At 39.4% G+C, this 72,089-nt stretch overlaps 2 protein-coding genes across 7 annotated transcripts in view; both read left to right on the forward strand.

Moving 5' to 3' along the window:
* The first annotated feature begins 33,081 nt into the window (after window positions 1-33,081).
* greb1 (growth regulating estrogen receptor binding 1) lies at window positions 33,082-57,495 on the forward strand. Of its 4 annotated transcripts, none has more exons than XM_008405743.2 (34): window positions 33,082-33,180; window positions 38,503-38,684; window positions 38,825-38,932; window positions 39,442-39,618; window positions 39,810-39,992; window positions 41,962-42,105; window positions 42,211-42,336; window positions 43,154-43,315; window positions 43,430-43,552; window positions 45,257-45,442; window positions 46,046-46,182; window positions 46,295-46,571; window positions 46,654-46,782; window positions 46,870-47,079; window positions 47,363-47,560; window positions 47,701-47,884; window positions 47,972-48,155; window positions 48,244-48,380; window positions 48,458-48,809; window positions 48,921-49,036; window positions 49,147-49,352; window positions 49,438-50,002; window positions 50,640-50,796; window positions 50,890-50,992; window positions 51,119-51,274; window positions 51,401-51,537; window positions 51,649-51,810; window positions 52,189-52,393; window positions 52,511-52,673; window positions 52,769-52,887; window positions 54,139-54,371; window positions 55,373-55,573; window positions 56,189-56,327; window positions 56,647-57,495. In XM_008405743.2, exons 2-34 carry the CDS (start codon window positions 38,510-38,512, stop codon window positions 56,808-56,810), a joined length of 6,018 nt encoding a protein of 2,005 aa, XP_008403965.1. In that variant the 5' UTR covers window positions 33,082-33,180; window positions 38,503-38,509; the 3' UTR covers window positions 56,811-57,495. The 4 variants fall into 4 exon arrangements, with proteins under 4 accessions (XP_008403965.1, XP_008403962.1, XP_008403963.1 ...); XM_008405740.1 differs by lacking the exon at window positions 33,082-33,180 and adding an exon at window positions 37,149-37,386; XM_008405741.1 differs by lacking the exon at window positions 33,082-33,180 and adding an exon at window positions 37,149-37,386 and having other exon boundaries at window positions 51,122-51,274.
* A 6,254-nt stretch (window positions 57,496-63,749) lies between these two features.
* The window catches only part of lpin1a (lipin 1a), a 19,584-nt gene continuing 11,244 nt past the window's right edge, over window positions 63,750-72,089 (forward strand). For 2 of the 3 annotated variants that reach the window (XM_008405737.2, XM_008405738.2), the window contains exons 1-5: window positions 63,751-63,951; window positions 66,565-66,765; window positions 67,679-67,774; window positions 71,072-71,168; window positions 71,250-71,469. In XM_008405737.2, coding sequence (XP_008403959.1) covers window positions 66,574-66,765; window positions 67,679-67,774; window positions 71,072-71,168; window positions 71,250-71,469 — 605 coding nt within the window. In that variant the 5' untranslated portion in view covers window positions 63,751-63,951; window positions 66,565-66,573. Of the gene's footprint in view, window positions 63,952-66,564; window positions 66,766-67,678; window positions 67,775-71,071; window positions 71,169-71,249; window positions 71,470-72,089 lie in introns of all 3 variants that reach the window. The other variant, XM_017304125.1, reaches the window with a different exon arrangement.

A 72,089-nucleotide genomic window follows, 5' to 3' on the forward strand; every position in this document is an offset into this window, starting at 1 on the left:
AGTTTATTGAAAACTTTTTACACCAAATATTAATTAAGCAATTTCAAAGTAAGCTCAAACAAGATGAATGACATTGTCAAGTTTTATACCTGAGCGATATCTGTGAAAAGTCTTCACTTGATGATCAACAGTGTGTGTGAGAGAGATGGTGTGTGTGTGTGTGTGGCTGCCGTAATGAAGTTGTTAGTTAAAGTGGCCCCCACCCCATGGGACTGGCTTAAGCTGTGTGTGATTGCTTAGGGATTGGGCAGACACACACACACACACACACACACTTATCATTATCAACACATACACTCAGAGTCATTACTCCATTACGCACATGGACTATTGATTTTCTGCCATCTTTCCATCAGGTGCGAGCTTGCCAGGGAATATGGGAATGAACGCCTGGCTAGGAAAATAAAACTGTCACTCCTCCTTTCCTCTCTTCCTCCCTTCTCTCCTTTATTACAGACAGATGACAGGTCAAAGCTGCTGCCGTTCACTCCATTGTTTTTCCTTCGCCCGTCATTGCTCAATCACTTCTCACTTTTGGATGTCTTCATGTAATAAATCTTTGCATCTGCTGATGTCTTTCTCCATCTATCCTGTTCCTGTCTGTTCCTCGTCTGTTGAACTTTTTCACTTCAGCACATTTGTTTGCCGAATGATTTCACCTCCTCTGTGATCTTCTATACATCCCTTCGCTTGCTGGCTTCTTCCCGTCACTTCCTCCCTAGCAGTGATAGATTCAATCCTCTGTTTTCTTTTCCCTTTCCCCCTCTCGTCATCCCTCTTTCCACAAGTCTCTAACACTCAGCACAATCAATCAGCTGGCACCTCTTCCCTCCATCCATACATCCCTAAACCCCTTAGTCCCCTTTGTCATCCCTCTTTCTGCAGATTTTCTCCACCTTCTTCCCTCCCTGCTGTTCCGTACCTTCCAGTGGCCCCACCGCCTTTTTTTCCCCCTCTAATGTTATTCTTCTTTTCTAATATTAAACTCGATGTCATCACCCTTTTCATCTCATTTTAGCCTGTGCCCATTTTTTTTTTTTTTTTTTTTGTTTCTAAAGCATTGTGATGTGCTTTAAAACAGGATTTTGGGGTTCTATCTGACTTTAAACATCTGCAGACTGATACCTTTAGATCCAGAATAACTTTGCTAAAAAATATAAAGCAGTGCCAGCTGAACTATTGCATACTTTTAGTTGCGTTCGAATGAATCGGATCTTCAGACAAGCCTCAGAATGATTATTTCGTGGCTGTATTAGCATAACGCTACAGAGCTGGTAAATCTTCCAAGACGAAGCTGGGTGGCACAATGGACGGCAGAATGTAATGGTGTTTTGAAAAGGCTGCTTCCGTCAATTCTGTAATTTTGGGTGTAAATGTTAGTTGGCAAACAGCTGCTTCCAAGATCATACTGTATCCAAATCTCTCCATAAGAAGCTTTATGCCATGAATGATCATTAATCGATGACAATCAATAATTGTTAATTATTTATAGCTGTAAATATAGACGTGTATGTCGGAGATTGAGAAAACGCACACCAAACGGCTCAGTAATATAAATTTTAAGATGAAAGACTTTATGAATATCAGTCAGTCTTCCTGCTGGTTCCTGAATCTCCTTTTCACAATTTCCAGAGTTTTTTCCCGGTTATTATTTCCTCAATAGTTTGAGATATCTTCTAAAGGTTTGCACAAAACAAACATTTATCCTTTACCTTTTCCTCACTAAAATACCACAGAAGAAGTTGATGCGGTGTAGCAGTGGGCTGTTCACTTGCAGCAAGCTTGAGTAATTTTAGTACTTTAGCTGTTTGTTTAAACTTTAAGTTCTTTAAAAAAGCATCCATGGATAAATCTAAGATATTTTTCTAAATATGAGATGAATATATAAATGCATTATTTTTGGGGCTGACAGCTTAAAGATCCAGAGAAATCCAAGACCTCTTCACATCATCTCTTCTTGTTTTATTCCTCTTAAAACTTTTAATTATGCCTCTTCCTCCTTCTTTCATATTCCTCTGCTTCTCTTCCCCCTTTCTTCACTCCTCTCCTTTACTTTGCTACCTTCAACTCTTTCTCTTTCACTCACTCTCCTCTCTGCTTCACTTCATCTCTCCCTTCTTCACCTCCCATGACTTCTCCCTCCTCACCTCTCCTCCCTATGAGGAGGATGCGGGATCAGAGGATGTAATTCACTGACAAGGGTATCTATATTTAATATTAATGGTCACGTAGGACCCTTCACTCTCAAACCTATACACAATTATAGACACACAAGCGTAGTAGTGCCAAATAAAAGGTGATCAGAGGCTGTGGAAGGTGCTATGTTGTAGCCCTCAGGATAGACGCCTTGTGGGCACACACACACACACACACACACACACACACATAACACACTTAAGTGTGCAGCACTCTGCGCTCCAGGATGGATGTGGCATCATTAGGCAGAGGAGTGTGGCCGTTCTCAGTAGAAACGGCCATGCCGGCGGTACACATCAATCTAGCGCTGCACGCTCCCTCAGACGCTGCCTTCTTCCCCCTCTCTCTCTCTTTCTGCCTTACACACACACACAAACAGATGGAGTGGATGTAGCAACACAAAGCAACTTAGGTTTTCTCTCCAAGTACAAACGTATACCTGCAAACAGCGCGGGCCTTATATGTGCTGCTGTATTCTTTGTGTGTCATGTCATCTCTTTCTCACGCATTCACATAAAATTTATGCAAGCTATTGCTTTTCCTAATTTAAAATATATTGGTGAAAAGGGCAAAGAAGAAAATATTATATTCTTCTTGGTCATAACCACTCCAGTAAGTTTATCCGTCATGTTATTTCTACGTTCACTTTTCTTCTGAAGAAACTGCGGTAATGTATATGAACCACATTTTTGTCTGAAACCTATTTAAAATATTCATTTTGACCTGTGAGTGACCCTAAAACATTTTCTGGATTAATGTTTAATCATCTTTAAAACAATTACTGTCCAAGTGAAGGGAGCTTGAAGCTGATGGCCAAATTTAGTAAGAGAAACACATAAATTTATTCACCTAAAAATGTTGTGTATTAAATGACTTGGGTAAAACAGTCACTACTCATTTCAAGAAAACAAATCATAAAGTTTGGAGAAGAAAGACTCACAGAGAATCTAAACAAGTTTTAAAAAATATACAGACCATAAATCTGTAAAAGCACAGCAAACGAAACGCAATTTATTACAAAAAAATTAGTGAATAAATCAGTCATGGTTCTTTCAGACTGTTTTGAAAATGCAAGTGATGCAGATTAAGCTATTAGACTTATATTCACAAGGAAGCCTATATTTAACTCTGAACCTCTCTAGTACTGTCTAGTAATAGTTGTTATGTTAATAATATTTATTAATATAATATAGACAATGCAAATCCACATATAAAGTACAATGCATACATAAAACAATGTAAACCAGGACCTCTTACATTAATTTTTAACTCTTCTAATAGCACCACAAATAGTTCCTCCTGAAAATAATTGTTTATATTTATTTTAAACTGAGTTGTCTTTGAATAATGTCTTAACTCCATCTTTACAATTTCACACCACTAGTAATTGAAGAAAAACTCTTGCTTCTCGTTACCCATCTTTAATTATAATAAGCATGCTCCATTTTATAGGAAAAGTCAGAATAGTTTCTGGAAACATTTTCTTCCTTACCATACATAATCAGTGCTGGTTTGAATTGACAGCTTTCTATTAATGTGTTTGCAGAGGTTGTCATTGTGCATTTGGAATGTCTTGTCCAAGGACACAGAGAGGGAGTTAGCAGAGGTTTGAACCAGCAACCTACCAGTCACAGGACAAACTCCTACCTCCTGAGGACCCGTCACTGCTTTTCGACCAAAAACATAATGGTTGTAATCTTTGTCAGTGTTTCTCCAGACTTGTACACAGTAACTTAACCGTGGCAGCGTTGTACAAGCATATGAAAAGAGTTTATTACGTTTATTACTTTGAGCAAAACTGAGCAACTTTTAGAAAGTTTGTTTGAATTTGATTATCTATGCTCATTTTCATAAATTAACAAGAAGATTGCCTTTTTGTAGCTTACTTAGTAAAAGGCAATGCTTGCATGTGATCTTTTATCGCTTTGATTCTCTTTTAATATTTCAGATAAAACAGGAGACATTGACTTATAGTTAGAAAAATAATCTCCATATATTTTGTCTTTCAGTTGTATTCACATATTTAAAAAAATATAGTGGAGTAAAATAAAAAAAATATTCCACACACACTGTGCTGCATAAACATTGTGATCAGTAAAGTTTTATCTCATGTGTGCGCTTCAGGTGCCTTAACGTGCCTTCGTGTTTTTTGTCTGCTAATGATCTCCATATCAGAGTTGTTGAAAATAACAAGCGTCTAAAGCAGATACCATCTGCCTGTGGGCTACACAGAGACAGATTTTACTGTGTGTGTGTGTGTGTGTGTGTCTTTGTGTGTGTGTTGTCTCCTTGGCTCCCATTGATTTGTGGGGGATCATACTGTATCAAGTACCAGAACGCTCTGGGACGGGAGCGATATTTAAATGAAAGAAGATGTGTGTGTGTGTGTGTGCGTGTGTGTGTGTGTGTGTGTGTGAACACGCATACATGTAAGCATCCACCTGTGTTTGTGAGTGCAGATCAGCCTCGTCGCTTCTGAACGGAACAAGAGCGGTGGTGGCGGGGCAAGCAGGGAGCAGAGTTTTTCTCCGCTCCTCAAGCCGACAGATGAATAGAGGGCCCCTATTGGGAATCAATGGTAAAACTCGAGCCATTGAACAACTGTCCGCCTTTTCAATTGTGTCCCGTTTGAGAAACAATTTGACAATAACGTCAGCTTGAGAAAAAGGACATACAGTCAATATGCAGGGAGAGCTGTGTGAAGGACAATTTACAGAGCATCATCATCTATATGTGAGTGAGAGAGTGTGTGTCCTTTGTCCTACAGTGTTTTCTTTTGGACAAAACCAACATCAGATCGCCATCTCCCCTTCAATAATAAACACCTCCCAGAGTCATTAAAACAGAGTTAGTTGGTGCATACACTGAATTTAACAGACGTATAGATTCAACAAATCAAAACTACAAAAAGTAAAGCGTAGTTTACCGTTAGATGCACCAATAAGGCTTTTCCTGGCTGATATCAATGTCCTGTTTTAGGTTTAAATCAGAGAATTTTAATAACCTTTGATTTTCTTTGTTTTCTAAAGATGTAAAACATAAAGGAGCAAAAGAGAAGTGATGCACAAAAGAGAAGTGATGCAGATGTTTTCATTAGACCAACAAGTTTGTTTCCTACAGGAAATCACATTGTCAACTCTCAAAAGACAATGGAGCAACACAAACAGATGATCAAATTTGACAAAAGTATCAAGTGTGAATAATCAGTTCCTAAAAACAACTTTCACTTCCCTACAGTGATCAAACTCTGCTCCTATTTGATGACCAGACGTTGCACCATTTATAAAGCCATCTGTCCTCCAGACATTTGTGTGTCTATGACGCTGAAGGGCCTCTTTTCCATCACCCTAATCTGGAATTCCCTCCACAAATTTTTCACCAGGTGTTYTGCTGGACCATTCCAAAACATTAACTACATCCAACCAGTTGAACCGTGTCGGTTAAATTAGAAGATCAATTTAAGCCTAAATCTTAACCTGCCAGTGGAATAAGTGATGTTGGGCTTTTTTGTCAATTCCTAATCTTTATGCAATTTTAATATCAAACTTGAATAAAGTAGCAATTTATATGCTGTTGGAGGAYCTGCTTAAATACTGAAAATAGTGAGAGCTCTTAGATTTGTTGCATTTAGTAAATGGGGGAGCTGCCAATCATCAATTACAGCCAGTCATGGGAACATTTGACAATTTAATTCTGGAGATTAAATAAAATTTTCTTTGAAAAAAACTAAATGCGTCTGTGTGGGTGGCCAGACTTGACATTTTTAGGAATCTTAAAGAGTCATCTGCTTATAAATCAAATACTTTCTATTGTACTGCTGTGCAAAAAAAGCTAAGAAAACAAAAAAAACACAGAAAATCAAACAATATGTTGAAATGAAACTGAATTCAATTTAATTCAACATGACATTTTTCATCCTAAAAATCTGGATGAAAATCTGGATGAATTTAATTGCCATAGGCATCTTCAAACTTGTTTTACTTTTACAAACTTTTTTGCCTCGAACGCACAAACCGTATCATATTTTAATGCTCCAACGGTTGATGTGTGTGCCTTGTGTCTGTTGTAACTCTGTTGTTGATTAAAGCAGGGGCCACAAGAGATGTGCCCCCCTCCCATCCATCAGTTTGATAAGTCCCTGAAAAGGTAACATATTGCCTGGGACACAAAGAAATGGCCAGGGATATCAATTTTCAGCTGTCCAATGTAACAACACTTCTGCTGTCAATTGCACAATGTGGATAACTAAAAAGGGAACAACGTATAAAATAACAGCATGATTCCAGTGCAGAGATACAAGCGCACAATCAACCCAAAAATGTCTGATGGGAGAGAGGAGGACAGGGGTGAAGGTTAAAGCCAGAGTTTGTGTGAGCGCAGACGGTTTTACGTTTGTATTTTTTCCATTGTGTGCAGTGTAGGTACTGCAACACAAAGAATATAAACGTGTTTCCATTAATTTTTTTTATTTTTGACAAACTAATCTGATCTGCGCAAACCACTTTGCCTCTCCTTCCTGTAGGTGTGAATCTTGCAATTTGAAAATCTTATCTTTTTTTCAGCTGTGACCAAAAACATAATAAATTCAATCTTGGGGCTCCCTCAGGCATTGTAAGTTTATTTATAGGTCCTCACACTGTAACCTATCAGGACCCAGACCGGCCGTGTCTGTCTCATTAGCCGTGAGCGCTAGGCCTCTGTTCGCATGTGGATCAATAACCTGCCCAGAGCTGCGGATGAACCGGGTCCAAGATGGGGGTCAGGGTTTTTCACCCAGTGTTAAGGAAATAAGTGGATAAAAGCATGACAAAAAGAGCAAGACAGATATACACCGAGGGACACGGAGACAAGGGAGGTTGAGTCGGGACTTTAAAAGTCTAAACTCTTAAGTTCAAAAAGAAATCATGGAATTCAGCTAAATTTAACATCTTTAAGTATTTGATGAATTAAAAACTTTCATCTGAGACGGCCTTGTTGAATCTTACGAAACACCTCAGTTGTTCAACTTTTGTCAGGTTTTCTGTCATTATAGTTAACAAACTGCTTCTTCCTTTTCCACCACAAATACAAACACACACACACACACACACACACACAGCCCCTCCTACACACAGCTCCAAGCTTTGCTCTCTACATAATTGAATCAAATTTTCCTGCAACCAAAAAAAAAAAAGAACAAGCGTCAGCATTTTCTCTTGCGTTTTGCATGGYCATTGATTGTCCTTCATGCTCCTCTCTGTAGACTAACTATAATGGTACAAATTACTCCATGGCTCAGACCGACCTGACCAAATACACACATGCAAGAAGTTGCGTATTTTCTTTTCCTTCCTCCTCTTTACCTTTGTGATAATATTTTTCTAACTTGGGAATAACCCCATCACACTCATACATGCACATATATGTGCAGTCCTATTGTCATGATAATGGATTCCATGTTGCTGGCTTTCGGGTCAGGAGGTCAACATAAGCTTCTTAATGGACTGTGAAATAACCTTAACTGCATTAACCTCTCAGATCTCTCACCAACACATTCACACACACACACACACACACACACCTCCATCTAGTTTCATACAAATAAGTGTGCACATGCAGACACGAACAGCTCCCCCTCGCACTCAAACACACACAAAGCCCAGAAGCGATTAGATTGGTCTTTAATTGGCAGGGCGATCGCACCTTGAGGATGGAGGGAAGCTCCTTCAATCAGATGGAGTGATGGAGCGATGGATGGACAGGGCGGATCAGGGGAGTAATGGATGGAAGGGAAACAAATGAGCAAGCATCAAAAGAGGACATTGATATGTCACAGAGGGATGCAAAGCGAGTCCTGCATCCCTGGACTTCTGCAAAGCATCTTAGCCAACACACACACACACACTTAGGCTTGCACATTACCTAAACAGCACATTGTTTAGGTAATGTGCTGTGCAAATTCTGCTTTACCTTTTAGAGTGTATTAAAAGTGCATGATGTTCAAGTTCACACTCAGCTGGTGTAGAGGGAGGCAGTGAGAAGCTGCTGCTGGCTGCATATGACCTCCGCCAAGTGTCATTCTCCACATGCTTCTTCTTTAATACAATTATCTATCTATCTATCTATCTATCTATCTATCTATCTATCTATCTATCTATCTATCTATCTATCTATCTATCTATCTATCTATCTATCTATCTATNATCTATCTATCTATCTATCTATCTATCTATCTATCTATCTATCTATCTATCTATCTATCTATCTATCTATCTATCTATCTATCTATCTATCTATCACAAACTTAATGAAATGCACTTTTCTTTTAGAAATAAAAGTAATGTAATTTAAAGTAATTCTGACATACAAGCTTACAAGTTGCAGTGAATTCTTGCATTTTTGTTATAAGCCCCGCGCTCTTCTCCTCACGTCTCTTCTCCTCTCCTCCATCCCTCTCTCCTCCCTCTGCCAAATGGGTGTCTCCCTGAGAGGGGATCACAGAGGATTTGGGGGGGATTTAGCGGCGTCTCTTAAATCAGTCTTAATTTTTGCTCTCTGCTATTAAAGCGCTGCCATTAAGCTCTTCTCGCCTCGCCTCATTTCCCTCTTCCTCTTGTTTCACTTTTTTCAATTTGTGCGAGAGGGGGAGTTCACTCCTCATAAAATTTCACTTTGGCCAGCCTATCATTTGCATCTGAGCCAATAAATAGCAATTAGCATTAACAATTAAACCAGCCAGTGGAACTGCGGGCAGCTCCCTGAGATGGCCTGATGGATGGGAAGGTGGATAGGGAGGAAGAAACGGAGGAAAGCTTTAGTGTGCTCCTGCACGGATGTGTGTGTGTGAGTGTGTGGCTACTTACGACATGAACTCTCACAGGGCAATCCAGTATATCTTTCACTTCCATTTTCCTCCCAAAGCTAATTTATCTACTGTCTCTATGGTCTAATCACAGCACACACATATGTAGCGTGGGCAGAAATGCCAAGCTGGCACACCATTTGGTGCTCTGATATGGCACAAATTTTATTTGGTAATTACACTTGTAGATAACAACTCTTTGGGGTACTCCATCTTGTTTTATAGTTGTGCCGTTTGCCACCAGAGTTGTTTACATTAATTTATAAATATCTAAAGTATGGGGAGGGGGCGAGCAGCAGGAGCCTGAGGATTTCCCAAAATATCTGATCAAGTTTCTGCTCATATTGCTGCCCAGAGGAGAGATTTGTTATGATGAAATATTTTTGGAAATTGCTTTGTTTACCTGATCCAAAAGAGAATTTAAAGTGTATAACAAATGAAAAAGAAAAGCATAGTCATAGCAACTTGACTGTAGAGGCTTAAGACAACAGATGAATCTTCCATTTCTGGGGACTTGAAGCTTACGGACAAAAGACTGGCTGCGTTGGGGTTGTCTAAAAAATGCTATAATTTCCGAATCAAATAAATTTGCAACGTTTTAATACAAAGTTATTAATATATTACTTTAGCCATGATAAAAATATAATCCCACATTCATTCATTGTTCTGTAATCCCAAGCATGCAATCACCTCAATGACTGAAACACAGAATCAAGCATTTTTTTATACAATCAATAATGAATTATGGTTAATTATTTCAAAATGTATATGGGATATCTACCTTTAAAGAAAGGTTTATCTACTTTAATAAAACTCTTTGATGGTTCTAAGAGACACATGAGCATGAAGACGAGACCAAAGTGAATATAAACTTGGTTTGACAAGGTCGTCTGGAGCGAGTTGAGAAAACGCAGTTGATTTTTAAAGATGCATGTAAGGTGAGGGTGCTTTGTTTTTCATTAACGAGTATATTTGTTAATAAAATACAACAGTTACCTGTGCAACCTTCCTTTTCCCGACATTCTTAAAAATGCTTTAAATATGGAGTCAACTAAAACAAATGTAATTATTATTCTTTTAATCTAATCTTTAAAACAGTTGATGGCTTGCAACTCAACTCATTTTTTAAAACATTCTAAATAAAAAAAAAACTGTACCTTTATTTTTCTTGTACAATGATGACTGATTATTTGTTTATTCTCTGAACTGGTGCAATAATCAAACACACAACTTTAATGCAGCTTCATTTGAAAGTTCCTTATGACTCGACGCAGTGCAACCGCCTGCAGCCCACTGCTAAGTTCCCGGCACGCGCCTCCTCTGTGCCGGCACTGAGAATAATGTTAGTTGCTGGTGACGATCAGTCCATCTCCATACATTAATCACCACCAATAGAAAGCCCTGACACAGCAGCTACAGTGGTGCCACTGCCCTGCCTAACAAAGCATAGAGCAAGGACACACGGCGCCAACAGCGGAAGCACGGAAACGAAGAAAGGGAGCGTGTGGGTGTGTTGAAGGGTACGGGAGAGCGTGAGAGCTACAGTTGGTGGGAAAATATGAAACTGTAGAAAGAAAACAATCACACTTTATGTCTCCCTCCGTGTCCTAACCTCTTTCCGTTTCCTCCGTCTTTCGCGGTCTTTCTTTTTCTCTTGTACTCTTGGTTTTTATTGTTATTACCATAGCAGCACCATTAGAGAGCTCTACGTTCTTCTCCAGTGGAGCAATAAATGAAGAGGGCCTCACTCCTTTTTCTTCCTCATCCTCTCTTTTCTCATCCAGTCATCGGGTCTTTGCTTCTCCCTTTTCTTACCTCCCAACACCTTCTTTTCCTCTGAGCTGCTTTCCCGTGTTGTGTATCTTGTGTCTGTTGTGTCTGTTTTCCTTAGTCTGTTGGTTTTTACATTACTTTGGTTTTACTCCTATTTTCGTCTAAATTTGTTTTTCCCTTTTCTTGTTTGAGTTTGTTTCTTTTCTCTGTATCTCTCCAAAGTAATTATAAAGAGTAGAAGCAGCTGTTTTTGCTTGAATAATTAGTTAGGGGCCCAAACACACCAGACAGTCACTAAGTGAAGATCCTCCAACTATTGTGACCTAAACATGTTTATGATGTTGTTGCCTTTCAACAAACAGCCTGCCATGTTTTTTTTTTCATGTTTCATATTGAAGAGAGTGAGCAGGCATATTAAATTGTTGCGTCTTTAATTCAGAAATTAAATTTAAAAACTAAATACATCCCTGTTCCCTTTTTGTACATGTTTTTCTTACACTCAACTTTCTGGATGCAGCTAAATCAGACTCTAGCACTTGATTTTTGTGTTCTGTACATTCTGTACATTTTCATAATTTAACTTTTTGCACTTAATTACTTAAGCAGATATACTGACTGATATAATTCATTGAGATTCACTTACATTTGGTAACAAAAAAAAGAAAAGAACTACAAAACTGAAAGGAGTCCCAGGACTGAAAGTCAACATCCAAGCAGGAGTCATCAAAGTTTAAGAAAAAAAATGATGTGGCAGACACCATGTAGAGAGAAAACAATGTTACTGGGGGCACAAACACCAAAAGCTGTTCAATCTGTACCAGACCTGCCCTATCAAATACATTCCTTGTATGAGACAAGACATGGACACAGCATGTAGACACTGTGTGAAAAAGAAAAAAGCACTGGGACGTAAACCAGGCATGAATAAAGTATATGGAGTAAAAGGTGAAAAAAGATACGAAGACACGAGGAAGGTGGTCCAGGGAGAAGATGCCAACACAGTGTGGCAGTGAACAAGGAGACAGTAAAGGTGGTGGGAGCTGTGCAGAGCTGCAAGGTGAGGGAAGGGACCAAAAAATCCCTGCAGGAAGTAAAGCAAAGATTGAGCATAGAAACTACATTAAAGTTACCTATTGAGGTTATCTAACATTCATTACCTCTACCTTTTTTTTTTTTTTTTTTTTTTTTACCATTTCTTGGTTTCTGTTGCTTTTCCAGCCATGTCAAACTCCCCAAAACAGCTATTCTTGATGTGTAAAAGACCTGCAGTAGCTGGAGCTAGAAGGAAGATGATGACTACAGGCTGGAGAGGTGATAAAGCGAGTAATCTGTGGGTAATATTGGACTGTCCAGAAACAATGTTTTACAAAGTCCCTCTAGTGAAAGTAACAGTTTTTAGAGGCCGCTGAGGAATATTCTGTATGTGTTGGCAACTGCCTTCTGAAAACGCGCAAGCCTTCCAGACAGAATCTAAATAGCAGATACGGGTGGAGGGACGGGGGTAGGATTAACAAGTGTGTACCTGCTGCTGAAGACAACGACAGCGTGTTAACATTGCACTGACACATCAGGAAGACAGATTAATGTGAGAAGGGAGAGAAAAAGAGGGGATGCCAAGGTTAAGGTCACTGTATCAATGAGAAAAGTCAGGAAGACTGTGTGAACTGCGGTATGCGTCTGTGTTTCCAGTCATACACACTTCTCTTCAGTGAGCGTGTCTTTGACTTGTCTTTCCCCTATGCACGGCCCATATGCTCTCTTTTCTCCTCAACGCTGTCCAGGTATGACACTATCAGTGGCCGCCTCTGCTCGTTTRTCTGTCTGCGTTCCTTTTCAGACGCTCCATTCAGTTATTTTGAGTTCCTGGAAGGAAGTGGCACTTCTCACCTGACGACCCTGAGACATGGATTCATTACCGAGCCTGACGCCACCGGGAAGCTCTAAGTGTGTCTCTATTGGAAGTCATCTGAGGGCAACCAGCTGTTTGGCGAAAGACTGAAAAACGAACAATATGCAGCGTTTTTCAGTACTTCTAAAATTTTTGTTTTGTTTTATCCAATTCTCTCCACCTACCTTGTTTAAAAAAAACATCCACCTGAGCAAAATTGATCTTTTAGAGCAAGTGGAAGTACTTTTTTCAAGCAGCTGGAGGAACAGTTTAATCTTTTTTGATGGCAGATAGGACATGAATTGGATAAAATATCAGCTGTTTTCAGCACAATAAATTTGTTTCAGAAAAAGAAAAGACTTGATCAGAAATCTTGAAGCTTTTGTTCAATCTTAACTCGTCTAAAGAAGATTGGGTAACTTTAAAAAAATTTTTTGGCTCCTCCTGTACCTTACGTCTAACCCTTGTACCTTTTTATTACCTCCCTTCTCTGTCTCCATTTCTCCTCCCCTTTCTCTCTCTCTCAGTCTCTAGCATCTCCTTCAGGGCCCCCAGTGAGAGCAGCTAAAATTAAGTGGTGCCACTTCTCAATGACACTTTAATGATGGCACCGCTGCTCCGCACAGAGAGAGGGAGACGGTAGAGGTATGAGCATCTGCTAAAGATAGGCCCCTCAGATTCAAACGCACACAGACACAAGCGGACACACTGCCGTCCATCCAAACGTATGAGCCTCCCTTTGTCTCGCCTGCCACAGAGACCGTGGGGGACGCGTGGAGTCTAATTAAGGTCGTCTGTAGGGAGAGGATAGTTTGTGTATGTGTGTGCGTGTCATTCTGCCTTGGCGTCACCGTCACCTGCTTGGCACTGCCATTATGACTGGCAATTGAGAAAGGGGGAGATACAGATCAGTGGCCAACGGATGGCGCAGCGTGATGTGCAGCAGTTTAGTKTTATGCTTCATCTCAGAAAGCTGTAATAATTGATAGTTGGCTTCGCATAATTTTACTGAAAAGTAGTTAGAATACGTAAACAGTCTTATGATGGTGTGTGTAAGTTAGCGGTCCTTTCACAGCCTCTCGGAGTTAAAAACATGCTCTGCTGCTTTCAGCATTAAGGAAGCTGTTGGTCATTTAGGTCTCTTTAACATCAATACCTTGTCCTTAAAAGTCTTTAGCAGAATTGCTCTCATTAACTGAATTTTAATGTTAACAAATTCCCAACACAACTGCTCTCATCCACATATCGTTAAACCTTACTGTAAAAAATGCCGGTGTGTGCACATCTCAACCATGCCGCACGCACAAAGAGCAGCCACTAAACTATTGTGTTGGAGGGAAAGTGTTTGCAAAAAACGTTAATGACATGAGGAAGAAATGCTCTTGCGTCAGTTTTGTTGAATGAAAGAACACTGTTCAGTTCAGAGTGCTCAAAACAGTTGGATCCAATGAGGAATGATATTCACTTTTTTACCGAATGCATTTATTCACAACACTCTCTTGTAACATCAGACTGGAAAAACATGAACTACAGTCCCTAAAAAAAGTTTTCAACCCCTTGATTGCATACAACTGTTCARTACTTTTCATAGATGCTGTGCAGGTAAACAGAGGTCCTGAAGTACAGTCTCCAACAAGTCCTCCAACCTTACCCTGAAAGAAACTCTGCTCTCTGTGCAGCAAATACCCCACAGATTCAAAGGCTGTGTTTTATTAAAACTATTCTACAATACTTTGTGCATGTAATGCATACCCATCCTCTCTCCATTGCTGGCATCTGCTGACCTGCTAATTTTAGGATTTATTTTCATAAAGATATTTATTCGTAAAGATGATAACTGGTAGTAAAAGAAATATATGTTTTTGTTCTGGTTTCATCAAACACGGTGAAAGCTGCATCATCTTCTCAAGGACAAGTAAAAAATGTCTCCGTACACATTGCCGCAAGCACAAACCCAAGCAGGTATGCACAGTGGAGGTAGTGTGTTGTGTTTTATGGCAGCTGTCTGGGAGAAACCTGTTGCGTCGTGTTCAGAAGAAATCAAAAATAGAATAGAGCCACCTTATTCTTCTGGGTTAGCTCAAACCAGCTTCTCCAAGGAGAACACACACACATGCACACACTGTTTCCCTTAATCTTTTTTATTTAACTTTTTTATATTTAATTGTACTGTCGTTTATTTAAACAGGCGGCATGCAGAATTTTTAGATCACTCCACAAATAAGGATTAAAAAAAAAAAGAAAACATGATTATATAACTGCCATTTATGTGAAGAATGTTTTCTTTTTTCAGCTCATCTGATGCACATGCTAATAAATGAGAGTAAACTGTTTTATGTGATTTGGCGCATTTTTTTAAATTCTCCCGTCTTTGTACCAAGACTTATAACTGTGATATTAAAAGGCCTGTACCGTTTTAAAGTTCCAGTTATGTTCTGTTACTGATACATAAACCAATAAGTAAGTTAAATTTTGAAGACTGTGGATGTGAATATGGCACTGAAACTTTGATGCACTATCAGCATATATTTTCCTAAACCCAAAATTATTCATACCCCTGCAAAATCTGTAAATAACATAATCTACTTCCTCTGACTGAAAGTAATAGTAACATTTTAGAGTGATCCTGCCAGATTCAGGTTGAGAAAGGAAGGTCAAATGGCCAAAATATGAACAAAAACATAAAATAAAGAGGTTTGGTTGCTGTAATAAGAAATGTACAAATACTTTTGAGAAGTGTATAAAAATGTTCAACTTGTCTTTTTCAATAAAATGTAAATAAAAAATAATAAATTACTCTGTTTAATTTATACTCCTTGTACATTATTATCTTTTCCTGTGACTTCTAGGATGAACAAAATATTTAAAGGAGGTATCAATAGTTTTTGGCTTAACTTTACATCCCAAACATTACGTCAGGTGTTAATGGAAAAGTTCAAATAGCAAGAGGATTGTAAGTTTTTACGAGTTCACAAGTGTAGAACATGTTTGGACCTCATTTCAGTTAAAATGTATCTTGACCCAAGATTGCAAACAGTAACACACCTGAAGACATTGATTGAAGTTTTGCTAAAAGAACAGTTGTTAACTAATATGCATGGCTATGTATATGTGTGATAGAAGTGGGAGAGCTCAGTCTGAAGCGGGTCGTCTGTTCTCAAAGCAGAACATGAGTGTGTGTTAGTGCTTGTGTGTGTGCAGCAGCCGTGCGCTCTACTTTCTGAGAGCGCAAGGCGGAGGGAATGAAGCGGAGCGGTGTGTAATTAGGCCACGATTTGAACTCTCTTAGTTCCTCCCTGAGAGGGGTCGTGGGGTCATGCCAACTATTATAAATCGAGCTGGGATATATATGTATTAATTTGTGTATGTATAGGTGTAGAAATGTGTGCAATAGTGTGACCACGTGTGTGTAATCATCCGAGAGGTATAGGTGGAAAAGGGCAGGTCTTTGATGACCGGTAGAAAATCTACTGTTAAATATAGCTTTTCCAGGGCAGCCTGATGTCTCAGTGGTTTAAGGTCCTTGACTTTTCAGTTATACTCTAATTCAACTAAAATTACAATTTTTTTTTACATCTTTTAAAGCTCGTCAGGTTTAATAATGTAGAAATCTTAAAAGAAAATTTGTCATAGATTTCCTAAAGCTGGGATGTTGGCAGACATTCACCTACAAGTGGAATGAAGAGGTTTAGTTGCAAGTGTTAGAGAGGCAAAGTCAAAGATCAGACCTTCAGCTGATAATCTATGGCAAGATTGATTTAAATTAGATTTTTTCATATTTTCTCACTGAGACGGTCAAGGAAAACTCTAAAATGCAGTTCTATATTAGAGTCAACAGGATGAATACAAATTAATTAGCATTTTTATTTATAAAGTGAAAATTTAAAACTATGTAAACCTCCTCTTTAGCTTCACAATTATGCACCGCTTCGGGTTTATCTGTGTGTCTTAAATCAGAAATACATTAAAGGTTGTGGTTGCATCATAAAAAATGTTTGACAGGTGTCATCATTTTTATAAAAAACTATTATTTGCGTGGTGAAAATGTAAAATTACATATAATATATATAATAATATAAGGCATTGTTTTATTTGTTGACATGTTGAATGTGTTCAGTTTGGTCAAGGAAGGATGGATGGATGGATGGATGGATGGATGGATGGATGGATGGATGGATGGATGGATGGATGGATGGATGGATAGGTATACTTATGGTTTTTATAATGATTAACAAAAAATATTAAATGCTCTCATTTTTGTGCATTATTTCAAAGTATGTGCCGTTACTCAAACATAATGAAAATATCTGACATTGTTAGCCTTTTTGACCAATAGTGCTACCATTCTTTGTATTATAATATAAATGATACATTATAATATACTTAAAGCATTATATTGGTTAAATACAAATTGGATACTATCGCTTCTATAAGCAGTTTGTGTGAAAATAAAGCAGACATTTCAAAGTACATTTTTTATTGACTTGGGCTTTAGTGTGTGCCCCCAATCTATCAAAGTCCCTTTGTAACCTCCCCTGCACCCTCCTGCTAAAACACACTCAACCCATTAATGAACTGATTGCTAATTAAGACTTAAAAAAGCAAGGGAGTTGCTTCTTTTTAATAGATAGCACCGGTCATTTTCTGTTTCTGCTATTTTGCATTTTAATGTTTATTAATTCACTTTTATAGTTTTGTTAATTATAAAACCATCCTCCCCTGTTGAGGACTCTAATAATTGAACGGAGCAACGAGTTCAGACTTTAGGAGATTTTCTGTAACAAGGCAACAGATGAATGTGCGAGATTAAAACGGCAACAAAGGCAAGAGGACAAAAAGTAAAAGACAAATTATCAAAGAACAAAGCAAAAACCGCAGGAAGTAGAGTTGATAGTGATGTAATGTGTGGTGTAGGTTCAAGTTGTAATTCTACACAAAGTTTTAGGCCATTGCAACAATTCAGCAGAATTCATCGATATTATCAGTTTCAGTTAAGGAGACTTGTAAAATCTGTTCAAGGTTTTAACGTTTGACATTTTCTCACAAAGACTTTTCCAGTGCATTACAGTAAGCCACTGGAAGCCATCAAACCAGCAAAATAGTCTTCAAAGATTTATTAAACTTTGTCTCTTATGTAACAGCACGACTGTGACAGAATGAGTTCAGCATTCCGTACCCTGTTCGCGCGTCTTTGTCCGCAAAGGGGAGAACGGCAACTTCTGATTGGTTTGTTAAATGTGTCTGTGCCTTGTGGACGTGTATTTATGTGTGCATGCAACTGTGTGTGCAGATGGGCTAATTTAAATGTGAGTCTGTGCATTTGTGCTGTGGCCTTAAAGGTGCTGGGGCAGGGACATGCATGATGGATCGTGTAGGCCAGTTGATAGCGCCATTACTCACTGACACACACACACGCACGCACACACACACACCCTCACACACTGAACACACCTGCCTGACACCTGTTCCCCATGGGGGTCTGTTTGCCCCTGAGGCCATTGCCCTGGAGACAAGCATAGCCCAAAATTATTCTGCACACCAGCAAATACAACTAAAGTTTAAAAAGGAAAGAACATCTGAATGTTGTAGGACATTGTCTTCCTTTCTCTCCTCCCCTTACAGCTTCTATTGGTGCTTGTATTTTCTCTTTTATATATATATATTTGTATGTATGATTCAGTTCTTTTATTTTTAACATAACATTAATAACATAAATAATGAGATAAAATGTAGAAGCTTTTAGAACCGACATGCAAGTCTTTTCAAAGTGGTTGCTTTGTGACTTTCAGAAAGAATACAAGTTATAAAGCACATCTAACTATTTAAATCTACCTTGCATTTTCTTTGCTTAACAAAGTTAATGAACAGTCTAAAAAAAGCTGGCAATCTATTAAAGACCTTCCACCCACATCCCTAAACACTCATTATTGAGTAATGGCTAACCGAGAAAAAAGGAGTATGTTTTTAGTTATTTGATTGATTGTCACAGTATGTACAACATGCACTGTTTAAATGAAGCCCTCGAAACCAGTGAGCTTGTGTGTGTGTGTGTGTGTGTGTGTGTGTGTGTGTGTGTGTGTGTGTGTGTGCGTGTGTGTGTGTGTGTGTGTGTGTGTGCGTGTGTGTGTGTGTGTGTGTTTAGATTTACCTTAAACCTTATTTTGCGTCATTGTTGATTGTATGAAAGCCAGAACATATCCCTTGTTGACCTGTAGGAGAAGAAAGAAAAACTAAAAAGAAAATATAAAATGACACAAATTGAGGTTCAGTGTCTAATTAGCATTAAATGGGGCACTTAATTGGCACCGGGCATGGTGAGAAAACACTCATATCTCACTTCATCTTCATTAGCAGGAAAAACTGATGGGATTTGCTTTATTGTGAGGCTGTATGCGCTTGTATTCACATCAGTAACCAGCGGGAAATAAAAATACTTTGACTAGGTCAAAAACATATAGTCCTGCTACTCTAATTCTTTTAGATGTTTTGAAACAAATTCATCCTTTTTGTTGACCAGCTTTGACACATTACAGCCATGTCATGTATTTGTATTGTGGCAATTTTCACAAATTTTAGTGCTACATGTTTAGTACTGAGCTTATAGACTTCTCTTGTTTTCTTGGCCATTCCACCGCAGTGTACTACCATGGGAAGCGCATCTGCAGTCAGAGGAGGTGGCCTAAAAATTCAGTTTTTTCATATAGAAATGGGTGTTTTGTGTTCCCTTACTATCCCTTTTATGCATATTATTAAAGAAAAAAACACTAGTGCATTTTTATGAGCTTATCAGCAATGCAAAGGTCCAGGTGAGGAGATTTTCCACATACACGTGGACCCTACCAAAGAGTATGCAATCCTTTTACTTGACACATCACTCAATGCATATGAGCGCAATCGAAAGGAATCATGCACAGCTACATACAGAATCATGGTACAGCCAATCTACGGCAAGAAAGATGAATGATGCTGCTGGATTGGGTGTTTTGCAAATGCCAGCCAATTGCAAGAATTTCTGTGAAAAATTTAGAGTTACGTTCCACAGAAAAATCTGCAAGTAGGTGATTCCGCAAATATTGAACTGCGAATAGAAAGGTGCACCCTGTATAGATGGTTAACCTAATATGCATAGTTTCAGAGTCTAAGAGGAGGCTGGAGTACCTGGAAAGAACTTGCACATGCAAACTCCACAAGTTAATGTGCTTGGGGTTCAAAACCAAGACCTTTGTGATGCGAGGCAACAGATCAGTCTTCATCAATATTTATTTACAGTGCATCAAACAGATAAAAATTATATACATGTTTATTATTAATTTGAAGACAAAAAAGGCTCCAACTGACCAGAAGGTCCCGGAGCCCATATTGACCACATGGGCAGCCTTCCTTCAGATACACCCCAGACAAAATCTACAACTCGGACAAAACAATCATTCTCACAACCATGTTTACCATTTTCAAACTTTCTCTGCTAAAAAAATAAATAAATAAATAACATTCTTCAATTTATGACTTGGTATGGATAAGTTGTCCCACTCTAAGATAAATTACTATGGAATACATTTAAACATGTGTAAAGTTAGAAATAGCTTCCATAAATCTCCAACAGACCTTCAGTCAGAACTGTGTGGACAGACAAATATTCAGCAGCAGTAAGACACACAGAAAGGGGCTAACCTGGTAGCTAATGTTATATAGAAGGACTCCCAGGGACTTCCTACAGCACACAGCAGATCACCTGGGGACGCTGTAGCCATATGTTTAAGCTTTGTCTCGTCCTACAAAACTCAGTCTGCCCTTCACGTGATTTGTCAAAGGGCTGTGCACAGTGACAGGTACAGGGTACAGCAGGGCCTCAAATACAGAAACACACCAACTTACAGAGAGAGGTGCATGGAGGGAGAGCGGCCAGACGACAGGAGGTTGGTGGGTGGTTCAGGAGTGTGAGGGCGAAAGGAAAGGCAGCAGGAGGGTAAAAGAAAGGAGGTCTACGAGGGGCACGGAAAAGCGAAACACAAAAGGGCCGGCCACAGAGACCAACTCTGAGGGCTGAAGTGTACGGGGTGGTGAAATGGGTGGGCCGTGGGAGGCGTATCGAGGAATTCAGGAGGCAAGTAAGCACAGAGGAGGAAGGAGAAGGGAAGGAAGGAAGCAAGCGAAACACAAAAGACCAGAGAGACATGAGAGATGAGATCAGGGGGAAAAGGTACGGGTTAAGAAGCACAGTGCCTCGGGGCTCTTTCTCCTCGCTTTCTCTACCTCCGCTCCCTCCCTCCACTTGCTCTTCTCTTGTCCCGTCTACCTTCGCCTGCCCTCCTCCCCCCACTCTCTCTCTGTCCTTCTGTGCAGGGGGGTGAGGCGCTGAACAGATTATGGCGTAATTAAGGCGCTAAAGCAGCACATTATCCACCTGGTGACTTATCCAGGGTGGATAGCACCACGACTAGGCTAATCAGCCTATGTGTATGTGTCTGTGTGAGTATTAGTGTGTATCTGTGTTTGCAGGTTTGTGTGTGTGTGTGTATGAAATTAGTAAATTATGCATTAGCATTTTTCGCTTGGCTGTGGATGTGTATTTGCTGTAATGTGCATGTGTGTTTTTGCATGTTAGTGTGCAGGAAGCAGCACTGAGGCCTTTTCCCCCTGATTAAGGCCTTTTAGAGGGATGTGTTAAAAGCATTAGCTGAGGACAGGAATGTAATTCGTCATGTTTAAAGGCTGAGAATTGAATCAAGGATTAGACTGCAGCAATGAGCTCACACACACAGATACTCATCTAACTGCACCTCACCTCTTTCTCATTTTCTTTTGTTACTTTCTTCCTGAATTTGGATGCATCGTGGTATTTTCTGGCTCTGCATCTTGTTGTCCAATCATCTCACAATCGTAAGCACATTTTTTGTTTAAACTAAAAAGAGTTGTACACACGTTCCAGAATGTCACAAAAGATCATGCAGAGAACTTGAAAGAGAAGTAGGTATTAACAGACTGGAAGAAGAACCAAGTGTACAGTAAAATACCTCAGAGAGCCATTTTATACCTTCAGACTTTATTAAAGATAATGGGTTTATATATGCCTCCCCAAGGCTGGTCAGTTCATTAGTTGTAGCTCTTAGGAACAATTACGCACACAACGAAGTCAAGACATTGATCTCCTTTCTGGCTCAATGTCCTGACTTCAGCGGCTCCTTCTCAGGATTATTAAATATAATTAAATAGGAAATAAATATGACAAACTGGAAAAAGCTGCCAATAAGTAATAAAATCTTTTCACTATAAATATAATTTCACATTTTTATCAAATTAAGTATTTTTAGTTTTTGCTTTAATTTTTTAATATGCTTTCTAAGATTTTCTACACACAATAATAATAATAAATCTCGCAATTGCAAGTATAATTTAACATGTATATATAGTAATATAATGGCATATTATTGTTATAAAATGATTTTTAAAAGGACTATTGGTGTGCTTTGACAAGAAGAGGTTTATTTTAAAATGCAATGTGAATTCTTTCTTTGTTCCTATATTTACGATCATGGAACGATGAGGAACATAGACAGAACTCCTTAAAGAAATATGAAAAACAGACTGCTGACATTGGAATGTCTTTGACAAGGGCGATGTCTTTATTTTCATCCTGTGCTGAGATGAACATGCAGAACAGTGAAGCGGTGAGTGCTAAAGAGCCACCAGTGGGTGTGTGTGTGTGTGTGTGTGTGTGTCCATATACTGCATGTGTGAGACTCCTTCAGGGTGTACAGAGGTGATGATGGTTAAGTCTAAGCCTCTCTTAATTGCATGCAAAATAAAGCAAATTATAATTATTGCTGACAAGAGCATAAACAAAGTTATCTGACTTGACATTATTTTAAAAAAAGAACATCTTTTTTTCTACTATGATGAACATCTTGTTTTTTTTAATCCTTGAATAAAGGTTAAATGTTTAAATGCTTGGTTCTGGCCTTTCAAATATTTTTTGGGAAGAATTTTGGAAGCTTTTTAAATAAAAATGCAGCTGAGGAAAGCAAGCAGATTTAATACATATTTAACATGTTTTAACAATAAGACACTTTTTCTGTTTTACAAAATTTCAAAGTGTGAAGAGACATTTTCTCTCTATTGTTTGCGAATCGTTTCTTTAGCTGTAGTGTGCTTGAGCAAGATCCTGAAACCTGTGTGGCTCCCATGAGGCTCATTTCTTAGTTAATCTCTACCTCTGACCTCACAGACGGCTCCAATTGAAACAAGTTCCTGTACAGGAATGAAAGATTAAAATGTAAAATTTCTATAAATCATTTTAAGCGTAAACGCTAACGTTTACTTTCTGTAGACTTTAAAGAATAAAAATAGATGTGTGCCATTTTGTTGTTGCCATATCAGAGAAATGTAAATAACATAAAAAAAATACAACAGAATAATTTCATTACTGTCTGTCTTTTGTTCCCAGGATGCGTGGAACGATGCAGGACAAATTGAAAAGCAGCTTCATTTGTATCTCTGTGTACGTTAGCTGCTTCAAATCTCACAAACAATAAATGAGTTAAGTGAAATAATTTCCTTTAAGCGTAGGGTACGACGTGTGCATCTGCAACTCGGCTGTACTCTCTGAAGGACATGATCCAAAAGTGACCTGCAGCTTGTAATCAGTAAATAATTGTTTAAAGCAAAAAAAAATCCTCTGTATTAAGTGCCAGTGTAATTTTTTTTTTTTCAAAAACCAAATTCTTAGTTTTTAATGTTTTGGTTTTATTTCAACGTTCTAATTTTAAACAGATTTTTATTTTTACTTTCTGTGCAAGAGTTATGAGCCAAATCACAAATATGCAAACTAAGATTGTGTATTTTGAATGTACTTGAATAAATCATGCAGTGATTAACAACATTTATCTCATATATATGTGTATATATAATTTTTTTTCATATTCAAATTTTATAGTGAAGATTTCTTATTGTGTGAACAAAAAATGCAAGGCAGGGGTTGTGAACACGTCACATCTACTTTTCTATTTTTAAATTGGATTCCTACTCAGTGTTAATGCCATACAATCATATAATTTACCCCAAAATATCTTAATTTCAAGTGTAGTTTTAAAATCTGTATTTCTGACACACTTTTGTGCTTTGCGATTAAAAAAAGAACAAATTTATGATTGCCAACTAACTTGCTTTCTATTCAGTTACTTGTGAAAAATTAAATCCAGATTAAGACTCAAGTGTGGTACAGCCTCAGAGCATGTCAAAGAATTTGTTTAGCAACTCTGTCCATGAAAGTGATTTAGTTATTATAGTTATATATATGCTTGTTATTGTGGCTGTTATTGTTGCCACATTTAAAAAATATTTTTTTTACACTTCAAGATGATTCAAATGAAAATCAGCTTGTACCCATTTAACCTTCTGAAATATCTGTATGTTTTGTGCATGTTTCACATTTTTAAAATGTGTAGAATAAGGATGTTTTGGGTGCATTGCAGAGTTCTATTGAGCTCGTTCCATTTAGTTAAAAGTTTTGGAGTGCTGAAATAAGAGCTTTTAAATCTACTGGAGCCTGCGGTCAGAGCATTTGGGCGAATTTGTGAATTATGTGAGAGGCTGCATTTATCAGAAGCAAAATGTCGCACAGGGCCCATCTCTCTTTGTGATCTAGTGTGCTCCCTCTTGTTTATAACTTCACTTTATGCTTTGTTGTTCTGTGGCTATTCTGGTGCTGAATGTGCTGGATGACTCTGTCTCCCCAGCTCAAAGACAAAGAAGGACGGTCATTAGACTATTCTGTAACGTCAGGTACTGTAAACCTTCCTCTCTGCTCTTTCTTGCACACATCGTTCCTGATCTATTTTTCTCTTTCTGCCTCTCACACAGGCGCACCTACACACACCCAGACACATGTGCATCGCCGCTCTTAGCCAGGTTCAACATTCCGCTACAACTCAGGATGATTTCCTGGTATAGAGCTCCATCTACAGGTCTCATCTGCAACCTCAGTTGCTTTTCTTGTCTAGGTTTTCCAACAGCATTTCCCCTCACACGAGACAAACATTTTTAGACATAACAACAAGCTCAAGGGGCTTATTCACTGTGTAATCACTGTGTTTCTTGATTGCTGTCAACATGTTTGAATCCACTATAAATGATTGCATGAGATTACAGTGAAACAGGAAACCTCTTACAGTCCGATTACAAAAAGGTTTCTAATGAATATGCAAGCAAACTAGGTTATAAGGAAAATAAAAATATTGTTTGATCTGTAAACAGTGGTTGGCACTCATGATGCCAAGATGGAAACATAGCTTGGAGTGTGAACTTTGAAATTGAAAAATCCTTTAAAAGCGTAAAATGTTCCTTTTGTAACTGCAGATATTTGATGTGCATGCTGCTCTGTGGTGGTGCATGAGTGAATGGAGCTATTGGCCTAAGTGCAACTGCTGTTATCTTTTCTTTTGTGTGCTCCTATAATAGCTTGTTATATTTGCTAAAGTGATGAACGAGTTAGCCCTTTCCATCCTTCATTTTGTGTGTGTGTGTGTGCATGTGCGTGGGGTCCAGCATTTTCAAAGTCATTGTTTCCCTGGAGAGGGGTCAGTGTACTGGTCAAAGATTTCTGCTGCCATGGTCACCTCCCAGCTTTCACCACTGACCAGAACGGAGGAGGGAGGGGAGATTTGTTAAAAGGAGGCATTAAATAGCTGTAGAATAAAAATCTGTCACTACCTTTGGTTGCCATTTCCTGGTAAAACAGAAGAAAGGAGCAAATACACGGCGTTTGATATTTTAGAAAATTACATCTAAATTGAACGTCCTTTTTTTCTCTGCAGTGCATTTAAAGTTTACAGAGAGTCTATGATGCCTTCAAAATTTAAAATAAGGCAAAAATGTATTTGAAAGCACAAAAGTTTATAAATTAATATGATGAAGAACAGATTTCAGATGGTCACTGCACATTATTGTTAGAAGAAAAAGAAATCTTTGCACAAGGCCTTACTTTCCCCCTAACACACATGCACACACCGTACTGTACAGCCATTATTAAACAGTCTGTCAGGGGGGTTGAGAGTGTCGCCTCGCTCCTTCATTCGCTCACTGCCCCTAGAACAATTTCAATTTTAATAGCTTTTACTATGTATCTAAAGCACTGGAGACACCGAAAGAAAGGGCAACACACACACACACACACGCACACAGACAGAGAACCAGTTCCCCTTGTTGAAAATAGAGCCATCAAAAATGAAGGCCGGCCCAGCACTGCCGACAGACACACAGACAAACCCCAGGAGCATCTTGTAATTATCCCTGTGGACGAGTTGCCTCTAGCAGGGCTCAGTTACCCATCCCAGGTCCCTCCCCCCTCCACCACACCCTCCCATTCTATTATATCTCCATCCTGCCACTAACCCCTCCACTGCTAATTTCATCCCGGGGATTAGCCCCTACTTGCTTGTCTATCTTGTAATATTTCTGGAGGGTGGAATGGTGAAATATGGCCTTTTCTTGCTTATTATAGGACTTTCAGGGCTGGAATGGGCCATGTCTATAGTCTACCTCCCCTATTCTCCCTGTCCCTCCTTTATCGTCCTTCTTTCTCCACTGAGACAGAAGAGAGTTTTTTTTTTAAGCGGGTAGAAGTGGACGCAGAGAAAGACCAGCCCTGCAAGCGTGGCTGCTGCAACTCAAGTTCTACTGGGATGTGACCGCACAGAAAGGTGAAAGTGAGCACAGCGCAGCACTCTGGTAGTACCTGCAGGGCAATGCAAGCTGTTTTCTTTTTGCATAAAAGAAAAGTAAGAAGGGTGGGTAAAAAAAAAGGAGAAAAGTGGCCAGAGGTGCAACATTCTGCATATCTACCATCCCACCTTTTGTTACGCCAGCCCCACATTTCTATGCGTTTGGCAATTCAATAAATTAGATCTCTATCTGTGGTACGTATAATTACTGGTGATACATGGCCAGCCTCTTACACTTATTAATATTAATGTTTAGCAGGTGCAATCTAGAGCTAATGAACCTAAGCCTCCAAGAATATGTGTAGTTCAAGTAAAGCGATATTTGTTTTGAACGGATACAAGTCAAATGGGACACGTGATAGAGAATATTTGGGAACACCTCGTGAACAAGGAACGGCAGCGGTGGTTACCCAAGAGTCCAGCATGGTCGGCAACATCTAGCACAAGTTAACAAGTTCGTCGGAGGAGGAAATCAGGATTGACAAGCTGCAACACCTTATTTTATTTTCCATGGTATGGTTAATTGATTTGGTTCAACAATAGTAAAGTGGCTGCCTACATGTGCCAGGGGGCCATATTGGTTTTTGAAGTCAGGGTTGGTTATAAACTGTCATCTGTCCGTCTTGTAATTATAACATCCAGGGCTTTTCCTGTTTATTTTTCTAACCTTAAATTTCATTTATTTTCTTTTACACACATACATTCCTTGTTTGTGACAAAATCCAACTTATTAGAAAAGCTCAACTCATTTTAGTGCTGTTTTAATGTGTCTTGACATTGTGGTGGTCCATGAGGTTATACTTGACTGTGACTTTTGGCCAGGAGGCAATTTGATCGAACTGGAAATAAACAAAACATACATTTACGTTCAGTCAGAATGCAAATCTAAAGGTGCTAACCAGAAACTGGAGCTAAACTCCTGTCTGACATAGACAAATCGCAGCAAAACTTGCAAATAATTGTGCATTCCACAAGTGACAGAGATGCAAAGAGGTGTAAAACAGCTTTTTAAAGGAATACTGCGTAATTCTTTGGCCCCTCTGACTAGCATTTTACTCATCTACTCATTCGTTCTACTTATACAAAATAGTGTCCAAGGTAGCCTAGCCATTGCCTTCCTATGTAATTCTGCTCAAAGATAATTCTCACTTCCAGCACACTTCTCACTTCTGGGATTTCTCTCCCTGATTCAGATTGTCTGGCTGATTTTTAACAGGGCCAATCAGCGAAGGAGAAGTTTTAGAATTGTAGTCTGTCTGTGGTTTAGCAACAGCAGGAAGTGTACAAACCTGTTCAGACCAAGTTTTCTACACTTCCAAATATTAAATTAACATTAGCAGCCGCCTCATTCAGACCGGCACTTCTCTCTTCGCAGTGAAGGGTGGTTGTTTACAATGCAAGCAGTTTCTAGTAAGCTTCCGTAGCGTCGAAATGGTGCATTAGACACATCATGGACAAATGTTAGAAATTTGTTAAAATTCAAAACTTCAGCAGAGTCCAGGAACCAATCATTTCTCAATAGCTGAGAGCCCAGACCCTCTGTGTGAAGCAAATAATGTAGGACAAGGGGCTAGTTTTTACCAGGCTAGTGCAAAGAAACACACACTGCAGGTAAGATACTGACTGCTCCTAAACTCTCTACAAATCCCTTCTTGAAAAGGTGAAGTAATTCATTAAAATGTATCAAAATTATCACCATGGTGAAAACATTCATTTATCTTGATGTTTCAGTTGGAACTTTGAGTTGTGTATTAAAATGAATATTTCCAAAATAAATGTCTATGTGGCCTGTCAGTAAGCTTAAAGTAAAACAAAAGGTCAGGCATAAGCAGAATTGCTTTTCACAAAAGTGGCCCTGTGCATGCAAAGTCACCTTCTGTATGTGTGCACTTAGATGCACACAGGGCAGCTTTGGGTGTTCATACATATATAACACTATGCTGCCTGTGAGTCTGTCTATCAGGAAGCATCTGCAGGCATGTGTGTCTGATCATACAGTGAATGACCTATAGCCCTCTGTCTCTCACACACTCCTCTCCATCACTCCAGCCTCTCATTACAGCTACAGAAGCCCAGCCTGTCACGTAATTAAAGGCAAAGTTATAAATGACCAGCAGGCCAAAAGCCATATTTCACAGGTGGCCGTGTATTTATTTATAATTTTTCACCTTTAAATGTGTTTCTTATGCAAATGAGAGCCAGGACACTTTTCAATTAACTTTGGGGGCCAGTCCCTCTAAGTACCACAGGACCTTGTTATTGAAAATAAAGTATTTTTTGTTATCAGGCATAAATTATTGCTGTCTGTGACAAAGGAATTACAGGATATAATGTATGGACCTGTTTTTGGTGCTGCCAGAGGTGGCGGGTGTAATTCTCATCTGTTGAAAACTTGGTGATTGCTTTTCTATGAAACTACTTTTATTACATTCTCTATACTATATGATGTCCACCCCCCAGGCTTTTATTTTGTTTTCCTTTACTTTGGTATTCTCACTTTCTATTACATGCACAACACTTCCATTTGCAGTACACTGCATAGCAATTTAAAAGTATATTAAATGAGCAATTGGAAAGCAGGCAGTTAGGTGCGGTTCTTTCATGGTGGCTCACTCAGAGCGCCCCTTTATGTCTCATTTTCTCCTTAACTGACCAACTGAGGAGAAAAAGCAGAGCAACCCTGTTCCACTATCATATCAGGGAGAATTATTTAGAGAGCAGAGGACTCGACAAAGCTGGCTGTCCACTGGAACAGGGAAGGGGAAAAAAAAAAAAGTTTAGAGGAGAAAGTTAAAAGCAAGACAATGGCTGTTAACAGGGGAAAGAACATGTGTTCCCCCTGATCTCCTGTCCCATCAGCAGCCCCGCACAGTGTGAGATGTGGAGGATATGCTTTGAGGTATGTGTGCGTTACATTCGTTACCCAGAGTGTGCATCACATGTTGAGGTGTGTGTGCAGCGGTGCCCTCTCCATGGCGCGTAAAAAACGTCCATTAATTGAATTCCCCCCTAATTTCCCGTCAGCCTGGCCTTGCAGAGCGAGACGCCTGCCTGCCTGCCTGCCTGCCTGCCTGCCAGCCGAACAACGCCACACTTCAGGTATGGTGGATAATGGAGGATGACATTTCTGTCCCAACATGCCTGGGGGCAGCATGTGATACATGGCTTCCTCTATGAAGGTTAAACTCAGCTAACCTGCCTTTGGCGTTTCATTATCCACTTGTTAAATACTCTTTTGGTAATAAAATGATTAAAAATTTTATTGCTTCTCTCAAATGAGGCCTCTTTTCAAAGGGCCTTAACGACTTTAGAGGTGGATATGAGAATGTGCGTGTTTGTGGGTGCAAGGTGCGTGTGCAGGCATGTGTCTGTCTGTGTGTCGAGTGTGTGTGTGTCCAGACAAGTGCATCTTTAGTTACGTACGACTAGTGTGTAAAAACCTAATGAGAGTGATATGCTTTAAAGCGAAACCACCATTATTCTCAGCCAAACGACCTGGCCCGTCATTATGCTTAAAGTAGCAATACCTTTTCCTCTGCCAGGGCACATTCAAATAGACATGTTTTACATACACCTCAGTCTGTGTCTTGAAATGATGTGAGGTATTTATACTAAAATGAATGGGCTGGACTATTTTTACATCACAAGTTAAGCACCGTGGCTATAGCAACGGGACATAAAATATTATATTCAAGCCATTAACAGGACCTACAAGCCTTGCCTAGGCCAATATGTCTCCACTGTGGCTTAGAAAATCACCATATTCAATGTCATTTGCCTGTAAAATTAGCAGTAAAGAGGCTTGAGAAACTAATCTCGAATCTTAATTTGTGTCTGTTTTAGGCTCTGAGTCACAGAACAAGAATTGGTCAAGGAAAGTCTTGCTTTACGGCCGCACACGATGTGTTTTTCTTTCAGTTTAGTGATAGTAAAATAGGACAAAATGATTTATAATAAAAAAAGTAATGTCTGGAAAAAAAATCTGCAATCTTTTAGTGTAATATTTTTTGAAAATGAAAATGTCAAAGCTGACGTTCTGTTTTTGTTGTTCTGTTTCTGATGGGCATATGTGGTTTATGTTTGGGGATTTCTTAGATTAGCTCACCTCCCTGTTGGGTCTTTGAGTTCCAATCAGTTTTGTTAGGGTTCATTGTTGTCCTGCTGCTGCTCCCCCCAAAACCCCCAACCCCCAGAATCTACACGCACATACTCACACACTCACACACACTCGCTCACTTAATAAATGGCTGGGTCCCCCTCCCTCGGGCCAGGGGAGTTGGTGCTGGCCGGTTCATCTGATATATCATGGCAGCCCGCTCCTCTCTGCTCCACTGGACCCTGTCCAACACCTGTTCTCCCATCAGGGGATGTTGTGTTGGCGTGGCATGGCTGTGCCACTGTACAGATTGGCACTGCCCAGTTGGGACAGCAGAAAGGATGAAGTATGGGATTCCCAGTGACAAAATGTAAGCTGTAATTAGGAGGGGGACTGGAGTCTGAAATGGTTAGGCCTTATGTAAATAATCAGAGATTTTTAATCTGAAATATTAGTAGTATCATTTTGTTTTACATCATGTAATTTCCTTTTTTATGTTTGCACCAAACGTAACACCTGCAGTTAATGCAATAAGTATTATCTTATTCAAGTCTCCCCATTCAGGTAAATGGCATTTAAATTTCTTTTAACAATTTCTTGTTTAATTATTGTATGTTTGTAAATATTTTATCCCATTTTACAGTTAAAGTGGCCTTCAGGAGAATTTTAAACTTTTCACATTTTATCATGTTATAATAAGGTGATAAAATGAGCTAAATGCTGGGCACAAATTGAACTTAGCACAGCAAAGTCTGCAGCCTTCACTTCACTCCGGATCAGCTCATTCAGCCTAAAACTACCAGGGGCAGACTGATGGTAAATAAAGGAGCCGTCCCTGAGTTATCTCCATGGAACCACTTCTCTATTCAGCCTGAAATAGCGAGTGTATGGGAACAAGTAAGCAGACCAGATCCAGACAGCCGAACAACTGATCTGCCTGTACATACTGTCATCAACACCATCCAGCTTCACAAGAAGCAAGCAAAAGTAATAAAACGAAATAACTCAGAGACCTTAGGGAACATGGCCATATTTTTCTTAAAGCAACAACTTTGAACCTGAACAGCCAGCTGAACTAGAACTCTGATATCAGGGCTGCCCTACGTTTTAGCTATGGAGCCTGTTGTGCTTCCTCATGCTACGGAAGCAAAAAGCCCGAACCATTACTTGGTCTCTGACACTAACGACAATAAACAAATATAATATACTTGAAAATAAGTACAAAATAAAGTAAAAAACATTGTCCGTTAGAATGTATTAAACTGTTTAAATACTTAAATAGCACATTTTTACAAGAAAACTCTCCGAGAATATTGCCTACTAGCATAAGCTAAGGTTAATGTTAGCCAGCCCAAAGTTTAAAGTAAAACTCACTTTCATATCCGTGAATGTATAACGAGGCGTACATCCAGCTTACTTGTTGGGGCTTCGGATCAATATACATCATTAATTGTTATCTTGGCCAAGCCCTGCAAGCACCGAGTGTAAAATGCCACTTTCAATAGACCGGAAACGACTGAGCCGCTTTTCCCTGAACATGGAAGCTGACGTGCAAAGAGCCCATTAGTCCAAGTAGTCAAAAAAGATGACTTCTGTTCATTAGTAGCAAACTGTTAACAAGTCAGTGTCTGTTAATCCTCCTAAATTCTACCTTAATCTGTAAAACCCCCATTTTTGTATTTTCTGTGGAAAAATGTGATTTTGTCTCACCACTGAGCAGATATTATCCCCAAGTATTTTGTTAAGGTGTTTTTAATTCCCTTGCTCTCGCTGTAAGGCAGTCTTTTGTCCAGTAGAGAGCGACAGACATCTTTTGGACGTCTGAAGTTTTATGAGTCAGTTTAAAAAGAGTTTTTGTTCCAAGATTTCTATCTATAGGATACGAGGACCGTTAGCGCTTCTGGCATTTGATATCATAATGAGTGGTAAAAGTAGTTTAATAAAAACTTCTCTCTTTGGAGGGAAAGATTTTAGTCAGAACTTGTAAGTTGATAAAAAAATAAAGAGCAAGTAACCCATTTGCTGCTGATTTTCTAAGTTTATGTTGTTGCTGACACTTTAATTTTGACTAATGTGATGGGAGTGGTACAGTTCAAATACCCAATGTGCGTTTGAGTAATTTCCACGGAAAATGTCAGCAGGACACAGAAAGTTTTGCTTTTAGTTTTTTTCTTTCTTTAAGATGGATAGGTTAAAAGAAAAACAAGAAAAGTTGCTTAAATGCCGTTTTAATCCTTACATTTAATTGCGCCATGACAGAGTTAGGTTTAATACCGTAGTATACGATTAACACCAATAAAACTTATATGGCTTCACAAATTTTCCAAATATTTTTTAACCTGTCTTGTTTTTGTTATTTAATTTGTTTGTTTTTCCTTTACCGTTCGCGATGGGATTTATTTGTTGTTCTGCGTCATTATTTTTTTAGACAGCTTTTTTTTTAACACACAAACTGAGTACTCTGAGACTGACCGTAACACAGTTCCGGAGGAAAGGGGAGGGACCTCGCGCGGATCGGAGGTGATGACACGCGCGACACCAAAGCCAGTCCGATTGCAGGTCTCGCGCCGGTGACATGGTGACAGCACGCGGGATCAATCTTCTCGCTTTGTGAGAAAAGCAGTAGTAGTAAAAGTAGTTTTTCGGATTCTGGCGCTGGAGTGTAGAGGTAAGTCCACCCTGCATCTTGTGTCTGTTTGGCTTTAATTATTACGGGAGCGAGCTGGCTTCCAAATGGTAAACTATCACTTAGCAAACTCAGTTGTTGTTGACGTTTAATTACAAATCGTTACCCCTATGTTGTATTTTGGATTACCGCACGGTTTCGTTACCTTTTAACATTTATTCATTTATTTTTTATCTCATTTCAAAATCTCATGCTGAAATGTTTTAACACCAGCTTTGTGAAGTTACATACAACTCTAAAGTTAAATATGAATTAATTAAGACTTTGATTTTTACTCCACCTTTGTTTAAAAAAACAAGATATGAATAATTGGATTATTATGGACTAATTATCTACTTTTATCTGCATTTAAACAAATATTTAATGTCTTTAATTTATTTACCACGTTAAATGCACAAAACTTTTAAGTTATTTCTGTAGTTACAGAAAGACTGTTTTGTGTTCATTGTCATCGAATAAGCCTTAAAAAGTTTTAATAATTTCTTTGTGATATATCTTTTTAATATAGCTATATAAAGTTTATATACTTAAGTTGATGCAAATTTGTTTTTATTAACATTTTAGACATCTGCCTGTTTTTTTTAATTTGTTTTTTATTTTTTAAAGAAAGGTGATGGTACAAAGTGATTTAAAATTTTAAATGCATTCTGCACCATAAAAGTATAAAGCCAAACCAAAGCACATATTAAGCCAGATGTTCATGCAACTAGACAATACAAGTCCCTCAAGTTATGCAAGCAGAACAGAGCAGAAGAAACAAATTCTGCTCAAGGACATTCTCTGAGATAGCAAAGCGACAGGCAGTGCAGCCACCAAACTTTCAGAGAGGAGCAGATTTATGGTGTAAAGTATAGACTGTTATCTGCCGACATTGTATATAAGTTTCCTGTTCATGCGGGTAAACAGAGCATTTGAGTGGGAGAAACTTGTAGGGATTTAGTGATTGAAGTACTTTTATAGATATCGGTGATATGCTGGCTATTAGAAAGAGTGGATCAGTGCATGAATGCATACATGCCTATGGAGATGCCTGACCAGTTGGCAATTGGTCATCCATGCAGTGTGTTTTGAGCAAACTGTGAATGGAAGTGTTTGCTGTGGGTCACTGCTTGGAGATGCTCCCATTTGAATATCCACTTCAGATGCTGCACATGCTGTCGGTGTCAGAGTATATGCAAAACCAGATTTTTTTTTCACTGTTTAAATTCTGCAACCCAGGACAGAAATAGATGCCGGATGATCCTCAGCTACATTATCTTATCTGTTTCGAATACAAAGGCACCCAAACACACAGACACACACAGTAAAAAGAGTCTCCCAATCTGTGAAGACTTATCCCTGCTGACCTTCCCGTCAATGACCTCATTTGACATAAAATTAAGTGAATCTTTGGTGTTCCTAAACCATATGAACAACATATTTATGAGGCACAAACTAGCTCTGTGCAGTTTCTGGTAATACTTTAACTGCATAAATCTTGTCCACCATTATCTCCTCAGCTGTATACTGGGAATGTGAGTAAGTGGAGACCCCACGTGTCGAACAGTGAACAGAAAGAAATGCAATTCTTGGTATTGCTGCATGTTTTTTTATGTGTGTGCGTGTGTGTGTCTGTGTGACTGGTATGTGGGCTGGGCTGAGAGAGAAAAAAGCCAGGGGTCTTTATTTGACCTCTCCCACCATGACCCTTCACCCCTCCCTAAGACAAGCCTTTTGTGTCCGCTTAGCTAGAGACCCTGGGAGAGCGTGTCTGGTGTGGGAGGTGGGGAGTCCCTGTGTTTGTGCATGCGTGTGCGTGTGTGTGTGTGTGTTTGTGTGCACTTGTGCAAGAAGTATAGGCCACATCAAAGCTTTACTTAAACATTGTTATCTCGGCTCACCTTTGACCTTGTGGTCATGAGACATCCCTCAAACTAATTCAGCCATGCCCTCACAGCACAGATGATATATGTGTGTTTGCATATGCTAGCTGACTTTTGCAGCAATGGAAATATAGCTCTAATTGCAAACGCTTAAAAACCTCTTTGCAGTGTGGTAGCCAGGATTTTTGTTTTAAAATTCACCTGATATTGTAGTTGAGACTGAGTTTTGGTGTAAACTGCACAATGCTATTAGATATGTTTTTCTTCAAACTGAGTTTAAATTAAACATTTATAAAATTATATATTCAATATGTAAATAAAGAATATTCCTTAAAAAAATCAGTTAAAGTATTAGTTTCTAAGTAAAAACGTTTTTGATTGGTGGTATAGTGTTTGGATTTCTTTTTAAAGGATCGTAACTGCAACTGTGTGTGTGTGTGCGTGTGTGTGTGTGTGTGTGCGTGTGTGCGTGCGTGTGTGTGTGTGTGTGTGTGTGTGTGTGTGTGGGGGGGTGTGTGTGTGTGTGTGTGTGTGTGTGTGTGCGTGTGTGTGTGTGTGCGAAAATGTAGTAATGGGAATAGGGTTCAAGGGGTCATAAAACACCACAATAGTGTCTCTCTCCCTAGGGTGAAAAAGAGGCCGAAGGGGAAAAAAAAGTAGAGGTGTAGATAAAAGGATCTCCCACTTCCATGTCAAGGAAAGAGGAAAGAAGGGGGAGGTGGGAGGAGAAAAGATCAACAAAGCAGCCTTAAAAGTTTTACTTACAGCTTATTGCTGTCATCTCTTCTGCATGCATATAACCAGAAAGTTTTCTGCAATAAATACTGAATCCATGACAGAGCAAGAGCACAAGTTGAAACATAGATGAAAGATGCAACTTCAGAATAAATTCTAATCCTTCCTGAAGTTTCCTTTGTGCCAAATTAATTGAAACATTAACAAGAAGAATTTTATTTGATATTATGCGTTATTGTTATTATTATTGATATTAGTTCCTTTGTTATTTTTTTTATAGATTTTTCACCAAAGAAGATTAAATTGTGTTTTACACCTGCAGTAAGAAAAGATTTGACTGTAAGCTCAGGGTTTTAGGCTTCCCCCCAATTCAACTTACCACCCAGCCCCCTCCCCCCCAGTCTGTGGTCGTAAAACGATCAGCATCCTCTTTGGTAGAAGGTGTGATTACTTCCTGTCAGCACTGGCTGTGTGGTGGTGACCGGGCTTTTTGTCTCCCGATCACTTCGTCTTTCTGCAAGGTGGTGCAAGGCCCTAAAAGTCTGCGCTGCTCCTTTCAAAATGTGGGAGCAGGAGGTGGTCAGGAATGTGTCACTGAAACCATCTTCAGCCTAAATGTGTGAGGTGAATGTAAAGCTGGAAGTCTTGCAACAGTTGACCCAACAACATGTCAATGTTGAAAATGATTGTAGAAGGACATCTGCTACTGATGTTGTACTCTTGACAGTTTCTTTGCAAAGTAGATGAATATTGTATTGGAATAAATAACAATTAGAGATGCATGATCTGATGCTGATTTCTACATTTCTTAGAGGTGTGACCTGACTTGACATTTTTGTAGTATGACAGAAGTATAGAAAGTTGCTACAGGCTCTCTTAGCAGTTTTCATTCCACCAAAAAACAGATAATTGGATTTACAAGATTTTGGATTTTGCCCTTTTATAAATCCTTACTGCAAAAACTGCATCAAATTTTAGATTTTTTGTTTTTATCTTTGGTGATAAATTTTCTTGAGTGTATAATCTTCCAATCACCAATCAGAGCAAATTAAGATCTATTATTAAGGCTGATTGGTGATCATACAGCCCTAAAATATTTTAATCCCCCTGCAGATGTAGCTTTAAAGCATAGGTGTCAAGCTCCAGTCCTGGAGGGCCACTGCCCTGCAACTTTTAGATGTGCCTCTGCTGCACCACAACCTTAATAGAATAATTAGGTCATTAGCAAGGCTCTACACATGAAGGAGGTAATTAAACCATTTCACCATTTCATTCCAGTGTCTTGTAACTGTGGCACTAAAAACTGCAGGACAGTGGCCCTTGAAGAAGCTTTTATTTTTTTTATAGGTTTTGTTGGCTATAGTGGCCTTTATTTGAAAGTAGTTTGAGTGGAAAGAGGGTTATGAGGGAGGGGGAAGACATGTGGTCTGGACTTAAATATTAGGAAATGACAAGGTGGTTTTCCAGCCTCTTCGACTTGGGAACTCATTACCAAAGACCAATCATCAAAATACCAGTGGAAAATCTGATCAGCAACCGTAAGAGCAGTTATTGCTGTAATGGCCAGGACGCGCTTTCCACTCATTATAAGGTAGTGTGTGTATATTTTTAAAATGCAATTTTTTTATATCTTGTACATTTTTAATGACACTTCTTTTACATTGCTTGATTGTGTTTTAAAATGTTTATGCCTCATTTCCTATCAGAAACAAGCATAGCCATTAAATAAAAATGATTGGTCTCTATATGAATCTGTCTTTGTCTGGTGTGTTTCTGTGATGGATGTTGACACCTAGAAGATGGATCAAGAGGGCTCATAAAACATATAGATGTTGTTTGGTTTTTATTTTTTGTTTGTCCTATAATACAGAATATGATTTTGCAAAGCAACACGTCATTGTAGGACATTACTAGACATTACAGGTTCTTATTGAAAACATGCTATGAGTGTTTTAACTGTGTGTGATGTCTTTGCAGTAAGCTGACCCTCAGGTTGCTCCCCGGCTAATTAATGTTATGCGTGCAAGCAGGTTTTTAAGTCAGTTGTGTGAGTTTGTCAGCCAGCTTGGGAGCTGCCAGAGTTTAATGCAGAGGGATTAGGTTCATGCTCAGAGTCAGGTTTTATTCTTTCAGTTAACGACTACAACATGTTTGTCCTCTTAAAAATCTGAGTTTGTTACGTTTATTTGCGTAAATGATTTGTTTAAGATTAGCGCTGAACTACACCACGGAGAGAAGGAGTTGGAGAAATGCTCTTGGAGAGAAAGTAGAAAAACAGAGGGAGGGAGTTTCGTCTAGGTCAGGGTGTTCTGACTCTGTCAGCGCAGCTGATTTTATATTATGCTCTTTGGTAAAACGCCATGCACCCGCAGCCACATTTTAAGCCTCTGTGGATCTGTGTGTCAGTGAGAGCAGATGTGCTTCTGATGTTAAATTACTTTGCACAAGTGGGGATGTGTCTGCGAGTCTGCTCACATAACTAAGCAGACATTTTTTTTAAATGGATGCCAGAGAGATTTTAAAACATATGATTATTTCCATTTTTACAATCATTAAACACATCCTTCACTGAGAAAACACTTCTAAATAAAAAATGACCAAAACTACATCTGTGTTTGGTTCGCCTTCAGGTTTTTGTGATCACTTTACAGCAAACACAACCAAAAGACTTTTCAGTTCAGTATGGGGTTCCTGTGTGTGCTTCCAGGGCGCTGATGGGGAACTCTTATGCAGGCCAGCTGCGGTCCGCACGCTTCGAGGAGGTCCTCCACAACTCCATCGAGGCATCCCTGAGGTCAAACACTGTGGTGCCTCGGCCCGTCTTCTCACAGCTGTATCTTGAGACGGAGCAGCTGTTTATGCAGGATGGTGGGTTGAAGAAATATGCAGGTGAAGCAACAGCGAGTCCAGGTTTAGGACGTTCACCATCTTTAGTCTTAAGTCTGAAACATTTGTTTTGATCATCATTTAAATTATGACTGCGACATGTCAATTTGCCCTGAAATAAAACGTTTTCGTATTCTAACTAGGTCGAACATTCAATGATGACGAAGAGGATGAAGATGGCTCTGAGTCCAACAGCCCACCGATACCCTATCAGATGAAACCTCCACCTGACGGATGCTGCACCACAGATGGCATGTACAAGTTTATATATGTAGTGACAAAAACACAGAACAGCACTTTTTCAGCACTTTGCGACAGAAGTATTTTTAATTGGTTGTGGTCAAAGTGTGTCACCTGGGGATTTTATTTTAAAATGTCAGTGTTGGCAATTAATGTGACACAATGAAAAAGATTTTAAAAAGTGATCCAAAAATCGATCCACAGCAATAAAAAAAGACTCATTTCCAGTTTTCAAAGACGCATGCTGCCAGGGTGGTACAACCAGATATTAATTTTTCCATAGATCCAGATTGGTTTGTAAACCTGTTTTCTTAATAACTGAAGTCCCAATGTGAAACGTTTCCTGATCATAAAATAGCTTGGTGATCTCAAACATATAGACAAACGAAAACAAAAGAAATGTGTAAGTGGACAAATAATTGATAAAATAATGGAATATATTGTGTTGTTTAAACTGGCTAATCTCATGGATCCACTTGAATATTTAGTGAAAACATTTCTTTCCTTGTCCTCCTAAAAGGCTTCTGTCAGGCTGGCAAAGATCTGCGTTTGTCCTCGCTTGCGTCAGAGAACTTGGATGTTCCTCCTGGGTTCATGCCAGTTGGGGTAAAATCCCCCTCCCTCCCCGACAACCTGCTGGTTTGCGCTGTGGACCGACGCTTCCTGCCAGATGAACGGGGTCGAAACGCCCTGCTTGGTAAGACAGAAGAATTTCTCAGGGCAATGTGACATGATTTTCTGTTGAAAATATTAGAAGTTGTAAGTAAAGTTCAGTCCAAAAATCTTCGTTTTTTTGTTGTTTTGTTTTTTTGGCATCCGAGTGCATTGGTGATCTTATCCACATAATCATTATACATAATGTGATCCGTTTGCTCAATCCTCTTCCAGGTTTCTCGGGAAACTGCTTGGGTTGTGGAGAGAAAGGTTTCCGTTACTTCACAGAGTTTTCCAACCACATTAACCTGAAGCTCAGCACCCAGCCCAAGAAACAGAAGCACTTGAAGTATCATCTCTACCGCAACAACCAGGGCATGCTGGTCAAGGGTGCTCCCATTTGCTGGAGGGGAAATGGTAAAAGATGAAGCTACTGCTTTTACAAGAAATTTAGATTTTTTTTTTTTTTTTTTGACGTTCCACTTGAGGAATTGTACAATTTCACATTAAGAGTGTTGTTAACCGTTCAGACTATAATTTATTTCATCAAACATAAGAAGGAGTGATACCAGTTTTAAGAATTGCCTTTATGATGTTGCTTCATCATACACATCGTATTGAATGTATAAGATGGCAAATCGCAAAAGTAAAGCAATGAGATTTTAACCACTGGAGAGCACCAGTTGTCATTTAGCTGTATTTTGAACTTTATAACTTGGCGACAAATGCTTACTGGAGATGTTTTTGTTTTAAACACATGCCGCCAAACACCAGGGACAAAATGAACTTTAGCCAGGTCTTTAGCCAGATGCTTGTGGTGTTGAGGATGATCTGGGTTGTCTGTTTAATTTGTAGCCAGCTTGGATAACCAGCACTGAAGCCGAAGAGCTTCTGATCCTTTGTGAGACAGCAAGTATGAGACATTTTACCTGAAGCAGTTACATAAATGTCTAGTTTTTCAAAAACTTCAACAGTCAGCTGTAAAAATGCCTTTAAAATGGGCAGATGGTAATCATGGTACAAAATGTTTATACTAAATCTATAAAAATAACTTGTATTCACAGCCGCTTTTAAAACGCATGTCGGATGTTTTTCATACTCTGAAAATTGCATGAAGCTGCATTTTTGATTGCAGAGATGTGAATGTGTGGCTGTGACCAGATGGACTGGTCAGACCGGGTCTTAGGGGGGTCAAAGGTGAGATGTCGGGGTGCACAGAAGCAACAGCCTGAAGGTCATAGTGAGAATGGACATTAGGTGGAGAAAGCATTTGTGTGGACAGGTGTAAAGACTGTTGTAGAGTTTTTATGGGGTATACCCCTACTGTCTTTTGTTTTTTGGCTCATTCGGTGATTGTTTCAACTTACTAGTTTGAAACTGAAAGTGTAAGATTTAGGAGTTGATGGTTCATAGAAAGACGTCAGATTTTCTCCTAATCTGCTTTTTCGCTTGGGTGTAGGTGTTGAGAGGCTGGAATTTAACACAGAGGAACTCCAGGCTTACTTCCTGAAAAGGGTTCGCCTACATAGTAGTTTCTGAAGTCCTGTTTTATTTATTTTTCTTCAATTTTTTCCTCTTCAAAATACCATGTTTTTGTGTTAACAAGATTTATCTCCAGAGAAAAAACTGAGAGAAAAATTTGATGGTTCTTACAGATTCAAGCAAAAGCAGCGTTCACTGAAAACATTTAATCAGTCCTGAACTCCTTCCATGTGTGTGACCAGTCACTTCCTGTTGTATTATCTAATCTTATTCTGGAATTTCAGACTACTGACACTTGTTGAGGGATCTTGAAATCAGAAAAATACGAGCTGAAACCCCAGCTTAGAGCACCCAGAGGCAAAACATTATGCTCTGAAAATTATGCAATGAGGCTTTTTGATTATGGCTTTTTTGTTTACATCTTTATCCAGACTTTGATTATTTGCACACACAGAGCTTTTTCATGAACCTGTATACATTTCAGAATACAACAGGATGATGCAACAACTTTCAGACTTTCAAAGAAGAGTTTGCTTCTGTGTTTGCACAAAACTCAACCTTTGGTCTTCTGGACATTTCCTCAGGAAGTTAGGTGAATCCTGCAGATACGTTTCACATACATTACAAAGCTGGTATGTGAATGTGTCTCTAGAACTGAAGTGGATTTATAGTTGTTTTTTGGCTTTAGTCATCTTTATGACAAGGCTTTATTTAGTTCAGCTCATCTCTTATTGTCTTATGTGCTCAACTTTTGTGATTGGTCAGAGTTTAGTTTCTGGTACTCGAAGCCTCACACTTCACAGTATGCGCTCCTTCTCACAGGCATGCCCTCTTTCAAAGCAATAATGTGAAAGAGATTTAATTTGTCTCCGTTTGTAGATAACCAATTTGACATGTCTTTCAGATGTCAGGATAAGACAGATCAGAGCCAGTCTCTCAGAGGGCCACCTGACATTAGACGAACGGCCATCGAACCCAGCTTTGGCTAACCCGGCTTTGGCTAACTCGGCTTTGGCTCACCCATCACACACAGCAGGCAGCGCCACAGGTAAAAAATGACACATACTACTGGTTCTGGTCATTTCCTTGTTGTCTTCTAAAACACAACTGTCTCTACTAAATCTTTGTCGTCTTTTTAAAAAAAATTTTTAAGGATCACACGCGGAGCCTCAGACAGCTGATGCTCCCACCACGCTGATAAATGGAAACCACACAGCAGCTTCTTCTATTGCCCAGCCACCTTTAAGTCAGTCGGGACCTGGGAGACCATCAGTTACTGGTACAGATTCCTCTTAATGTTTTTTTTTTTTCTTTCAGCTTTTTAGTTCTTTCTGGGACATGTATGACAATAGTGTAATTTCCCAGAACGGCATACATTATTCTACTTAGAATCCATGCAGGCAATGTCTGCTTGTATAACACAACTTCTTGTTTATATGCAAACAAGAAGTCGTCTTTAAGCCCCTCCCCTTTCTGTCCGTCTGCTTCACAGGAGCCCAGTAGCTACTTTTTATGTCAGGGGTGAGGGAGGAGGGTCCTTTGTTTTCCCTGCTTTGATTTGGCTGTCCTCAGAGCACTAAACATCTACCTCTCTTTTCTCTTCTGTTTGCCTCTCTGTCCTTCTCACTCCCTGCCTCTCGCTCTGCCTCCTCTATAAACCCAGGTTGTAAAATTCACTCTCTCTCCGTCTCATCTTTTTCCCCCTGCATTATATCTGAATGAAGCACTTCCTTCCTGGTGGTGTTGTTTTTTTTTTCATTGCCCTTTTAACAAGCGCATCTTTTATGTGTTTCCATTATTACAGCATTTTAACAGATACTTGAGAGGAAAAGACAGATAAATGCATGACTAAAATACAACTGTTTTGCATTACAGTATCTACAAAAGTCTCCCTGGCACCTTGTAGTAAATGTGTTAATTTGTGAGGTGTTAGGATGAGAAAAGTGTCTTCTGTGCCCCTCAGTTTGTTAGTCTCAAAGAGAACTGACTGAAAAATGACAAATGATTGCTCTAAATCACTGGAATTAAACACAAGATGGGACTTAAAAACTTAATCTAAATATATCCTGTAATTTTTTTGCCTTTTTACCTGTTAGGTCCACCTACAAATGCTGGTCCCCCCAAAAAGAGACACAAAGGCTGGTCACCTGATTCATCTGCCAATACTTTGACAGAGTGTGCTGGGAAGTCTGCACAATCGTCATTAAGTTTATCAACATTATCAGTGACTTCTGTCATCACCAATGGAGCAAGATCAGGTACAAATAGTTCTTTGGAGCCACTGTGTGTTTTTGTTATCAAGCTAATTAGCCTCACTGGAACTGTGTGCTAAATGTAAACACCTTTCTGTGTTTGTTTCCCTTTTGTGCCAGAGACTACAGCCGTACAGAGTTCATCACGAGGATCAGCAAGTCAACTTTCGCCCCCTGAAGTGTCTGTAACAGTGCCTGATCAGCTGCTTCACACCTGTAGGCTGCAGCCTGTCATATTTAAAGGTGAGAGGGTCAGCTATGAGCGTCGTTTGAAAGTCGGAGGAATTTTCAGCACCCTGTATGGCTAAATCATCCTCATATACCAACCACTGTTTGAGAAATGCCTAACACAAATCATCTTTTAAGTTTTTTCTGTTAATATTGTTCCCTCTTTATAGTATCTGCTATTCTGTTCTTAAAGATTTCTCATTTTTGGCAAAAAGTTTTAAATTAACAGACTTGTGCACTTCAGGAATCCATTCCTAACTCCTTTACTGTACATTTACTTTTTTGTCTGACTGTTGTTGGTGTAGTCGCAATTTATATATTTATGTATGTATATTTATCCCAGCACATGGTAATGTGAACCTGGTATTTTTCTGATAAAATCTGTGATTTTGTCACCATGCTTGTAACTAAGTCTATATAGTAATTGATCCTTCAATTGTCATGTATTGTAATGTTCTTGCCTTGTTCTTGAATGAATTTTAGGAACTTTGTTCCTAAAATTTACATTGGTGCTAAAAATGGTCCAAAAGATGTGACAGAAAATGAGTTTTTAGTCTTCTATTTAATTTATTAACATAAGTATTAGAAAAAAGGTTACAACTATTTTTATTTTAGGCTTCTGGATTGTTAAACATGAAAAAAGAGGTGGTAAAAAAAGGAAAAAACTCAAAAAAGCCATTCATAACGGTCTTTTTGTTTAAGGCCGTTAGACAAAAACACACACACACCCAAAATAAAACTAAAAATACCAACAAAAAGACTTGATAAGTAGCTCCACTGCTTTTGTTTGATTATTTTAGGCATTCTAGAGTTGAGTGTTGCCAGGACACTTCTGGGATTGTTGCAATATGATGTGATCTATTGTCTGGAACTGACATCTGTTTTTATAAACCTCCCTTGGCATCTGTCCAAAAATGTTTTCACTCTGGTTTATATCAGGGAAACGAGCAGGATGGAACATATCTTTGTTAAACAGGCATTGTAAACTGGAGCATTTCCAGTTGAAACACTGTGATCACCACTTGGGTGGGATGCCTGCTGCAACATCTCCTCAAAACCACTTGAGGTTTAATGCAGCTTCACGAGACCGAGCTCCACTGTTTCATTAATGGAAAAAGCTTCTATGATGGAGCTACTCTAAAGAGATCTCCCTGTTATGTCAACAACAATGGAAGCCATCAGGACAATGAGAATACATTTTTTCTCTTGATAGAATAAAGGTTTTTTGAATACTTTTTTTGATATCCCTTGTCTGGTGCTCATTTGTGCAAGATCATGATGTAAAAGGATGAGGGTCCTTTAATATGTGTTGTGCTGCAGTCATTTATTTTGGTTGAAGATCTTCTTGTATCTTCACACTGATTTTCTAAGCTCAGCATTTTTTGTGGTGGTCTACCACTTGACTTTTTTGTTCCAACCCACTCAGAGTCATTTGAGGAATTTAAAGTCGATCTTACTGCGTCCCACCCTGGGAAAAATGGCACTTTACATGTTGAGTGTATTCTTCACAGATATCAAGGCTTAGTACTTTCCACCATTTTGTGTCACTACAACTGTTTGGAGTAATTTGTATTAAATTTTTCTGTAATATGAAGCATGAAAAGGACGCATGAATATAACAAACTGCTAAAATCCCAAAACTGACATTGTTCAACTTATTCCCATTTACTCCCATGTTTTGTTTTTTTTTTTTCTTCTGTAAATTTCCTGTTTCTCCAGGTCATGGCCCTCTTCCTCAGCTCACGGGCAACACAAATGACGTACTCATCAGTTCTCTCCTACAGAGTTGTTACCTGAGCTCACAAACCCTCCCCAGGGTTTACCAACATTACGGACCGTCACCTATTCAACCTCTCTCTGCTGAGATGCAGATTCTGCTCACCGTTTACTACCTCGTTCAGCTAGGTTAGTGCAAAAGGTCTTTGAACATAATGTAATCTTCAAACCATGAGCTACAGTAATTTGACTTTTTAAACACAGCTATTGCGTTGTTGGTTATGGTCTTGCCTTTCTTTAACATCATGTATGCACTGCACACACTCTTCACTGCCTTAACATTTAAGTGTTTCAGAAATATCCTACTTATAGCATTGCATAACCTCATTGTGTGCCATGCAGATGCTCAGTCTGCACAGTGTTGGATTCACTCACCTCCATGTGCTCAACTGTTTAACTTATAGCAGTCTGTCCTGTTATTGAATTATTTCAGATAATTGTCACTAATCAGTGGGGAGAACTAATAAAACAATAAAGTTTAAGTCCAAGATGTTAGAAAAGTAACATATTCCATCCTGATGCAGAACAATAATGAATTTGTTGTTCCTTTCATCCCAATACACATGACCCATACAAAACAGCCACTTACATTTTTCAAAGAGGGTACAGAAATTCATTTTTCAGAAATTCTTCTTCCTTCCTTCAGTCATAAACCGGTGCAACATATTTTTTATACACCATCATAAATGGTAAGATCGCAAAAAGTCTGACTGCAGCTTTGTTCTCTCTCAGGCACTGAGCAGGTACCCCTCATTGAGGACTTGGAGCAGATATTCATGAGGTCATGGAGGGAATCTCACCTCAGTGAGATCAGACAGTTTCAGCAGTCACAAACACAAGGAACCCAAGGGAGACACTATGGCATAGAGGTCAGACGTTGCAAGAAAAGTATCAGCATTGTGATTTTTAAAATCAAATTTACATAAACAACACTGATGAAATGACGTGCATCAATAAATGATTAAACTTGATCTTCCTCAGGTACCCGCTAGCTTGCCCGGGCTCCCCCAGCATCTCTCTTTACCTCCTCAAAGTCAGCAGCCCCTCACCCCCAGTCAGCTTCCCTGGCTCGCCCAGCTCGCTGCCTCGTCCTGTGGGGAGGGTGTGGTGGTGTTGGGGGAAGATGTCAAATCCTTGGCTCAGGGGCTTCTGCAAATGTTCAGTAGGTTGGTGGATGGACGGTTTGAAAACACAAACTATGTCGTCATCATCGTCACTTCACCGGGACAAGAAACTCAGTCCTGTGTGGTAGTAACAGGTGAGAGTTGTGGTGTAACAAAAGTAGTGATGCCAAGGCAAATGTGGACAGGAGATTGAATTCATCTGTGGATCCGGTTCAGGTAAACATCAGTGTCGTGCCTTGGCAGAGAGCATGTTTTCTCCCAATGAGGGACTGAAAGAAATCAGCCACCAACTCCACACAGGGGCTGCCCAGGAACTTATCCACTATTGCAATTCCCTCGGACAAGGCAAGTCTCCATCTTTGGCTTGTTCGTTTGCTATTGAAAATTTAGTCCGAATTTTCTAAAATATTTGTGTGGCTTTCTGTTCCTCAGATGGTAATATGGATTTCCTTCTGGACAGTGCCAGTGTGGAGCACGAAGCATCACCCCCATCCAGTAGTCGGGCATTAGCTGAAGAGAAGACTCCCAAAACCACAAATAGCCCCAAAGACAGACCAAGTCCAAAAGATTTACAAACATCCAGTTTAAAAGACACGCCCAGCCCTAAGGAGACGGCTTCAAGCCCCAAAACCCCTTGTTTAGGTAAGAAGAAGGCTCTTTGGGATTGAGTGTTAACCATTTATAGTGGTACTTGCATTAATGTTCATGTTTTTGAAGAAATTCAATTCTTTTTTCTATAAATCTATAGTAGAATGCTGTCCTATTCAGAAAGGGCCTTAGAAAAATACCATAGATAAGATTTGCTCTTCAAACAAGCAACTGTTGAAAAATCTGGTTTTATTTAAAAGTTTCAAATTTCTGTTACAATGTCAACTTTATTTACATTTTGTATGTTATAATCTTGGTGTCCATCTTGTGCTTGCAGAATACAGAGTAGAGTGGCGTGAGGTTCGTCCCATACAGCTGGCGGTGGCTAGAAAGCTGCTGTCCCATGTTTGTGCCATCGCAGACTCCAGCACACAGAATCTGGACCTCGGTTCCTTTAACAGGGTCAGCTTCCTCATCCTTGTCCCGCCTTCTGAGGTCTCATTTCAGCAGACTGTTCTACACCTCTGGAGTTCTGGTTAGTAAAGTCTTTGTCTCTTAACCTGTGTGTATCAGACAAGTTTTTAGTTCAACTATAGTCGCAAGCTAAGTGGAAGTGTTTTTAGTTTTTTATATACTACTACTGATTTAAATTAGTCATTCCTTTGTATTTTCCAGGTGTTCTTCAGGAGCTTGGAAGTTCAGAGCAGGAATTTGCGTCTCAGAGAGAGGCAGAGCGCTATGTGGTGAAGATGGATCAGAGCGCTCAGTCGCGAATTGACAAGCTCCTCCAGGAAGCACAGAGCAACTCCTACACGCTCTACATCTTGGTTCATGACCATGCCCACTGGGATATTAGCAGGTTTGGATTAGGAAAGCTTAAATCAATGAAATAATGCAACAAAGATAAGGTCATTCATTGTATTTATGTGGCTACTCTCCCAATCAGCACATTTTACAGCAGCACAGACGGCAGTCTGGGTCTTGTGGATCGGTTGTTAAACTCCCGGCAGGTGAAAGACGCCACAAACATCTTGATTCTGCACGTCACCTCATTCCCCTTCGCTTTGCAAACACAGTGCACTCGCATCAGCCCTTACAACGAGATTCACTGGCCGTCTGCATTCAGCAATGTGAGTCTAAGCTCTGTTTGGGATGGACATTTGGTGATACAGTGGTCTGGTTGTTGGTCTGAATGTCAGCTGCTGCTTGTGTGCGTAGGATGTGGACCTGTATCATGAGAGGACACGGTACTTTGGTGTGTCAGAGCTTTTGGAGTCGACCCGCTCAGGAAGCAGCCTCCCACTCATGCGATATGATTCCTCCTTTGAGAGCATGACGTCAACCCTCGAAGAAAGGTTCAACACCCACATACACCGTCCTTAATCAGCAAAAGTCATAGTAGAAGTTCACTGTTTCTTCTTGGTGTTTTCAGATTTCCCAAGCTCCACAGTGCTGTAATACGGACTACAGTGTTAGTCCAACAATACTGTGTTGCTCTGATGGCTGCTTCCGGCAAGATTAGCAGCTCTCACAATCTCCACAAACACACCTCTGTGGAAACCATGGAAATTGTACAGTCTCTGCTCACCGCTGTTCAGCAGTGTCCCACCCGTCATGGTCACATGGTCCTGCTGCGGATCCCCTCTCTGGCTCTGGCAGCTTGGGCCCACCGACGGCTGTCCAGAGTGAGGAGGCAGCTGGGTATGGAGGACAGTTTTGAAATCATTCTGGGGAATCCTAGCCAAGCTTTGACGATTGGACAGACTTTCACTGACCAGATCAAGGTACGGTGTTTGCTCTTGATAGGATTCAGTTTGACACAAATGCAATCAGAAATGAAAAGCTTTATCATACTGTAAATAATATATACTGATGTGTGTGTTAATGCACTGCAGATTTGGTTAAAGATCCAGGATGCTGAATGGGTTCCTCATACCTACTTGGAGCTGGAGGCTCTGCCCTGCATCCTGATCTTGTCAGGAACCGAACCGCTTGGAGAGTCGTTGCCGAGGTACTTGCTGAGCTTCGACTGCCGACTTTAGATTGAATTTCTGATGAAAATGAGTTGGCTTCAATAAATGCCACAAGCAGATAAATTTGTCTTATTTTTTCTTGTAACAGGTCGTTGAAGTATTGCGACCTCCGAGTGATAAGCTGCTCATACCTTCAGCGGACCACTCTGGAACAGGAGCTGGGACTAGCTGCTTACCTGGTGAAGGCAGAGTCACGGCCGCCACACGACCCTGGACCAGGAAGTGACTTGATCGAAAGCGATCCCGAGAAGCTCAGCAGCACTGACAATGAAGAAGAGGAAGCACAGGAGAACGGTATGATGAAAAATTTAATCGAAGTTCGCAAACGACCTGAATTCTTTATTTAAAACCCTCTCTTGTCATTTTGGGTCATTTCCAGGAGACTCTCCTTCACAATCCTCACAGTCTGTCCAGCCATGCCCTGATAGTAAAACTGTAGATCCCCTCCCATCTCGAATTACCACCTCTCCAAATGTTCCAAAAGAAACTCTGGACAACGTACAGTCTCCCTCAAAAGCTCAGGTTCAGCTTCAGCCCCAAACCTCCTCTCAGTCATATTTTCAAACTACCCCTAACTTCCAAAGCCAACCCCAAGTTCAGGGTTATCCCCATGTCCAGCTGATCTCCCAGCAGCAGACGCAGCTCCAAGGTCAAAGCCAGCCAGTATCTCAAACAAATATCCAGTCCTACAATCAAACAGCCACCCAACAGCAGCCTGCTTCTCAACCTCAAAATCCCTCCAAATCTGCATCCTCGGACTCCTCATCTCCACGGGCCTCCTCTCCTAATCTGAGCTGCTCCTGGGCGAGAGGACTGAGTCGTCCACCATCTGTGCTCCTCCCCCGTGCTCTCTATGACATTATCACAGCCAGTGACAGCAGTGGCCTTCCACGGTGCACTTCATTCTTGCCACACATATCTGTTGCTTGGGCAAGCAGTTTTAGGTAACAGAAACTCTTATTTCTCTGTATTAAAATTGATTTGTTGTTCATCTGTAGCGATGTCCTAATTTGATGCGTTTAGGATACATTTTACACTACTCCTAAAACTGCAAACTCTAATATCTTTATTAAAAAGGTTGTGCATATTGAACAGTGAAAGCAGCTGCATGTCTTTTCCAGCTTCAGTGGCTGAACGATGTTTCATGCTCAAGAACTTTATCTGTCCTGTGTTTTGTGTTCCTTGGTCTTTGTGGTGTAGTTTCTTCAGCAATGTTCTCTAACAAACATAGAACAGCTGAATTTATACTGAGATTAAATTAGACACAGGTGGAGTTCAATTATTACTTGGCTGTCCTTAGAAATAAACAAATTTTACTTTTTTTTTCTAAGGCACTGCGTTTTTCTTTTTTCTTCCTGAAATTAAGAAACTCAATTAGTTTACAAAAAACAATTGAAGAAAATAGATTCATTTCAAAAGTAAGCTGTCAAGAGCCATCAGCTTTAAGTTGATTTGCACAATCCTAAAATGACAGCAGTGTGGGAAATAGTGGAAACAACTGAAATAGTGGAAACGGTCTGGATTGTAGATGAATTTCAAAATGCAGGCCATTCTGATTTGAGTTTTTGTTTTTTTCCTCAGACCTCTGCTTAGCAAAATGATGACATGCACAGAGCAGTCGCTCTATTATCGTCAGTGGACAGTCCCTCGGTCCTACCACATGGACAACAGCAACCGCACTGAAGGACGAACCGACAATTTTCACCCACGTAGACTGTTGCTTAGTGGTCCCCCACAGGTACCGTCAGTCTGGTTGTTTTACTTCTATTCTTTTTTTGTTTTTGTTTTCTTCTATTCAGAGGTTTTATTGTTTGGTTTTTTTCATGGTCAGGTGGGGAAAACGGGGGCATATCTTCATTTTCTGGGCCTCCTGTCTCGCATGCTGATCCGGCTAATGGAGGTGGACATCTATGATGACGAGGACATCCACTGCAGTAAGTTCTCACATCGCTATGTAAAAAACGTATCTTCAAATTCTAGACATGGCTTCGTAATGCTAAGTGCTTTTAGTTTTGTCATTCATAAAAAAACGTGCATTGAAAAGTGTATTACATTTTCAGCAGCTGAGGCAGAAGGTGTGCAGTACCACCCACCCAATGCTCCATGGCCAAACACAGAAGTTATAAAGACAATGCCCTTCGACTACACCGTCCATGACCCAAAGTATGATGACATCAGCATTGTATACTGTCCTGGATTTAAACCACGAGCCGATGGTATGAAATCTGCAAATAAAGTCTTTCTTTTGGCAGTTTATTTTTTAATTTCCAAAAGTAATCAAGGTATTCAATCAGTCATCTTGCAATATTATTCCCTCCTCTCTCCTCTGTTGTGTTGCCAAGGAAACCCTGTCCGCCAGGAGGACGTGTACCTGCGCAGACGGACGTCTCGGATAAAGCTGTCCAAGTATGCAGCGTACAACACCTATCATCACTGTGAGCAGTGTCATCAGTACCTTGGCTTTAACCCCAGATACCAGGTCTGCAAGTTACACACCTACTTACACACAAAATGCTAGAAGACGGTGTGAGAATCAACATTCAAGCTACCTCTAAAATATAAATTGGAGCCATCTCTTATCAAATTCCAGATGTATGAGTCAACGCTGCATGCCTTCACATTCACCCATCTTCTGCTCGGAGAAGACATCCAGCTCTATTTTATCATCCCAAAGTCTAAGGAACACTACTTCAGTTTCAGCCAGCCAGGAGGTCAGCTGGAGAGCATGCGGCTGCCTCTCACTTCTGACTGGGTATGTTTATATTTTCATTTTTTCTACAGAATTTGTCAGTGCCGATTCCCAGAGGGACCATTCAACTGTTGAATATTTTCCTTAGATTAGCTTTGAAAAATGCCTTAGTTTTTTGTTTTGCATATAAACATTTATCATGTTGTGCTCTTAATAAAGAGAAATTAATTTAAGGTGACGTTCTTCAAGGATTGGTTGCAGTTACAATATTTCTCCACCAGGTGGTGTAATTGTTAAATCTTTGAGTAAATGTACAAAAGCACAGTCAATTCATGTTTTGCCAGAAATACCCATATTTTATCTTTTTTTATTCCTTGTCATATAGAGCTATCTTGAATTAATAAAATAAAATGTCTGCATTTTATCGTTGTACTTTTGCAGAGCCCAGACTGCATCAAGAGTCCAATCTTCACCCCAACCACCGGTCGCCACGAGCACGGTCTGTTCAACCTGTACCATGCGATGGACGGAGCCTCACATCTACACATCCTTGTAGTTAAAGAGTATGAGATGGCTGTCTACAAGAAGTACTGGCCCAACCACATCATGCTGGTGCTGCCCACTGTCTTCAATGGAGCGGGTATCGGTATGTTCCCCTGATTAACTCTTTATTTTTCTGTTTCACATTTATCGCTTTTGTTTGGATTTTACATATTTTTTCAGATTAAATCACTTTTATAATCATATCTTGATGTATGTTCAGGTGCTGCTCACTTTCTGATAAAGGAGCTTTCTTATCACAACTTGGAGTTGGAGCGCAGTCGGCGGGTGGAAGGAGGTAGCCCGTCGGTTGATGTCTGGCCCTTCATCATCCTAGCTGATGACTCCTGTGTTATGTGGAACGCAGTGGACAACGATAAACTGAGGTGAAAGAAAAACGTAGGCTATTTGAGAAAGAAGATCTTATGGAAAACTTGTTGGGTTTAACACAGTCCATGTTTACTTTTTGTTGTCTTCATAGTTGTCCCGCTGAACGTGCCGTGTCACTAAAACAAGTCTTGCAGCACATGGAGGCCTGTCCAGACCTTGCCCAGTACGGCCTGTGTGGAATAAGGAAGTGGAACAGCCGAGGAGTAACGGGTGAGAAAACACAATGTCAGGGAGAAAAGAAAGTTTCAGGTTGAATAACTAAATGACTACCAAAAAAACCTTTTAATCCAAAAATACCCAAAACCTTACAGCTTCCTTCATTTTAGTTTATTAAAAATAAATAATATTATTTAATGTTACTTTTCTTGACAAATAAGTTCAAATAACATCCGCATATAAATGAAATCTATACTTATTCACATAAATCCAATTTCAACACTTGGTCAGATGCAGTAACAATTGCTCAAAAGCAATCCTAACCATTATAGACAAACCTAGTTTGCATTTGTCCGTACATTAACTGTTCAAAGAAGCCCGGATGTTTGCAACAACCAATTAAATCAAACGGAATATTAGTTTGCATAAATATGCGTCTTTCATTAATTTTGATTCAGAAAATTATAACTTTAATTTTCCTGACTATGTCATAGCTAGAAGTTATGTTAATGTTTTTAAAATCAAGTAGTTTGCAGTTTTGTTTTTTTTATTGCTGCACAATGTTTTGTGATTGGCTTTCCCAACCAAGGGACTCACATATTTACATTTTTTTCTTTAATATGAATTAAATAAAAATACAAATCAAACTCATTGACTTGGCATCAGTTCTTCATGCGGCAACAGTGAATAGGAACTGCTTGCTTTTAACCTAGTTCAATATGAACTGCAATTTTCCATCATCTGTCAGGACTTGAGAGGATGGAAAACGGATAAAGACAAAATATGGTAGCACAGATCCAGGAGGATGTTCTTCAGCAAAGAAAAGCAGAGTAGATGCAGTCCATGGCAGTAATAGCTCGGTCAAAGGTGTTGTCCTAAAGAGAAATAAAGCTAAGTTTTGTATTTGGGAAGAAAAGTTTTAAAATCTTTTCTGAATTTAACATATAACTGCCATCTCCTTATGCACTAATATACTATTGTCAGCTTCAAGATCTGATTTGTGTTGTTATATTATTAAACAGTTTATTTATTCCTGTAACTCAGTTTAGAAGTAGAAGACAATATGCAGATTAATAGATGGATGTTTGAAGTTTTCATTTCTGTAATGATGATTTTCCACTTGCATCTAATAAAAATGTATTTAAGATTAGAATATTATATAAAGCCCACAAAAATCCCCTAAACATTTTCATTATTTTTTCAATAATTTTTAACCACTTTAACTCAAATCAACATTTTGTTTTATAAAACGTAAAGCAGCATGTTCCATTAATTTCATCCTGCAATGCTTTGCTGTTGAATCAGGTGTCAAACAGTGGGAGCCGTTCTCCAGAGGTCACGTTCATGACTTCCTCCTTCTCAATGTCGACCGGAGCCAGAATGTCCAATACGACCAGAACCGCTTCACCTGTCACGATGTGGACTTCACCCTGAGGCTGCACAGCGCCGGGCTCCTTGTCTGCAGGTTCAACAACTTCAGCGTGATGAAGAAGCAGATTGCCATTGGAGGTTACCGGGCATTCATTATCAAGACCAAGGTAGACACTAAAACATAATTCAAGCTGAGCCACTGGTTGTTCTAGACCATTGCACAGTTCATAAAGCCACAAATCAAAAATTACAATCCAGAGACTCTAGTTTATTAGTTCATTAGTCACTCTTTAGCTTTTTTTTTTAGAAACTGTAGAGTACTCACTATTTAGATCAATATTAGATTATTTTTAGATTATTATGCAGAGAGACTCCTGTTATTATAGGAATTACAACAAACTTAGAATCCAGAAAAAATTCTTCCAGAACATGAACACTTACTCTGGACGAAAAGTGGGATTTTTGACCCTGTATTCTGACGCGAATGCAGCTATTCAGCGACAGATATCGACAGCAATCGACAGTTGGCGGGGCAGCGCAGTTTGAATAAAAATGAATAAGAGTCAAAAGGCGGTGCTCAACAGTTGATTTGCATTTGCATGGCACTCAGCAACTTCATTTAAATACGAAAACCTCTGCTAGGCACAAGGGGATAGGGGAACACGGACACACAGCGTTTTTGACCATTTTTGGCAGTGTTCGACTCTGACAAAAACCTTGCCGAAAGCCCTCAATCTCCATGCGCACGGCAGAACAAGGTGTCAACAGCTGACGAAAATCCCATTTTTTGTCCTGTGTTAGTTTTTATTACTTAGAAACTGTGGAGTACTCATTACTTTCACAAATTTAGAAAGTCCAGAGAATACTTATACTTATTTAGCAACCCGGAACAGGGATTAGAATCCAGAATTCAGGAAAACTACTACTTTTTAAACTCCTATTCTTCCAAATCAGAAAAGAAAATGGACCAAAGGATATTCAGGGTTGGTAGATAAGTACATATAAATATCTAGTTTATATACTTTGGATCAACATTATTAGCTTTTTCTTCTTTTGCTCTTTCCTTTGGTTTATTTTGTTTGTATTTCCTTTTAATTCCTGTAAAACACTTTGTATTGCCTTGTTGCTGAAAATGTGCTATATAAATAAAATTGCCTTTACCTTTCAGATGACGGACGTTTCCACCTCAGTGGGGCCCTCGCAGTACATCTGTGCCCCAGACAGCAAGCATCTCTTCCTGGCCTCACCAGCTCAGCTTCTCCTGGAAAAATACCTCCAACACACCAGCCAGAAACTGTTTCCTCTCAGCACCAAGAACTACACTCACCCTGTTCTGTCTGTGGATTGTTACCTCAACCTGGGACCTGAGGTATAAAAACACTCACCCGCCCATCCATGCACATAATAACCTGTCACTGTCTGATATTAAATAATGATTTGTAAAAAAATAAAAAAAATTGTATAGCTTTTTTTGAATCTAGGAGTTTACGTACACTAAGAGTACTATAATTTTAAGCAATGTGGGAAAATCCAAATGTATAGATGTATCTTAAAGCAACACCTCAAACACACTGACATTATGTGGAAATAGAGAAATAACATCTCAAGATGTCATTGAGGAAGTTAACATTTTTGCACAGACAGGCATTCCAACTCAACAAAGACCCGAACCATACAAGAAAATTAGTTACAAATTAAAAAAAGTTAATATTTGAGTGGCAATTACAAAGCCAGTTCTACCAAAAATCAAGAAAAATGGATATAAACTTCTGAAATGAAAAAACATTTAGCAAATTACAATAATTTTGGTAGCCCTATAGCTGACGTAAATCAGAAAAAGTTTAGCCTGGTTTAATGTCCGACACTGAGGGAAAAAAATGTTGTTTCTCTTTATAAAGTGTATGCAAATTCGAATGTGATTTCAGCTACAAACTGTGCCGTAGTTGAAGCGGATCCATTTGAACAAATCGCTCTCCTCCTGCAGGTGACGGTGTGTTTTGTCAGTTCCAGACCTCACTGTATCAACATCAGCACCGCTGGTCTGCTGTTCAGTGGGCTTCTTCTCTGTTTCCCTGACACATTTGTGACCTCTGGGTTCCTCAAGAAGTTCACCTTTCTCAAAGGTACAGCAGCAGACCACAAACATACTGGAAAGTGCTGCAATGTTCACAGTGGCCCATAGGGAAAAATACATTTTACAAACAAAAACACTCAGCAGATCGTAGTGTGAATCAAATCTAAGGTATCGCTTTTAATGTCACAATGTCCCTCTGTAATCGTGGCCTGTACGAAACATCATACTTACCTTTCAAAAATAAATTCAACATAGGACATGAACTCTGTGTAGATTCGTTCTTCATGCTTCCTGCCTGCGACCTATTAAAAAGAAAAGGACTTCTCTCATCTTCACAATGTCTGTCCCTGTTGCCTGCCTCTGTGTAGGTGCAACCCTGTGTGTAATCAGTGCAGATCGCAGCTCACTGAGGCAGACTGTGGGCAGGCTGGAGCTGGAGGAGCAGTGGAGGTTCAGGCTCAGCGACGAGTTCCAGACTGCCAACGCCAAAGAGGACCGGCCGCTATTCTTCCTGACTGGAAAACATATCTGACTGAAACAAATGGTCAAAAGGAGCTGCAAAGAGTCAGTCACAAGAAATTCAGTGGGGTGTTTTTTTTATGTCTTTTACCAGCTCACAGCAGGACATTGATTATTTACTTGCTATCTGGGAAGCTGTTTGATCACTTGATGATAGGAAACGGAAGGTTTTATATTTTGTTCTCGGTTAAGCTTGGATCTATCACTTGATGCTTTGGTGAAGAAATTCCAGTTTTCTACATTTACAGACCTGTGTCGAGCACATATTTTAGTAAAAAGATAATGAAGCTTTTAAAACGCAGACATTTCAGACACTTTTTGCTGTGTGTTATCAGGGTGAACAAACTTCCTGTGTAGATGAATGGAAAACAAAAAGGTGGAAACAGGGAAGACACAATCATTTGTGTGCAATGTAAGCCCATGTTTGGCAAACTTATTAGATTTTTTAGATGCATGTTTTTAAGACTTTTTTTATTTTTTGAAACGAACATTAGAAATTATATTTGTAGATGTAGAACATGTCATTTTTTTTGTGTGTGTGTACAAAAAGTAAGACTGTCGCTCTGTATCTGTGCTGGTACAATTTTTTTTAATATAAGTTTTATACCTGAAAGGAACACAAATGTGCCATTTCTCTGCAGCTTTTTATCTGTGTACAGTTTTATACACCATTTGTTTAAATTCACATATATTTTAAACTCGATGTGTTTGTGTAGTGAAGTATCCACCAACATGTCGAACAGTTCAAAAGTTTGTTGGCTCTTTATTTTCAGGTCTGTTTCACATTCTCAGTCCTCAGATTGAATTTCTGTGGTTTTCCTGTGTGATTCAGGCCCATTACCCCAAAAAGATCAACTAGAATATTAAACTGTCGTGTCAGGGGCAGGAAAAATGGTGCTGTTTTTATGGAGCAGAAGACAAGAACCTTAAGTCTGCAGTCAGTCTGCGAACTGTCAGGACTCAGATTTCCTCCTAGAACTACGTTCCCAGAAGACATGTGTTGATAAATTTAGTGTAAAATGCTTGTCACACAGACTCAAGCTGCTTACTTAAAAACAGATCACACAAGATCACATCATCTCATACAAGAGCAGTCACTCCATGTTAAAAAAAAATCTAAAACTGTGATATTTCATATTTTTGTAAGGAATTTGACCAGGAAACGGTGAACAAAGACATTTTGTACACCTCAGAAGACCAACGGGGCATTTTTTCCAGAAGATTTTTGAGACATTTCTTGTGTTTTTAGAGGGTTCTTCAGTCAATACTTTAAGGTGGTGAAGCAGCAGTTTGTATCTGCAAACCAAGAATTGGAGACATGACCAGTACGGAGGAGCAAGACTATAGTTGCCCCGATGAGACCGACAGCCTCTCTGACAGCTGGTCCTGGGTAAGACTCTAAAACAATGTCACTTATAATTACAAAACAGACTCAACATGAGATTACTGTCCTGAAGTGACTGGAGAGCTAAAGATTTTTACTTCATTTTTTGATGAAATATACAAACAAGGGTGCATCAAGACTGCATATGTGAGAATTATAAAATCTTAGAGCTAAACTTAATCAGCCATGGCTTAATGAATTTCTAAGAGAAATTACAGTTATGGCTCCAAGATATGAGCTGTAACCTGACTGTATGGAAATCTGTAGAGATGTTGATGTTAGAGGGAGAGGGACTTTAATGTCCGGTCAAATGACCCTCAGTTACTTTACAAGAAAAACTTCCCAGTGTGATTTTCTCTTTGTACTGTGGCTCTTAAAGGTGTACACACACACACACACACACACACACACACACACACACACACACACACACACACACACACACACACACACACACACACACCAGTTTCAATGTATGATGGAAAAAAATAGACCACAATGAATATTTCCTGTACTTATAACATGTATAATCTACAATCAGGTGAAAAACAAATCAGTTTAAAGGGAAAAAGTATATGTACAAAAAGAAAGTAGGAGTAATAATCTGGATGTGTAAGTGCTCACACCCTTAATCACCATTTAACTCAATTTCAACATTCATTCTTTGGTGGGAACCTGTCTACACACACCACATGACATCTTGGTGATATTTCATCCTCTGTTACTTGCAAAGCAGCTCTCTTAATCCATAATATTGCGAATACAACTCTAGTTAGGTCACTCCAAAGTTTCAGTTTTCCTCCAGTTATGTTTTTTGTTTCTTCATTTGGATGTATGCTTGGCCTCAATGCGATCCCAATAAATGGAAAAACCTCCTGATTTACAGCTTTCTAGCAAACAACTAAAGAGTTTGGGCTAAAGCTGACTTGTATTTTCATAAACCATGATTACAACTTTTCCATCAGGAGAACATCATGATGCTGCCACCACCAATTGTGTTCAAATTTTATATTAGGCTCCCATACAGTGTTCCTGACTGATAACTTTGCATGATATTTCAGAAAAGTAACTTTGAAAACTGACTTAAGAAAAAGAATAAAATAAGCAAATTTCATAAAATTTTCACATAATGTCTAAAAATGTATTTTAGATTTATCAGATCAACTATAATTTATGTTACGTGTGTACCAAGGAAAACTGAGTGCTGAAATTAAAACAAGTGGCGTTTCAACCAAGCATAAGTTTGGGAGTATGTGTTCTTGTGTATCCAGGTTACAGCAGCATTTTTAACCCATTTGTTTATTTGTTAAATTGTACAGGATAAATGTTGAAAATGATTATGTTATTTTTTGTAGTTAAAATGACTGACATTTTAACAGCAGGGTTTAAACCTTTGGTGGTCCCTTTATGTGGAGCTGTATTTGTGTGGTAACCACATGACTCTCATTGGTACAAACAAGCGTCACATGCTGTTCTCAGTGTTGTACCCTGCTTGTGCAGATTATGTCACTGAACCTGTCTACGTTTAGATCCGAGCGCCTGATACATGCAGCTCCTGTTGAGCCAACACAGGTACACCTCAATGGCCTGATGCAGTCAAACAGAAAAGGTATTGCATAATAACAACATGCTGTCATCATGTGATGCCTTTGTTGACTCTGTTTCTACCTCAGAAAGTTTCTACTTCTGTTGATATCGTGGCTGGTGGCTAAACTCTCATGAAAGTTGCTCTTTTGACCCTCTGGTGGTCACATATGTTGTTGGCTAAACCTTTACCAATAGCCCTACATCCAAACAGAAACCACCAGTGTTTATCACACGTAATTTAGTTATGTTTAATGTAATCAGATTTTAATTTATTTAATTGTTTTTAACATTCTGTCTGTTGGACTTTAACCTAAATGATGAATACTCCACTAAGAACAGTGATCTGCATTGTGATACTCTTACCTGTTCAGTAGGTTTGTGTTGAGCTTAGTTATTTTGTCAGCCTGGTAAACATGAAGATGTGGATACAGTTTTCTTGCATGTACAGCTCATTTCAATTCAGCCCACAGATCAAGATCTCGTCTTTGACTCAGGCCAAGATGTTTTCATTTCTTTATTCCCAGCCATATTGGAAAGCTCTAAATCTCAGTAATTCTCAGTAAATCATGTTGGATTTACTGCTCTGTTTGGGGTCATCATGTTGAAGAATCCAGTTTTGCTTCAGCTAACTTTATACATTTTTGCTTTCTTATATTATTCTATTAGTATTGCAATGGTTGCTAATAAATATGGATATAGATGCATAAACAAGCATGCAGTAATATGGTGTCCTATAACTTTTTACATCACCATATGCAAGCTACTGCTCACAGATTAAATGCAATAATGGAATATGTGCTAAAAACGACATTAAAATATCTTGAGATAGACAAACATGAACTAGACAAACTTTGTAGAACTAATAGTTACAAAGTAATTGTATAAATACTAATCTAATCCGATATTTCTGAAGTCTTGGGGTTCAGTAGCTTGGCTGTGGTGTGTGTCTCAGGCAGCTTTCTGATTGGCTCCAACCGCCCATCCCCAGAGCAGACACCCACCGTCTCTGCAGCGATGAAATGAATGCATTGTTGACCTCGGAGGGGTACTACCTGGGAGAGACTAGGCAAGTTCCTTCTCAGCAAAACAAACCCTGTTTTGGCCCCCAGCTCTCACGTGTCTGACACGAGGTTACACTGTAGCTGGGAGCACTCGCACAAACATAAATACCCTGATTACATACACCAAGACGTAGGATACAGTTAATGTATGATGTTTCTTAACACAGGCATTAAAGCCATGCTTGGACTTCTGCTATTTAAAGAAATAAACTTTTTATGTCAGTCGTCTTCTGTACTGATGAGCAAAGAACTGTGATCGCTGTATGATCGACGGCACTAATACTGACCCATGATTGTCCTTTGAGAGTTTGAGATTTTGTAAAGACTTTAAATGTAACATTTTTTGGCGAATGTATGTAAGGAAGCCTCATATCACCATAGGCTTGTGGTGAACCACCCCAAGTCCAACTCCTGTCACAGGTCTGCTGTCGTCAGAGTTGTGCTTAAAGAAGCTGACCAGCTGACTACAGCTTCTTAACCGTTTTTGCAGTATAAGTCTTAGCTAGCACTTAGCTAAGCCCTTAAACTCCTGAATCTCTCTCAAGTCCAGCATTTTTCCCTGACCGTCATGTTTTCCTCCATCCCTTCTCTCCCCCTCTCTCTTTGTTCCTCCCTGTTGAATGGGACAGTTCCTAGAAAGCCCAGCACATTTCCTTGCTTTCCTGCCTGGTTCTGAGAGTCCATTTGTGTGGGTGCGCGTGCGTGCGTGCGTGTGTGTGTGTGTGTGCGTGTGCGTGTGTGTGTGTGCGTGTGCGTGTGCGTGTGTGTGTGTGTGTGCGTGTGCGTGTGTGTGTGCGTGTGTGAACTGTGTGTTCATCAGGCGCAAGGCCAAAGTGAAAGGTCACATGATCCACAGTTACGCAATGAAAAGTATGTGTGCAGTGACAGCAAAGTTTGATCAATACAGTCATCAACTCTAACATGTGTTGGCTCTGCTGGAGCTGTTTCCACACACACACACGCAGACACACACACACACACACACAATCCGAGTCCAATGCGTTAAGCCCAGAATACCAAGAAGGACCAGACCCAAATAGCTGAGTGTAAGTTCAGGGAGGTGGTTCTTAGAAACTTTAAGCAACAACAAAAAGAGCCACAAGACTAAACTGAGGGAGACTCTATAAAGACAGAATACAAAGTGTTTTATTACAGCACCATTTAAAAAGTTTACACCAACAGTAAAAATGAAGTAATATTCTCCCATTTTATTAACAGAGTTCTACATTTTATTTAACAAAAAAAAAAAAACCTTAGAAAAAGGTCCGATTTTTAGGTTTATTTCAAATTCTCTGGCTATCATAGAACGGATTAATCCATCAAAAGCTCAGAAACTGACTTTTGAGATGTAATAATAGGAGGCAAAACTTACAGATGATGAACTGATCAAGAAACACGAACACAAACATCTTTACACAGGACACACAAAGATAACGGAGGAATCCAGCAGGGCATGAATGACACTGAGAAACTTAAGTAATGGGGACAACAGATTAGACAAGATGGTTATTAAAATAGAAACGGATGAATGAATGAATGAATGGACTCAACGTGGGAACAAGAACAAAAATATGTGTTTTTTTTGTTCACAGAAAAACATGAACAAAAGGTCTGAAACTGACCTAAAAATATATATGAAACATACCACAAAATAAGCCTGAATGGTTATAATGAGCCAGAATAAAGAATTCAAAAGATGTTAGAAGCTTGTGACAGGAAATGAAGCCAGACAAATAGACTTTAAATGATCAAATGCATTCATTTTCCTAGTGAAATAAAACAGGGGAGAGTAAAATGTGCTAAAACACAAACTAAATTAACTTTTACCATTTTACCTTTTGACTGTTTGCAAGTCAGTAGTTTCACTAAAGACCCACTGGGCCTTTTGCATGACTGTTGACGCCTTCAGGCTGCATGAATGTCAACGCTATTCTTGTCTCCACGGTCACATACTAAACTTATGTTTCTTCTTAATGGTAACATGACCTCGCTCCTCTCTCAAGTTTACATACAGCATGTACCTTCTGTGTTCTTGAAGGTTTATATTTATTATTGCCATTAACTGTCCTTAGTAATAAAACACTGAGACTGATACAACCCGGCAGCAATAAACACATCATTCAAGGTAAATAATTTATTAGTGTATAATCATGCCTCACCTCTGAGAAGCTTTCGGCATTGCTGGTCAAAAGCTAAAAAAAATAAAATAAAATATCCAATGTTATTGTTTAAAAACCTGTAAAATATTTCAGCATACCAATCCCATGCTTCTGTTCCAAACCACAAACGACAGTTTAAAAGAGACACACTGTTTGATTAGCAGAACATTGAAGGATCTACCCAAGCAGACGGCCTGGCTAATCATCTGGTGCTGGGCTTTTGGAGAAGCAGGAAGAGTTGTAAATGTAAAAAAAAAACATGCAGACAATCTCATTAGGGGACCATATGTAAATGGAGTTGTTTTTTTTTAATTATTTTTATTTTAGAAAAAAGTGATAATCTGCTGGAATGTTGTATGAAAATCAAAATAACAATGTATAAATGTTCTACATAGCGATATCAGTATATCAGATTTTTTAGCGATAGAAAATTTTTTTTTTTTTCTCTTTTCTCCGATTAACAGCAACAAGATCATGTGACGCACTTCTGCATTTGTCCTCCTCACACACACACATTGCACATTACACACGATTCGTACCTATAAAATGATTTAACCATAAACCACGTAACACTATCCCTGCACAGAACTTGTGTTTAATTAGACCAAAATACGACTTGATCTTGTCCTGAATTACAATAAACGACCAATAAACGACCACATAGTGGTTTCTAAATGGGAAATATTCCATAAACAATAATATATGACGTCACCCGCAGCTCCACCAATCAGCTCCCTCCGTGCTCTCCGCTCCGAGGCGGAGGGAGGAATATTTCAGCCTTCAGAAGCAACCTTCAGCAGACCGAGAGGATCTGCGATCAGATGTCAGGGAAACTGAAGGATGCGGAACGTTACCGATGATGCTTGATCCGGACACCGACGCGCATTAACGCTGGTGACACAGAGTGACAGAGGATTGAATGGCGGAAAGATCCCGGAGCGAAGAGACGCGTCAATAAATAATGTAAGCAGAGAAAGGATGGCTAACTGTGGGATGTTTACACCCCACACGTTTCACTGCTCTGCATCGCAGCTTCCTCTGAGCGGAGCGGAGCGGAGTGGAGCTCCTAAACTGGATTGAAGGCAGCTAAAAATGACTGCAGGTTGCAGAACCTCTTCTGTGTGTGTGTGTGTGTGTGTGTGTGTGTGTGTGTGTGTGCGTGCGTGCGTGCGTGCGTGCGTGCGTGTGTGTGTGTGTGTGTGTGTGTTTACATTTTGACACGCAGGCCACGCATCACACTGCATCACTCACCAGCCCCGTGTAGATGCAACGTGCGTTTCTTCTTCTTTTTCTCTCTCTCTGCGCACCATTTTAGGTTCATAGCTAATTGTGCTGTCTGACGACCGTCTTAAAAATCCTAAAATCCTAATAAAAAATGTTGCATTCCTCGGTGAAAGTAGTTGATAATGAATCTATTTGCAGAGAGTCATTTTGGAGCGTCAGACTGCAGCTCCAATTGGTGCAATTCAATTCAGGAGTCCATCATCTGTAAGGCCGTCCAGCTTATCAGTGACCTCTTTCTGACCTCACTGTAAATAGTGGTGAAGCGTATGACTCCATAGAGTCTGTCCTCAGTTTAACGTGACTATGCTGTGGTGGTGAATTTAAATGATGTTAAATTCATGTAAGGATCTTTTTAAAAGCATTCTGCAGGATAAAACCCCCCCAAAAAAACACATATATGGTTTGTCTGGTGATTGCCTATTACATAACAGAGGGACACTTTGATTGGCTGTGGAAGAGGGGTGTCCTGGAAGAGTGGCCCAGGGTGCTTTGGAAAAACAATTCGACCCCTCACAGATAGTTTTTTTCCCGCTTTGCTTTTATTTTGCACTTACATGCTTCAGATAATCAAAGAAATCTTAGCATCATGCAAGATAACCAGAGAATATGCATAATGCACTTTTAAAATGCTTATTTTGTTTATTTAGGTAGAAAATAAGACTTTTCAACTGGTTGTGCCATTTTGGTAACAACTACCATCGAGCTTTTGGGATAACTGGTTTTGATTGTTGTATTTCATTGTGGGGAAAAACAAATACTAGTAGTTAAAGTCTCAGTTAGCCTTAAACTGATTGCACTTAGTCGAACTTGATCAGGATCTGAAAGGCAGTCCACCACTACTATAGCTGTGCAAGATTGTGTTTTCCTGCGTTAGCATATGAATAGAGACATGCATGCGCACTTATTGGGCAATGTTTACAGTGAAAGCCGTGCATGCATGAATGGACACGTTATCGGGTTGCTGCTGCAGAGACAAAGACACTAAATGGACCAGGAAGTGAGAGTGAGGCAAACGGTCAGTTGCACAATCAGTGCCAAGCAAATCCGCTCCCAGTTGTTGAGCGTTCGTTCGGTCATGCCCAACATATCAACATGTTTATCCAGATAACAAAACAGCATTTCTTTTCCACACTGTTGCAGCATCTCATGCCTCGACAACATCGTGTTTTTGTAAAATTTTAGAACTAATTTTCGTTCCATTTTGACTTTAACTTGGTGAAAAGTTACAATACTCATGATTCGGCTGTTTATAGTTTTTTTTCTTTGCCAGGCTTTTGTCACAGTTGCTTTGTTAAAACAACCTGTGATGAGTAACTTGTCGGTCTGCTGGGCAGCAGAAGTTCCTCAGACTTTGATTCTTGTTAAAAAAAAAAATCATCTTCATCATAAGTGTTTCTTCGTGTCTTCTAGTAACATGAAGCCATCTATTCCCTTAGACATGCTGAACTGGCTGTGGATGTTTATGCAAACGCAACAGTATCTGAGTCAGCACACCTACCACAGATATCACATAATCTTTGTTCTTGTGACAGCTGTCTCCATCCTACGAACCCCTTTGTTACATTATACTTAATAAATTTCACTCAGCTCTTTTTTGCTTTGTCTTAGTTCCTGCTATAGTTTCAGCAACTGTAGTTTATTTCACATTTTGTTTCCTGTGAGGGTGTTTTGTGTTATGTATTTTTCAGCATACATTGAGATAGATTATTTTATTCTAAACTGCTAAGTAAAAAAAAAATCTAACATTTTTCTTTTTATTAAATCTGAATATCTTAAGGGAAAGTTGCAGTTTACACTTCGAGTTGAAGGAAATGTCTTACAATCAAGTTTTATTATGTATCATTGTACACAGTGAAAAAATAATATTTTAAATGCTCTCTGCTGCTCTAATGTCGAATAATACTGCATGTTGCATGTTCATGACTTTGCATCTGCAGCGAAGCTTTAGCAATCCTCAAAGATTTTAAGATCCTGGAACAATAAGGCGTCTTCAGTCTCTTAGAGGTAATCTTGTCCCTGATTGATCGTGAAGAAGAGGAAGAGACATTTGACGATTTTATTTGTAGCATCTTTTTCCTGAGGCAAGAACATCTACATACACAGATGAATAAACATACTCCTCACAAAGCAGCATCCCAAGAATGAAGAAATGGATTCGAAAACATTGCTTTTTTTGTAGGCGGGAAAAAGTTTCTCTCTCTCTCTCTCTGACTTAGACGTAGATCATTAGCACGTTGATAAACTCTATTGAGTAAAAATCAAAGGATTAATTATACATGTCTTTATTTCCAGCTACAGACCATGAACTATGTGGGTCAGCTGGCGGGCCAGGTGTTTGTGCAGGTCAAGGAGCTTTACAGGGGGCTCAACCCTGCAACGCTGTCTGGATGCATTGATGTCATTGTGGTCCGGCAGCCGGACGGCTCGCTGCAGTGCTCCCCGTTTCACGTCCGCTTCGGAAAGATGGGTGTGCTGCGGTCCCGTGAGAAAGTGGTAAGAGCCTCCCTGTTTTACGTTCACCTCTAGTTGTGTTTTCTGTGTGCTGTTTGTTAGAGGTGGTGTGTATGGATACAAGTAATGCTACAGGGTAAAAAAGAAAAATAAAACCAGCAAAGAAAACAGGATAAACAACAGTATTCTTATGTTTATCTTATAATTTCTTTTATTTTCACATTTGCAGTATAAAATGTCAAAACAACTTTGACAATTTTTTTTACTATGTTAAGGTGCATTTCTAGTACCAATTTAACAAGCAATTCATTAACAAATTCCCTGCTAGATTATTTTCAATTATTTATTATTTTTAATTCTAATTTTACAAAGCTAAACTGCAATATGTTTTATTGATGTTTAATGTGATGGACCTACACTAAGAAGTTCACAATTATGAAGTTGGATATTAGTGATACATATAATCCTTTTTTGAAAATCTAAATTTGAAAAGACAGTGATACATTTGTGTTAAACCCCCCCACCTCTCTCTCTCCTTCCCCCAAAATAAAATTCATTGCTGTCAAGTGCCAATTGTGTGTGTAAGTCACCAAATTAATAAATCCGCAGTGCATATTTTAATCTCAGTATATGTCCTATTCTCTGAAAGTCTTAGGGTTTTTTTTTGTGTGCAAAGGCGAAAAACAACATAGTAAAGGCCAAGAAACACACCAGCCAGGTGAGGAATGCAGTTATAGGAAAGTTTAAAGCAGGATTAAGTTATAAAACAAGATCCCTGGACATTTCTGAGAACAATCCATTGTCCCAAAACGGAGTACGCCACAAACGCAAACATTACATTACAATGATTGCATCCTACCTCAACTAAAATGTTTTTATTTCCATAGGAGCAAAGTAAATTTCAGGGAGTTGTTTGGAACAGGCTGATAAGGATCAACACTTTTGTTTCTCATAGGTGGACATAGAGATTAATGGAGAGCCAGTTAGTTTGCACATGAAGCTTGGAGAGAATGGAGAGGCTTTCTTCGTCACGGAGACTGAGAACACACTGGTGAGTGATGGCTGACGGATTCATTACCGCAGTGCAATAAACACGTGCAATTATAGCGCAGAACACAGCGTAACTTGTAGATGTAGGTTTTCACTGCCTGAAATGACACACAGACGAATGTGATTAGTTCCTTTACAGTTTTAACTCCGTTACAATTCACTGTTTGATCTGTCGCTACAACTTGTTATTTTAACCGCCGTTCCTGCCCAGACAAGCCTGGAAAATCCAGAACTGCATCCTTGGGCATTTTGTTTTCTACATGAAGCTGTCAGAAGGGAAATCCTATCAAAAATTATTTAACATCCTTCCATTTGATTATTCTGAAATCTTTGTCATGGTTTGTTTTGCTCAAATATGGTAAAGGTTTGAATATTGTGTCAGAAGCATACAGGAGGGCCTTAGCCCAAGTGAGAACAATAATAATATGTTGCTTACTCATTAGTTTATATGGTGCTTTTGTATATCAGATGAGACATAAATCCACAAGCACACTGAGCAGATATTTTGAGATTTCTGGTGTCATTTTGGCTTTTATGCTCTCATCTTCCTGGAAGAAATGACCCTGACTAGTAAGAAAGAATCAACAACTCAATCAAACTGGTTTATCTAAAAACACCCAGAAAGAGTCCAACGTGTTTTAAGATGTCACCCTGCTACAATTAATCTTTATGCTTCCTCAATACATGTAATATGTTTTATCTTAAGTTTAATTTACTGAATGAATATCAAGGAAATAATTATATCAGCCTCAAAGAAATACATTTTTACATATGTATATAAAATGAAAAATAAGGGTTTGAAATAACAGCGTAGTCGATGAGTCACTGTAACATCAGCATCGCACACCTAAAAGCTTTGTTCAGTAGCTTTGTGACCAGGGCAGGTCAGATGCATAACAAAGCCACTGCCAGGCTCCACCAGGCCAGCAGGGGGCGACCGAGAGCCTTTGAATTCTCACACAGGAAAAATGTCAGAACGTATTTTGTGGTTGCTTTTAGATTTTAGACAAGAAAAAGAGACTTTTGTGCTTGGTTTATTTTTTTCCCCCAAAATATTAGATTTGATAGAATTCTATATATTTAACTAATTCTGACGAATCATCAAAACGTATAACTTGCTTAGGTTTTTAATGAACTGACATATACTGTGTGTAAACATGCAGTTTTTCATTGGCAGTGTCACAGTGTAATGCTTTGATTTTAGTTGATTTGAATAAATTCTACAGTTTTTCTTTACATAATTTATATCTTAAAAATATTATCATATGATATTTAATGAATAGACAAATGTTGCCTGACCTGTTAACTCTAAAATATTTTCTAAATACACAATGCGCATATAATTAAACAAGTTGATTCCCTGATTATTAGTAAAATTTTGTCTTTTGGACTGTGATGTCCAAACGTAAATGCTGCATAGGGCTCGGTTCAACACAGACCCGGTTCTGCCTTTGATAATGAAATGTAAGCAGGGCTTATTGCGAAAAAACTGATTCAACTGAGAGCATGTTGGCACTTATCCACTTCGCTTTTAGCTATGTGGAATAACACAACAGAAAAAATACTCTAGCACAGTAACATTTTGGGCACACTATCACCGGGGAATCCTGTTACATGGAGGCATTTGCAGCTGTAATTCTGGCTTAACAGGAAATAAGATAAGCTGGAGACACTTGTGTTTACTTTGTAATGAGTTTTGAGTGAAAGATAAGGATGCATGGAGGTCAGAGAGGAGCACTGGAGGTGGAGTTTGGCAGAGGGGCAGTGAAGAGGGGCGGCTACAACTTTTCTGGAGGAAAACAAAGCCAGCCCAACTCTATTAATGGGATAAACAAACGTGAGCAGTCACAATTACATTAGTGGCACCACAAGAAGAGTTGTCTGCTGTCCTGAATGCAGAGTGATTTGGAATAGGCAATTATTAGAGGTGATGTGCAGCTTCTAAAACTTAAGTTTTGTGTACATAGGTGTATATAGGAAGTGAGTTTGAATGTTCCTGTAAATAAACCATACTGCTCTGCTTGGATGTAGCTTTAAATCCTCTCCTTCTCGCAGCCCTCCCTTTACAGAGTGGAAAACTGCCAGAGACCTATTTATAGTTCTGACCAATTCACTCTCTGTGCCTTGTGTGTTCACACACAGAAATTCGCTGGTCACTGATCTGTGCAGACAGGACAGACAGGGGGACAGAGGATCAGACAGACGATCTGTACGTCATCTAAAAACGGATCATAGCTTTCTGTTAGATGAACAGGTTTAAGAGGACCTTAGGGGACAGTTTCAGGAACTTTTAAATTTACATATTTTATGCGTCTTCGCTCTGCCCTTTCCCCCAGTGCTAATCTAAAGTTTCATGTTGAAGGAAAAAACTTTTTTTTTTTTTTTTAAAAAGGACTATGTGGGATCAACCCCAGACATCTTTTTCACTCCTTCTCACCCACCCGCTCTCCCTCCCTTTATCTACTCCTCAGGGTGTAAAGTTAAACTTCGGGACTTGTCAGGACTTATGCATTCACAAATAATGTAGGTCCCTCTTGCTACATTCCTGTAGTGCAAAGTGAAAAAAACAACAACATCATTTAATGTATCTCTCTATGTTCATATTGTCATTTTCTTCAATATTTATATTATATGTCATTGACTTATATGAAAAACCTATTTAATTGGCTTAAACCATCACTTTTTTATTTAGCTTCATTTAAATCAAGTTTCTTGTTAGTAAAATTTCAGCTGCCTTTGGAAGAAATGCAGTAAAGCTTTTAGGATGGAAAGTTAGAAGCGAATAAAAACACTGAACTCAAACTGGATTTGGACTGAATTCTCCCAGGAGGGACAGATGTCAGTGCAGATGTGTTTTATCTGTGCATTGTGTGCATTCAGAGCACTGCTTCTATTCCTTTCCCAACTAAATGAGTTATCCTGCACTACGGCATGTGTGCAGCCAAGCATGTGCCAGTCTGCACTTCGTGTCCCCTATTTATCCACCCCCCCACCGTGATTTAGCTAATCTTGGCTCAAAGGCTAAATCTCTCCGGATTATGTCAAATCCGGTGGTGAGTGAAAAAACGTCTTTGTCTCACCAGCGAGTGAAAGCTTCTGCCCATATGACAAAAATCACATTGGCCATAAAATAGAGTTCCAGAACAATTTCAAACATTTGCAGTTTCACATGTATTGCAGCAGAGCATGATTCATTGTAAATTTTTAACACCTCATCAGTCTCTGTTAGCTATGGACGAGCTGTTTTTGCTCACATTGAAGACCTCAAATGATCAAGGCATATACCTCCTGTCAACAGGAAGTGGTACCATCCTACCTTGCAACTTCGCCCATCATGACAGTGGGGGAGGAGTTGATGCAGACCGAACTGGGCAGGGGTGCTTCTCACCATTATGGTACGCTTGGCTAAAAATAAAGGATGGAATTTGTCATTTTGAGAAAAGAAAATATTTATGCTGCTCTCTTTTATCACACAGACAACATCCCCTGCAGCACACTTCCTGTCCAGAGCCTGGGGCCGCAAGATGGAGCGACATCGAAGAAAAGGAGGAAGAGGAGGAGGAAAGCGAGGCCAGAAGGAGGAGGAGGAGCAGGAGGGAGGAGAGAGAAGGACAGTGGGGAGGAGTTCTCAGAGGATGAAGACATGTTTACTATTGATCTGAGTTCGGATGAGGAGAAGGACGGGGACAGCAGCAGGTGAGTGTGGGGACATGGAGTACAGCCATTTTTAATCACGAGATCACTGTGGATCAGCTTGTTCAGACACAAAGTCCCATAAAACCAGCAGGTTCCACTTTTCTGTAAAGACTTTGAAATGTGCTCATATCTAGTGTTCTCTAAAAGCAACAATCTTGATACAAAACGCCCCTTAAGATCAAGAAAATAGGATTTTCAACATGTTTTTTTAACATTGAGCCAAAGAAAATTCCCTTGAACAGTTTTAGCTTTCAGATCTTTTATCTAGACAAGCAGCCAGTCAATCTATAAAGAATAATACCTTTTGTTGTTGCCGCCTGCTGTCATTATCGTTTCAACAGAACAAGTCATTTAAAGATAATTATGGACTTCAAGCCTGCACCTGCTAGTGTTTACTTTGGAAATGTTTTTGTTTTTTTTGAAGGATCTTTCTTTGTTGAATTCACTCCAAGGATTAGTCCTGCTCTCACGATATTCTCAGTTTCTTTTACATTGTGGATCACTCACTCACTGGCCGCCCTTACTGCAATGGTCTGAGGCCATTTTTAGAAAGTCCAACCACGACTGTGAGCTGGGAAAATTCCCAAATCCCTATTAGACATGAAGGAATGTGCATTAAT

The sequence above is a fragment of the Poecilia reticulata genome, linkage group LG3 (assembly GCF_000633615.1).
Source record: "Poecilia reticulata strain Guanapo linkage group LG3, Guppy_female_1.0+MT, whole genome shotgun sequence".
Lineage (NCBI taxonomy): Eukaryota > Metazoa > Chordata > Actinopteri > Cyprinodontiformes > Poeciliidae > Poecilia > Poecilia reticulata.

Bases quoted from the DNA above. Each gene is read 5' to 3' on its own strand.
- greb1 (XM_008405740.1), top strand. From the start codon at position 37,355: ATGGCCAGGACGCGCTTTCCACTCATTATAAG. The intron at 42,337-43,153 runs GTACAGATTCCT...TTTACCTGTTAG, and splicing joins TGGGAGACCATCAGTTACTG to GTCCACCTACAAATGCTGGT. The intron at 46,572-46,653 runs GTGAGAGTTGTG...GATCCGGTTCAG, and splicing joins GTCCTGTGTGGTAGTAACAG to GTAAACATCAGTGTCGTGCC.